Here is a 72089-nt window from a genome sequence, read left to right as displayed (position 1 = left end):
GGTTAGGTTGGTGAGAATATATTATAATGAGGATTATTATTATTTATGTAGGATCTCGAGACGAGGGAAAACTTGCCATAAAAGTCGAGTGAAGCTCCAGTTGTTGCTCCTACCAGTCAGACCAGACCAGCCTATCTCAAGGCAAGTGATTTAACTTGACCTTCGTATTTACTGCAAATTCATATATATCGATGCAATTATCCTGAGTCATTTTGACATACTTAAATCAAGCGTATCTTTTGTTTATCTTTAAGTTACATAGAGATGCCATGAACCCTCGAGTACGTATTGCAAGTAGTTCAAAAGTCTTTCATGATTGTTTAATACCATGATAAAAAGAAGAATTGATATATTACTTGATGGATTACCTTGATTAACATGTTGATGTTTCCTAAGTATTAATATCTCATCCTGATACTTGAACCCCTATAGAACCTTACTTTGAATTCTGATAGTCAGATACTTACCAGCTTGATTCCTCATTGATTGATACCCTCTTTCTTATCCTAAAGCTTGACAATTCTGATATGTCCCGAGTTAAAGATCATTCTTCACACCTTAACACCCTTAGTATTCTTGAAGCTTACCTTCTTGATGATCCAGCACTTGAACCTTGATGAGAAACCATTGCTTTGAGCCCAAATTAGCATTACCCTTCATATTATCCATTAGTCTCACTAAATCCTCTTGTCCAATCCTTGATATTTGAAAACCATTCAATTACTTGAATAAAGAATAGTTTTGTGAATCATGGCTCTGATATTCAGTACCTTGTTTCCCGTGTTTCGAGCTGATCTATAATCCCTTGATAAAAATGTTTACAGTCAAAAGAGATTTTGTCATAAACCGGCATCAGTTTTTAAATAATTAAAATGTGGGTTTTTAGTCCCAAAGGGGGATAAATGTTTTCTTGAATAGTGGATCTGGACTGAGACGCGAGTCCTTTCCACACTTATATTAGGCTTAAAAGTTGCCTAGGGATTCCCAATAATGTTTTAGAACCCAGCGAGGTTCGGGATTACTTCACGGCTGATCACCGGCTGTAATCCGTAGCGTCATAAAATGATTTTGATTAAGACATGATTTTAAAATTATTTTGATGCAAGCAAAATGATGCCATCTCACATAGTTTTTATCTCTCGTTACCTTTGGTTATGACTTTCCATTGTCATTCTTAAAAGTATACCTCAATTTATGTTCTGTGTCGTACTGTTAGCACTTGTTGAGCATTTGGCTCACTTCTTGCTTTACCCTGATATTACAGCTAGCAGCTATGGTTAGATTCAAGCAGACTGCCCGTAAGACCTGTGATGCTGATGCTTATGTTCGAGCTCAGGTAGAATAAGTAATAATAGTTGTGTGAGGACTCGGTATTTGTAATCAGATGTAATAGTTGGTAGTGTTGGGCTGTTCCAAACCCTAAACTGTAAGATCTTGGAGTTGGTTGTGTATTCTTCATTTAAAATATTGTAATAGCTATATTTATTTTGCTGTTTAAGTTGGGGGTGTGACAACTTCTCCTCTTTGGTGCCATTATTCTGGTAAGAAACAAGTAACATATATAATAATCTGTCAAGCATTGTGTCAAATATGTAGCAATCCTTTAGCATATCAAAATTCTCAAGCATTATCTCTTTTCAAAACATCATAAACTTGCTACCATATTAACACATGCGACATGATTATCACATAATCCTTCTTACTATCTTGAGAATAATAACACAAAGAAAATTAACGAAAAATTATCAAAACCTTCCAACTCTTACTCAAAATCTTATATAAACCAACAAATGGTGGATATGGTTGCAACACCCCCCCCCCCTTCCAACCTCTTTCATCACTTCTTACTATCCTCAGATCCAATAAAATAGTAAAGCAATGGCATAAAAGCCTAATGTTGAACACAAAACAGGGAACCTGAACAACTTAACTATAAACCAACCCAAAAACCTAAATTTAACCCTATAAGAGCTAAACTACACGCGCTTATCTTATGTGATCTTCCTATGACTCACTTATGATAATCCTAAGCCTATTTCATTGACCATAACCTATAGCTCTAATACCAACCTGTGACGCCCTCCAAACCCGGGGTCTAGATTTGGGGGTCACTAACCGATAAACAAAACTAAAATAGGCACAACGAAATAATATAATAGATATGACCCCTTGCATGCAACTGGATTGATCACAGGTTATAGTATGGAACAAGCACTAATACAAACCAAATGTTATTACAAACCATAAGTCTAATTAGTTTTACAAACTATTCAAATTTTATTACAAACCTCTAGACTACTCAAGCGTTCCAAACTATCTACCTGGAAAACATACCAAACTATTTACAAGCACTCGACTCCTGGTCAAATCTTGGACTCAAGCCTGCTCTGACTAAGCTAAAAGATCAGAATAATAAACAAGTACGAGCGAAGAAATGATCAACAAGTGGTATGTAGTTTATAATTGAACAACAATGGCAATATTTGAGTAAAACCAGAAGCTGATATAAACTTTAAAGTTTAAGCGACATTTTAACAAAATACAATTATGCACTATGTTGTTCCTGATGATCAGTCATGAAATAGCACCGGTATCCTGCAGCCATACCATAAATATAGGTATCGATATCCCGCAGCCATACCGTACCTATTGGTTATCCATAAAAAGGCATATACTCGCCTTGCAAGATATTACACTTTTGTATAATAGCTCACTCTGGATCGGTGCCTCGGCCTCTTATGCTAATCAATAATCAATTCACAAAACAATCTTTATCAAATGAGTCGTATCAATGACATCCTTATATATATAACTCCCCATTTTATATGATTCGGGGTTATCTCAACAACTGATGGCGAACTAACTAGAACAATTAGTTATTCGCTAATCTCAACTCAACGTTCCACTGTATAGAGTAATTTGTGGCGATATGTTAAAAACGTTTAACTATTCTGAACCTAAAATAGTATAGGAACTGGTATAATAGAGTTTAGAATCAATATCACTTGAATGATAAGTGAAGATATGTAATAACCCCAAAAATTTTGGACTTTTTGAAACCCTTATGAATAGTGATTTTGCTGATTATGTTGAATAAGAAAACTTTTCATACCACACTATGTAGGGGTTCTTTTATTGATCTTCTGGGATATTATTAGTACTCTATGTGGTATATAAGTGTATGTAAAGATCGTCAGAATCCAAATCTGAACACTTTAATTTTTCCAGAAAATCCACCAGATACCGCAAGAATTGAGTATAAGGTAACATGATTAAAAGGATTTAAATTCAAGGATTATAAGAGAGGATCATAAGAGGAATATAATGTATTGAGAAAGGTTAAGGGAACCCAAGTAATAAGATCCCGGGTATGATCCCCCAAACGATAAACGAGAACGAAAGTTAAGCGAACCGTATAACAGATCAGCGGTCATTAGGCAAGCAATTAGGAGTTAATCAAGGGGTTAGTGGATGATGATGTCATCACACCAACAAGAAGAAGACAAGTGTGGAAGATGACATAAGCATGGTGACTTAAGCATGACAAAAAGGAGGGATTGGTTTGTTGATTGTGGACCATTCATTCTTTACCATGGTAAAAAGTTAATTAAACAAACAAGGTGGATCAACCAAGCCAAAAACAAATCATAACATCAAAAAAATACAAAACACTCCATTTCTTCAAGGAAGCTCTCGGCTTTCTTCATTTTCAAGGTGAAAAAAATCAAAATCCAAGATCCAAGCATTGTTAAATCATGAGGTAATTATCCAAGGTTCCTTATACATAGATATAGCTATCCCATGAATCTAAGCTTCAATTTCCTTCACAATCTCTTCCAATAATTCAAGGAAGAAGATGGTGAATAGTAACTTTCAAAAAAATAACTTTAGTTTTCTTGAATTTTTATGAAAGTTTAAGGTTATACAAGCGAGGATCAAGGTTCTTTTAGGCATTCAAAGCTCTTGTGTTATGTTAAGAAGCTTCAAGAAGGTATAAACTCCAAACCCTAGCTTTTAGTTTTGAATATTTAGGAATGGTTATGATTGATATAGTATATGTGAAGCATGATGCTTGTTTGTTTAAAGTTTGGTTGAGTTTGTAGAGATTTTGATGGTTGAATCTTGGTTATTAGTTAATGAACCTTAGTATGGTTAGTAGCTTTTGTTGTGATTGAATAAGTTGGATAAAACATGAAGTAATGGACTGATGTGGTGAGGTTTGGAGGGATTTTGGTTGTAATGTTGATTGTGGGTTGAATTGTGGATTGATTGGAGTGGTATAAAAATTGGTAATCGCGTAAGCATAGCCGTCGTAATGTCTGATTTACTTTAGACTGTTTTTCTTCTTAACATCAGAACTCTTGAACTCACTGTTAGGTTTTGACCATTGCCATTTTTAGATAGCTCATATTACGAGCTTCGTTTTGATATGTGGTTCGTTTGAATCCGATGAACGGTTTAGGAGAAACGACCGTTTTAAGTAAAGACGTTTCGCGAACGAACCATTACCCCTCGCCTTACTTTGAAACCTTGGTTAAGGACTTTAAATGACTAATTGGGGTATGAAACAAATATTATAAGTGGATTAGGCAGTTGATAAGGTACTCGCGAAAGAATCGCCTTAAAACTCTTAATGGTTAATTTATTAAAAATGGTGGAGCTGAGGGTACTCGAGCGACTTAAGTAAATCGTTAAGCGCGAAAGCGAACGTTAGGACTCTAAATGGTTAAAGTCTAGTTCTTAAGCGACCGGGGTTTAATTCCGACTTATGTTGTTGTTCATAGGTTATTGGACCCACTCTAAGCTTAAGTCTATCCGGGAGCACTCAGGCAAGTTTTCTACCCGTTATACTGTTGTGGTGATGTAAATATATGTATATGCATTATCTTGTGATAAATGTATGTTGGTTAATTAGCAAATTCTTGCGATATATTGTAGTATGTGATATGGTATATATGCATGCTTGGTTCAAAATCTTGATACATATATCTGTTGATTCAGTTGCATAATACCTATGCTAGAGATAAGCGGTATTTGAGTTTACCCTTAGTATAGGGGATGAAAAGGTGAACATATTTCTAAACCGGGAGTCGATGTTCCCGAGTATATTATATATATATATATATATGGATGTAGTTTTCAAAACTATTGATCGAATAAGGTTTATTCGATAACTTTATTTTATTTAATGAATATTATTTGAATATTCATTCAAGGACTTATGACTCTGTTTATTCTATTTAATGATTATTAATTGGATATTCATTTGAGGAGGTATGACTCCGTTTATTTTATTTAATGAATATTATTTATAATATTCATTCGAGGTATTATGACTCCGCTTATATTTAATAATATTCTTTATTTTATTAAAGAATAATGTTTCGATAACCAAACTTATTTTCAATTATTCAAATAAAGATAGTACTTTCATATAAGTATATCTTTGGTTATTTAATATCTATTTCAAGTATGAGTTTTAAAACTTCTACTTCGAATATTTTTATAAGGATTATCTTTATGAGAATATTATTTAAATAATAATATTCAGATATTTCTAATATATCGGGACTGATTTATTTTAATAAATCAGCAGTACTCCAAACATTCTTAAAAATGTTTTCGAGTCTTCAAAATGATTTTTAAAGTTAGAGTGGACCCCAAAACTCATTTTTATATTTAAGGTCTTCCTTTCAAAGGGGATTTAAATACTCGCTCAAAACCTGGGGGATCCGGCTCTGTGGTGTATTTTACATTCGCAACGTGGTTGCTGTTTTGAGAAAACAATTTGATTACTTGCCCAACGTTCGGGAAGTAAGTCCCTCTAATTGAGTCGGCATAAGCGACAGGCCGGGGTACGGTCTATCAAAGTGTAAGTGGTTGGGTGGCAGTCCATCAACGCGTAAGAGGTCGGGTGGCGGTCCAGCACAAGGTCCTTATGTGGCCAGGGTGATGACCGGTGGGGGATTCATCCATCTACTAGTAGAAAAGGTTACTTATTGGTATCTTTGCCTGATCAACAAGATATCGGGTTTATGCCAAAATTCTTTCCTTTCCAAATTTATTGGATATTACAACTCTGTTCATACTTTACATGATAGAGGTTTTCAGGAAACGTATGGGAGATATATATGAATATATATATATATATATCGGGACTTAATGAAGTATCTCGTAACTTCATTTGATTCAATAATATTTCAAAGATTGAATCTATCCAAGTCCTACCTTGTAGTCTCATCTGTGTGATGAACTTTTGAAACTAATTATAACTTAAACGGTGGTAGTTTAAGTAGTATTCGGAAAAGATATAAGTATATTGGAGTATCTTGTAACTTCATCTTTTAAACTTATATCTAGTAAATGATTATCTTGTGCATGTCAAAGATTTTCAGAAAAACGTTGAGACAAGGATAGATATATGAGATCACCTTACAATGATATTTTTATACAGTTATAAACTGGAACTCTGTGTATATAATACATGTCAGAGGATTTCAAAGATTGTGAAAAGTATATATGTATATATATACTGAATATTTTGCGACTTGGTCGCATTAAGATATCAGCTTGGTTTATTTCTTTTGACCAAGACTTTCATGAGTACTATGAGAATGCTCATATATTGTTAATCTTTATACATATTATTTTGGTGGGCTTGTTGCTCACCCTTGCTTTCTTCTTTCATCACACAACAACAGATAGAAAAGATAAACAGGACCAAGCTTCCAATTCGCAAGCGGTTAGGAAACATTCCGCAGTTTTCTGGAAGCATTGATGTCGATGTAGCTGAGGTAGGAATTACCAATAGGCTAGGCTTTCAAATTTTGATGTACCAGCCTTATGTATCCTTATGAATTGTAATAATGGCAAAGAAATGTAAAATTATTCAGAAACCTTTTTAAGGTGTAACGATTTATAATTGTGGAATATAAGGACTTGTGATATCTTTGGGTATTCATCTCTGAGACTATAACTTGTGTGTGTGTGTGTGTATATAGTGGGGTCACAGTACTCAGTAGTGGGTTGACTGTTGAGATTAAGTATTGATAAGGGAAATGGAACTCGTGACAACCCGAATCCCCGACCCCGGATTTGGGGGTGTTACAGAAATGGTATCAGAGCCAAGCGTTATAAACCTCAGAGATGATGTGACGTTAAGATAATAAGTTCACAAAGATAATAAGAACTCTTGCCAAGTTCATAGTCGGGCTACCTAACGTAGTACTGACAGTTAAAACCCTTACGGGAACCCTTATAAATATTATGATAGTAACATAGTTCGTTCTCGTATAGGGTAGCGGGGCACCGAACCCTGAGGTTCAGGAGCATCAACATGAGGATATTTTATTATGTGTTGGAGATCAAATTATGAATCCGATAGAGTACCCTAACGAGGGACCGGATGAGATTCATATTGAGAATGTTGCGGTTGAGGATGTTATCCCAGAAGGGATTGTTGCTGAGTAGGATCTCGTGGAGGATCCTGACGAGAATGAAGAGAGGACCGCTGAGGAATTGATGACCGTAGTCAGGGCGACTACCAGAGCAAGAATGGCCGCGAGGGTGGCACTAGAGGATGAAGAGTTACCAAGGGCACAAAGGTTAATGAGGGCAGAAGGAGTGGGGCCTTCCACGGCACCAATTATACCAGTATCAGACCCTCTTCCCGAGGTTCCTGAAGACATCCATGAGCTTCCACCAATTCCTGTTCCCTCCCCTGTACAGAGCCCAGCACCTACTCAGGAAATGCCACCTTTATCTCCTGCACCATTGTCACCTGATACCGTGCTTGGTTATCCATTTGGATCCCCTAGGCCTGCACCACCTGCACCCCATGGACTGCTAGATGCTACCGCTCAGGCTTCTCTTATCGCCAATTATTATATGACTGTGGGTGGCCTGTCTGAGGCCCGTAATGTTAGGAGTGATCTGTTGGATCGACTTACTGCGCCAAGGATTGAGGGCGGGGTACTTTCAGCAGGATTAGCTCATAGCATGGAAAGGATTGAGGCTACCACCCGTGTTACAGCTAGAGGCCATCTTGAGGGTCAGATTGATCCAGCTCTACTTGCCACTATCTTAGACCTCATCACCTCTGTGATGGAGCAGGTTAGGGATGTCGTGCGTGCCCGCATTTCTTGATCCATGGTAGTGTGCAGAGCCAGAGTGATCAGAAAAGGGTTTCATGTAGCACCGATTTTGGAGGATTAGCCTAAGTTATGAATGATTAGTTTTAATGACGAGATGATTATCTATGGTAGCACTTTTGGGATATAAGCGATCAGATCAAATGATGTAATTCTCTTTAATGTGTTCAGTAGTTGTACCCTCGAACAAATGGTTATGTATATATTTGTTAATTTCAGATCAGATCAGTTGTTTGTGATAAGTTGATATTGTTAATTGCACTATTAACACTTAAGAGAGTGTCATGAAGTTTATAGAACTTGAGAATTCATAATTTGCAATCATGCAAGGACATAACGAGGGAAAGACTTAAGCAAAGTAAGTAAAATAAATATCCAGAGATTCTTAAAATTTTTCCGAGCATTATGCCCCCATGAGGAATAAGATTAGGGGCAAACCTTGAATGTGATAATTAGGGAGGTCGTAATTAAGATATAAGGAACCCAGAATATAATGAAGTGGAAAATGAAGATTTTAAATTAAGGATGACCCCAATTATGGGGAGTGGGAAGAAATATTTAGACTGAGAAAACAGAAGTCGCGCAAGATAGGAAGAACCAGGATGGTACTCCTATTGGGCAATCCATGGACCTGCCTAAAACAAAACTTATACTTTTACCCTAACCACCACCTTGAGGAAACAGTGTGGTGTGAAATTCTTTCAGGACCTTTAAGTCGCTAAGCTCTCAGGGTTCCAAGGTAATAGCTGACCCAGCCGAGGCAAGAGCCTGGCTAAAGGAAATACAGGAATCATTTGAGATTCTAAATGATTGACGAATCAGAAAATAGTGTTTTTGTCACTTACCATCCTAAGGGAGAGACTACCCGCTGGTGAAAGGCCAAGGAAGGCACGAAGCAAGAGATTATAATAAACTGATTTAAGTTCAGTCAATTGTTTTCAGGAAAGTACTTCCCAAGGTTATGGAGATAGTGTAAAATCTTTAGAGCCAGAACAAAGGCAGACGAGTATGATGAATTATGAATCTAAATTGTAAAAGTTGTCAAGATTCATTCTGAGGACACGAATCCAGAATGACGGGATGTTTGAAATCAATGCTTATGTTGTGTTGGTTCATGAAATAATGATAAGAGAAAGGAAAATAAAAAGAAACTGAAATGGAAAGGAATATAAAGGCAATAGAGTTTGAGGAATGATAAAGGAGTTGGGTATGAGGAAACCCTAAAGACTCGTAGCAATAGAAATAGAAAAGTATGTAATCGTCAGGATGAGAGTGATTCACCATAAGTTAAAGCTGATGGATGAAGGCATGAAAGATACATATATTTTATCCCCTTTAAGTTGGGAGGATTCGAGGAAACCTTAAGATAGTCCGAAGGATAAACAAGGAGACGCGGATAGACTGAGGAGGCAAGAAAGTAAGAAATTAGGAAAATTGGATGAAGGAAGTGACCTTCAAGAATGTGAAGTGTAAGACCAGTGGCTTGATACCCAGAAAGGGAGACGCCAGGTATGAAAGATATCCCAACATTGAGATGACTGTTGAGATAAACAACAAAAGTAAATAAGGAATTATTAAGAAGAAGTTCACGTTGAACACGACCAATATCTTCCAGAACATCCTTGTTATCATTACCAAATTAGGCAAGAAAAGCGGATAACCGTTGTTATCTTTTGGAGGCCATATTGATTGACCTCATTTTGAATACAGATGTTATTGTGAAATTAGGCATATACTATCGAGGTGGGAATGATTGAATAAGACACCCCTATCAGGGATATATGACTTGATTTATCCATGGAAGGATGCATGTACCCTTTTTAAGGTGGAATTAAGGATAGAACATCAGTAACTTAAAATGAATCCTAGGGGAATGCATAAAGGTTGGCATTTCACCCTTAATAGAGATAGTATGAGTTTTGACAATATGAATTGGAAAGGATTAAGGTAATAACAACCTTTAAGGATCAGTGGACAAATTTTTCAGAAGTATATAGACAATGATTATGGTATTAATAAATGGTATCTTGATATGCCCTGTGCCTAGGGTGTACCTGATGAAGGATTTAAGGATAACCTTAGAGGTTTTATAAGGAGAAAGGTAATATTCAAAGTTCTCAAGAATAGAAATTTTGATGAAGGAAATATGACGTAATTATAATGATGCCAAGTGGGGCACGTGTTAAACCACGAGAAAGTATGGATCGAACCAGTAATGGTCGAAATTGTTCAGGGCAATTAGGACTTAAGATAAAAGATGCTCTAAGTATGATTGAGAGTCAGTCGTGACAGTGATTAACCTCTAAAGACTGAGGCAATAACTTATGGAAAAATGGTGATATTTTTTTTATTACTCATCAGATTTTAAGGAAAACATCTTCACATAAGTTGTGATTGAAATGAGGTAGAAAATTTATTTGGAGGTGGTTAAAATGACATTGACTGTAAGGAAATTTTACTATCAGGAAAGGCCAAAGAGGTGGCCGACACTTTAAAGGTAAGAGGATAATTATAGGCGCTTGTGCCAAAGGAATACAGTGATGATGGTTAAAGCTATGAAGGTTGTATTATGGTTTGGAAGATTGACATTCCTTCTGATGATTGTGCAATACCCAACCGTAATAGTAGTTGGTAAAGGTTTAATTCGTGTAATCGCCATGAGCGGGCTATCTATCTCAGAAGATACTATCTTGAGATAAGCCATGACCATGTTTCAAAAAGGACTAGACGAACCCTTGAGTTAAGTATTCTATTTAAGGCATACGATTAAGAATGGTATTAACCTGCTATCGTTGCTTTGACTGAAACTCTTCTGCAATTTTATCTACTTCTTGTCATGAAAGTACGTCAGAGTTTGGAATATTCTTCATGAATTATGATTGGTGGTTATGTTAACTCCTTAGAAGTATTCTATACGACATGTATGGACTCCATATGGTTAGATATTAAGATTTCATGGAAAGTGAATGACGACAGTAGGTCAGTGGTGAACCATAGTAATGCAGCAATGATTCTGCGAGTAATGAGCTGATTACAACCGTGAGAGTTGTATTGGAATGGATGTTGAGATTGAGTACCACTAATCGGGTCGTGGTAGTGTATAAGTTATCAGTGATAGGCTAATTAAGTAGAGTATCTACCTATTGAATATTTATTCCCTCTTATGAAAAGAGAGTCGTATTACTATATGAGGAAGGTTGCGGTGCAAACATAGAATTCTAGTAACGATGATGTCTAGAATGAGATCCCAAATTCGATTTTCGATGCTGAGGGAGTTTCAAAGGTGATTGTGTATAAGCTCGAGGAAGAGCATGGGTCCATAGAATGATGGACGGGATAGCGAAAATATTTAGGCACGTGAAATGCGATGCTATAATACTTGATGTTGATATAAATACATATATGTTTTGTTCTTCTATGACAAACCTCTATAGTTCAGAGGTAGATTCCAAGCCAGATATTTTATGGCAATAAAATTTTTTATGAATATACAATTCTCTTCAGTTCGTTCTTTTCTCTTCTTTTCATTTCATGTAAGCTGAGAAGAACAACCCTTCCAGAAGGGGAGGTATTGCCGAATGACTATCTATATGTGTGATAGAAGCCTAGTAGGATACCATCTATTGTTTAATTGCTTCTCAAGTACTAAAGACTGGCCACCTTCTGTACTAACTATGCGATATAACTAGTGTTCATGATCATAGTGATCTCTCAACAAATTCCTTTACTTCTATATGATTGATCAAACTTTAAGAAATAGAAATAGCTGAAAAAGGAGTAGTAAAGTTGTAGTGGTATTCGGAATGGAAACACATTCGTGATACTAAGGTTGATGTGATTATTAAAAGGTTATAGAACGCTAACGAGCAAAAGTATAACCAGTATAATATTAGGAACGGAAGGTAGCAGCGATTACGAACTGGAAAAGAATGGGTATTGAGAAGTAAAAGCTCTAATGCTAAAAGCTATAATGAGAGTTTGTGCAATAGACTTGAAAGAAATTGGAATGATCACTTAATACGGATTGAGTTTTCTTATGATAATAGATCATATGTCATTATCGAGATGTCGCCTTATGAGATCCTTGAGGGAAGACAATGTCGATCTCCCTTATGTTAGGATGAAGTTGTAGAGCGCAAGATGCTCGGACCCGCAGTAGTCCAAAGGACCAAGGATATAATAGATCTAATCAGAGGACGGCTGGTAGTAGCCCAAGATGGACATAAGAAGTATGTTGATTTGACACGAAAGGACAAAGAATAGGAAGTAGGGGACATAGTGTTTTTAAAGGTATCCCCTTGGAAACCCTTGGAAAGGATTGATGAGACTCGGAAAGAAAGGAAAGTCAAGTCCACAATTTGTCGGACCCTTGGATATACTAAAACATATTGGGAAGTTAGCATACGAGCTAGCCCTACCCCCGAACCTGTAGCAAGTTTATAACGTGTTCCACGTATCAATGTTAAGGAAGTGTAATTCGGATGCCAGATAAATAGGGGCATATGAGCGCATAGACATGCAACCCGACGTAACCTACATGGAGCAACCAGGAAGGGTTATAAATTGAAAAGGAACAAGTGCTTAGGAGAAAGGCTATCAAACTAGTCAGAGTTTGATGGTAGAACCACAATGTGGGGAGATTGACTTGAGAGTTAGAAAGTGCAATGCTAAGAAAGTATCCATATTCATTTTTTCCTGATTCCGAGACGGAATCCTTTTAAGGAGGGGAGACTGTAATAACCCCAAAAATTTTGGACTTTTTGAAACCCTTATGAATAGTGATTTTGCTGATTATGCTGAATAAGAAAACTTTTCATACCACACTATGTAGGGGTTCTTTTATTGATCTTCTGGGATATTATTAGTACTCTATGTGGTATATAAGTGTATGTAAAGATCGTCAGAATCCAAATCTGAACACTTTAATTTTTCCAGAAAATCCACCAGATACCGCAAGAATTGAGTATAAGGTAACATGATTAAAAGGATTTAAATTCAAGGATTATAAGAGAGGATCATAAGAGGAATATAATGTATTGAGAAAGGTTAAGGGAACCCAAGTAATAAGATCCCGGGTATGATCCCTCAAACGATAAACGAGAACGAAAGTTAAGCGAACCGTATAACAGATCAGCGGTCATTAGGCAAGCAATTAGGAGTTAATCAAGGGGTTAGTGGATGATGATGTCATCACACCAACAAGAAGAAGACAAGTGTGGAAGATGACATAAGCATGGTGACTTAAGCATGACAAAAAGGAGGGATTGGTTTGTTGATTGTGGACCATTCATTCTTTACCATGGTAAAAAGTTAATTAAACAAACAAGGTGGATCAACCAAGCCAAAAACAAATCATAACATCAAAAAAACACAAAACACTCCATTTCTTCAAGGAAGCTCTCGGCTTTCTCTTCATTTTCAAGGAGAAAAAAATCAAAATCCAAGATCAAAGCATTGTTAAATCATGAGGTAATTATCCAAGGTTCATTATACATAGATATAGATATCCCATGAATCTAAGCTTCAATTTCCTTCACAATCTCTTCCAATAATTCAAGGAAGAAGATGGTGAATAGTAACTTTCAAAAAAATAACTTTAGTTTTCTTGAATTTTTATGAAAGTTTAAGGTTATACAAGCAAGGATCAAGGTTCTTTTAGGCATTTAAAGCTCTTGTGTTGTGTTAAGAAGCTTTAAGAAGGTATAAACTCCAAACCCTAGCTTTTAGTTTTGAGTATTTAGGAATGGTTATGATTGATATAGTATATGTGAAGCATGATGCTTGTTTGTTTAAAGTTTGGTTGAGTTTGTAGAGATTTTGATGGTTGAATCTTGGTTATTAGTTAATGAACCTTAGTATGGTTAGTAGCTTTTGTTGTGATTGAATAAGTTGGATAAAACATAAAGTAATGGACTGATGTGGTGAGGTTTGGAGGGATTTTGGTTGTAATGTTGATTGTGGGTTGAATTGTGGATTGATTGGAGTGGTATAAAAATTGGTAATCGCGTAAACATAGCCGTCGTAATGTCCGATTTACTTTAGACTATTTTTGTTCTTAACATCAGAACGCTTGAACTCACTGTTAGGTTTTGACCATTGCCATGTTTAGATAGCTCATGTTACGAGCTTCGTTTTGATATGTGGTTCGTTTGAATCCGATGAACGGTTAGGAGAAACGACCGTTTTAAGTAACGGCGTTTCGCGAACGAACCATTACCCCTCGCCTTACTTTGAAACCTTGGTTAAGGACTTTAAATGACTAATTGGGGTATGAAACAAATATGATAAGTGGATTAGGAAGTTGGTAAGGTACTCGCGAAAGAATCGCCTTCAAACCCTTAATGGTTAATTTATTAAAAATGGTGGAGCCGAGGGTACTCGAGCGACTTAAGTAAATCGTTAAGCGCGAAAGCGAACGTTAGGACTCTAAATGGTTAAAGTCTAGTTCTTAAGCGACCGGGGTTTAATTCTGGCTTATGTTGTTGTTCATAGGTTATTGGACCCACTCTAAGCTTAAGTCTATCCGGGAGCACTCAGGCAAGTTTTCTACCCGTTATACAGTTGTGGTGATGTAAATATATGTATATGCATTATCTTGTGATAAATGCATGTTGGTTAATTAGCAAATTCTTGCGATATATTGTAGCATGTGATATGGTATATATGCATGCTTGGTTCGAAATCTTGATACATATATCTGTTGATTCAGTTGCATAATACCTATGCTAGAGATAAGCGGTATTTGAGTTTACCCTTAGTATAGGGGATCAAAAGGTGAAAATATTTCTAAACCGGGTGTCGATGTTCCCGAGTATATTATATATATATATATATTTATATATATATGGATGTAGTTTTCAAAACTATTGATCAAATAAGGTTTATTCGATAACTTTATTTTATTTGATGAATATTATTTGAATATTCATTCGAGGACTTATGACTCTATTTATTCTATTTAATGATTATTAATTGGATATTCATTTGAGGAGGTATGACTCCGTTTATTTTATTTAATGAATATTATTTATAATATTCATTCGAGGTATTATGACTCCGCTTATATTTAATAATATTCTTTATTTTTTTAAAGAATAATGTTTCGATAACCAAACTTATTTTCGATTATTCAAATAAAGATAGTACTTTCATATAAGTATATCTTTGGTTATTTAATATCTATTTCAAGTATGAGTTTTAAAACTTCTACTTTGAATATTTTTATAAGGATTATCTTTATGAGAATATTATTTAAATAATAATATTCAGATATTTCTAATATATCGGGACTGATTTATTTTAATAAATCAGCAGTACTCCAAACATTTTTAAAAATGTTTTCGAGTCTTCAAAATGATTTTTAAAGTTAGAGTGGACCCCAAAACTCATTATTATATTTAAGGTCTTCCTTTCAAAGGGAATTTAAATACTCGTTCAAAACCTGGGGGATCCGGCTCTGTGGTGTATTTTACATTCGCAACGTGGTTGCTGTTTTCAGAAAACAATTTGATTACTTGCCCAACGTTCGGGAAGTAAGTCCCTCTAATTGAGTCGGCATAAGCGACAAGCCGGGGTACGGTCTATCAAAGTGTAAGTGGCTGGGTGGCAGTCTATCAACGCGTAAGAGGCCGGGTGGCGGTCCAGCACAAGGTCCTTATGTGGCCAGGATGATGACCGGTGAGGGATTCATCCATCTACTAGTAGAAAAGGTTACTTATTGGTATCTTTGCCTGATCAGCAAGATATCGGGTTTATGCCAAAATTCTTTCCTTTCCAAATTTATTGGATATTGCAACTCTGTTCATACTTTACATTATAGAAGTTTTCAGCAAACGTATGGGAGATATATATGAATATATATATATCGGGACTTAATGAAGTATCTCGTAACTTCATTTCATTCAATAATATTTCAAAGATTGAATCTATTCAAGTCTTACCTTGTAGTCTCATCTATGTGATGAACTTTTGAAACTAATTATAACTTGAACGGTGGTAGTTCAAGTAGTATTCGGAAAAGATATAAGTATATTGGAGTATCTTGTAACTTCATCTTTTAAACTTATATCTAGTAAATGATTATCTTGTGCATGTCAAAGATTTTCAGAAAAACGTTGAGACAAGGATAGATATATGAGATCACCTTGCAACGATATTTTTATACAGTTATAAACTGGAACTCTGTGTATATAATACATGTCAGAGGATTTCAAAGATTGTGAAAAGTATATATGTATATATATACTGAATATTTTACGACTTGGTCGCATTAAGATATCAGCTTGGTTCATTTCTTTTGACCAAGACTTTCATGAGTATTATGAGAATGCTCATATATTGTTAATCTTTATACATATTATTTGGTGGGCTTGTTGCTCACCCTTGCTTTCTTCTTTCATCACACAACAACAGATAGAAAAGATGAACAGGACCAAGCTTCCAATTCGCAAGCGGTTAGGAAACGTTCCGCAGTTTTCTGGAAGCGTTGATGTCGATGTAGCTGAGGTAGGAATTACCAATAGGCTAGGCTTTCAACTTTTGATGTACCAGCCTTATGTATCCTTATGAATTGTAATAATGGCAAAGAAATGTAAAATTATTCAGAAACCTTTTTAAGGTGTAACGGTTTATAATTGTGGAATATAAGGACTTGTGATATCTTTGGGTATTCATCTCTGAGACTATAACTTGTGGTGTGTGTATGTATATAGTGGGATCACAGTACTCAGTAGTGGGTTGACTGTTAAGATTAAGTATTGATGGAAAATGAGGCAAGAATCGATTGAAATCAATTCGTTTCGGCCTGAAATTGGTGACCAGAAACTGGGTTTATGCCGCTGGATTTTAGACCGTCCGGCGAACCCATCTATTCTTGGTGACCCGGATTTAAACCCATTTAGAACCCGGTATTGATCATGTTTTCCCATATTCCAATTGCAAAAACATGTGTCTGATTTTTTTTATAAATTCCAAAATTCAGTTTTTATTTATTTAATAAATTGATTAATTAATTTAAATTAATTAGTTGATTTATTTTATATATAAATCTGAACTATTTTTATTTTTTTTAAATATCCAAAATATTATTTATTAATTTTTTATTAATTACTTGAATTGATTAATTAGTTTGATAATTAATCAGTTTATTTAATTAATCTGTTTTAAATTTATTTTAATTCCAAAAATTATGGAAAAATTATTTTTAATTCTGATTTTTCCTGATTAATTATTAAAAAAAATATTTGAGGCTTAATTATTTTGAATAATTAATTATTTTGAATATTAATTGATTTATTCTTATTTATTCATTAATAATTGAACCGTTTATCCGATTTAATCGAAATGAAAGCCCTTAGACTCAGAAAAATGATCTGTTTTCGATAAAAATAGTTTTAAACCTTAATTTATTTCGGATCTAGTCGGCTTTCGATATTTATTTATTTATAGATCCTAATAATTAGAAATACGAGTCTAATAAATTCTAGAAATCAGGGAACGAGTCAGATATTGTTCAATAATGCGAATACTGATCCGATTTCGATTCTAAAAACATTTTCAAGCCTTGAGTGACTATCTGACTTATGTGCTATATGATTTATGTGGTCAACCGTCTTTATTGCTAGATAATTATTATACAAGTCAGTTATAAACGTACGGGTAGATGATAAGAACTGCGTGGATTCAGATTAATATAAGATTAAGATATGAGTCAACTAAATGAGTATCTTTCCTTGATATATACGAATCCAGCAAGGCAGCTCAAGCCAGTGTTAGAGAATTGTGATAGACAGGCAAGTTTTTCCCCTATTCTAAACTCAGAATAGTGAACTACTTATTTTTATTGAAATTCTTGACTCAATGAATATTGATAATTCCTATTTCCACACACTGATACATAATTACTGTTCTTTTGATTACACTTTCATATTTATTCCTGATTACTCTTGATGTAATGAATACTCTATTCATACTCCAATAGAATACTCCGTACTATATCTCGATGTGAATTTTGATGTCGGGATAGATCAAAGTATACCGATTATTCCAGATGCCGGTTCATGGACTGGATGGTTAAGATATGGGTCGGGGATGTACCAGACCCTTGATTATTAGGCCATAGTTCCTGGGTACCCGATATGTTGGTGGGTCTATACAGGTGGGTGTAGATCCGCGTAATATTATGACTGATCGGCAGATTATAGTGCATATGTTGGTTTTTGTGTCCAGTGTAGTTTACTGATAATCGCCGATGATAGCCTTCATATTCCATTATGGAGATACACAGATACATATAGAATCTGATTTACTGATTCATATCAGATTCACTTAGCTTTCTTATGACACTGTATATATATTATAGACTTGCTGAGCAATTATGGCTCACCCTTTTTGTTTTACTCATTTTGTTTTTCAGTAAAGGCGGAGAATGAAACCCATTCGTACTCGAGTGGTAAAGAAGCGAGTCAAGAGGCGGGACCCTTTGGCACCAAGGGTGCTAATCCCGATCCAAGAAGAGAGCTTTGAACTTCCTGAACAGGTGTAGTATAGATAGACATAATGTGTATTTGAATAAAATGAATGAAATTTTAAAATATGTTTAGATAGCTGGTTTGTAATAAAGAGAACTTTGTAAGAATTTTAACTTGGGTTTGTAATAAAAGTAGTGATTTGTTCTTGTCTTCTTACCTCAATATTAAAGATCTTGAGTAGTAGTAGTAGTAAGGGGTTAGATATATGTGTTGGATTTTTAAACGCAGCGGGGGCATGGTAAAACACTTTTACACATATAAAATCCAAATAAAAGCATATAAATCGTGAATAAAAATTTGAGGGATCGAATCTAACCTTTTAAAATAATTCGGAGACAACGATCAGAGATCCATAGCAGTTGCTCCTCAAGTGTGAAGCACTCCACCGGTATCCACCAAGAAAACGATGTTAAGGAGGAGGAAGGAGGTGGAGAGAATTGGGTTTTCCAAACTTTTTGGGTTTTGTGTGAGTTAGAATAAAATTAGGGTCTATAATAGTGTATTTATACGCAAAATTTTCAGCTGAAATTTTCTCATAAATATTATTATTATTATCCCATTTATTATTCTCATTAATAATTAAAACACCTTTTAATCATTAATCATTTTTCTAAACACTTTAGAAATAATTCTCTCTCTTGATTTAATTTCCAAAAATTAAATCCTTTAATTAATAATATTAAGAACTTTTCTTAATCAATTTATAATCAATTAAATCTCATTTAATCAATTATTAAATTTGCCAATTAATTATTTATTTTATAAATAAATAATTATTAGCCATTATTAATTAATTCCTCCACCATTAAATCATTCTCTTTTTATGGTGTGACCCTGTAGGTTCAATATTAAGCCGGTAGTAGAAATAAATAATAATAAAACTATTTTATCATTATTTATATAAATTCTCTAATTTATTAAATATGATTAATTAATTAATCACATTTATTCTACATCGTGAGGGATACTTCTCAGCATATCGCGACTATCCAGATAATATGAATTCACTGCTTAGAATACCAAGAACCTATTCAGTGAATAGTTACCGTACAATAAACTCCTTCTACCCTACAATGTCCCGATTAAATACAAGGCATGGATCTCGTGTCAAGCTTATCTAATTCAATCACTTGCTTACCATTTACTATGCGTAGTTCTATGCAAATTAGAAACTCCTTTCTAATTTCATTCACTCTGGCCAGAGATTCCTGAACTAGCATAAGTGGATCAGCCTTGAATATTCGCTTCCTTCACTGGAAGGGGTAGATCCTTTATTGATCATACACTATCTTCGTGTACAAATTCCTATACCCAGAAGAGCCCAAATAATTGTCCTTGGAGACTAAGAACTAAACCAAAGCATAGTTCAGTGTACACAAGATGACTATGATGACCTCAAGTCTAAGGATACTTGTACAACTATCACTATGTGAACAACTGCTGACACGTGAGTGAACTCCATCAGTTGTTCAGCTGTGCGAGTCATGTTCAGTGAACTTATTCTATAATAAGCACCTACATACTAGCTATAGTGTCACCACACAAATGTCTATGAGAACAGACATCCTTCATAATGAAGCAAACATAGTATGTACCGATCTTTGCGGATTATTAATTACCAGTTAGTAATCCTATGACCAGGAACTATTTAAGTTTAGAGTTATCATCTTTTTAGGTCTCATTATTATGATCTCATCATAATCCATAAAAAGCTTTACTCTAAACTATGGTATATCTTATTTAAACACTTAAATAGATAAAGCCCGTAATAAAAACAAAACAAGTCTTTTATTAATATCAATGAGATCAAAACAGATTACATAAAAGTTATTCCTAAATCCTAATACATGATTGGACTTAGGACATTTTCCTTTCAATCTCCCACTTGTACTAAAGCCAATCACTCTGGTATCTAATACCCATCTTGTCTTTATGACGATTAAAGTGACTTTCATAAAGTAGCTTTGTGAGTGGGTCTGCTATGTTGTTATGTGTGTCAACTCTAATTCAATACAACACAAGAAATATTACCGCGCTCCCACTAACCCTTTTATAGACGCATGGTTCATCTACGTTTTTGATAAAATCAAACTCTTTGATTGTCTCATCAAAACGAATGTTCCACCTTTCGAGAAGCTTGTTTTAAACCACATATGGTTCGCAGTAGCTTACACACTAGGTTTTCATTTCTCTTGGAAAGAAAACCATCTGGCTAATTGCCAGATCTCATAGTCGTAGTAAGCAGCATTCGCAAGCAAAATCCGAACTAATTTTAACAGGGCTAGAGGTAAAAGGTTTCATCAAAGTCAATCCATTGCCTTTGTTTGAATTCTTTCGCCACAAGCCTGGCCTTAAAGGTCTCCACCTGGCCATCTGCTCTAATCATTCTTTTGTATCCCGTATACATAGATTTATTTCTGGATTTCATGGCACTATGCCATTTCTCTGAGTCAACACTACTCATAGCCTCATTATAGGTCACAGGGTCGTCATCATCAATGATCGATAACTCATTGTCATTCTCAATGATAAGGTCATAATACCTCTCAGGTTGGCGAGACACTGCAACGCCCCCAAATCCGGGGTCAGAGGATTTGGTCGTCACTATAAAACTTCAATCCAAATTAACCTGTTAAATCAATAAATAAATGACAGCGGAAGATAATTATCATCTATGACCCCAAATTAATCCAAGATCTTTTAAGGTTACAGTTCTAGAAACAAGATATCTAAATTCCACAAATAAATTTTTCACTTTCTTTTAAAACTCTTTTCAATAATTCTCAACCTTAAAACTTAACCCGCTATTATAACTTCGAAAAGAAGTATACTAGTCCCAAATACAATACATAATTATAATATAATATAATATAAACAACTTTACATAATAAAACTTACACTAGTCCGCAAACCCTGGACCAACCACCTTCGAAAAGCTTCTTCTTTGCTTCCTCAAATTATGCAGCTAAACAGCGCAAGCTAATCCTCATTGGAGGTTAAATTTAAAAACAGGCAAGTATGAGCGAAAGAAATGCCCAGCAAATTCATTATAGTAAATATCGGGTCATTTTGATAAAAAAACTAACATCTGCATCAGTACAGATCATTTAGAAATCATAATTGCTGAATCATAAAACTTTAGTTGAGGAATCCCAGAATTGATTCCTTAATCGTATTCAAAACCATTTTGATATTTGTGAGCGAAACGCTTCAGCACTACTTTGAATCTTGACGAGAATAAAACTCGTAAAACAGTGTTTACGGAAATATCGTAAACAATTATAACATGAAACAATGATTATGGATTGAATCGTAAACTTTACTCAAAACCGAACTCTTGAAATTAATACTTATTTTGTTATCATATCAAATTAGATATCACTACGAACTTTGATGCTCACAACATTCCATACTGGAGTCAACACCAATCATCTGTACTAATACCATCTTTGATATTTAACAACAAACTAAGTATCCTCAAAATCAGAAACTGAATCAAAACCACATTTCATCTTTTATCCGAAAATAAAATACTTAATAAATCATTCCTTGTAAGATGTCAAAATCAATATAATAATTTCGATTGGAACCAAATTATGCACTATGTTGTTCCTGATGATCAGTCATGAAACAACACCGGTATCCCGCAGTATACCGTAAATATAGGTACTACCCGTATCCCGAAGACATATGGTACCTATAGGGCGCCAGAAAAGGCATAACAAGCCTTGTAAGATATTACACTTCCGTATTACACTTCTGTATAATAGCTCACGCTGGACCGGTGCCTCGGCCTCTTACGCTACCAGTAACCATCAAATCTCAAAACCTTTTATTGAAAAGGGGTCATAATACTCGACACCCGAAATAATTTTATTCCCCCATTAACTTGGGTAGGAATATTCACAACCAAATCACTTTTCTCAAAATCCAAAACATTTATAAATCCAGAAATTGGATAAGTAAAATCACTTGACTATTCTGAATATAGAATAGCATATGAGTATTTGCATAAACAAAATTATTTAATTCAGCGATATGTAAAACATTTATCTATTCCGAACAGAGAATAGGGAAAACAATACTTGCATAATATGATTCGAAATAAACGCCACTTGAATGATAAGTGAAGTCAGGGGTACTTGCCTTTGGGTTTTTAGCAGTTAGCACACTCGCAATAACGCATCAATTCTGACATTCTGTCTCAAAACATCATCGTCTTCCCTTCCAACACTTTACTGATATGTTGCTCCTGCGATTACTAGAAGTCAGCTACCCAATACCATTCCATCTCATTCTTTATCCAACGTCTTGTCCCGATCAACTCGAGAGATCCGCATCTATAATTAAAATATAGAACTTTAATCGTCTAAACAATAATCACTCGACGAACTACGCGTCAAAATCCTATCGTCTACCCATACGATAGCCCACACATAAATATATCAGCCAAACACAGGAATCTTGACCCACATATGCACATAATTCACATAGCACGTAAGCACATAATCTACATATCATATAATTCATATCACATATGACTCAGTTCGTCAAAAGTTTCGACCCGGTATGTTTAAAACTGAAATCGGGTCAAAATATGATTTATCGATCAATAATCGACTCAAAATGACTTGTAAAACAAGCGACCTTTCGAAACAAAAAGGATTTGGGTCTCGAAAGTATTTTTAATGAAAGCGGAATATTTTTCTGAGTCTGTACGCGTTCGTTTCGTATTAAACGGACGAACGATTTATTTAATATGAATTTTTGAACATTTTTCGGAATTAAAACAATCTCCAAATCATTTAATAATTAAATAATAAGGCTCGAACACTCGAAAATAATTTTATAAGAATTATCGAGCATGGAAAATAATTTAAAATAATATTTTAAACTCGAAACCATTTTCAGAATTTTTAAATCAATTTTAAATAATTAAATCTAATTATTAGATCAATTAAAATTAATTAATAACTAATTAAATTAATTAATCAATTAATATTTAAATTAATCGACTAATTAAATAATTAATTATTAACTAAAATTAATTAACTAAATAATTTGGATTTATTTTTGAGTTAAAATAAATTTTCAGAATTAAAATAATGATTTTTAGAATAAAAGAAAATAATTTTTAAAACTAAAGACTGATTTTTGATTTATTTATAAAATAAAATCTGCACAAACAGATTTTAGACTATTGAATTGGGAGAAATAGAATCAAATGTGGGTCGAAACCGGGTCAGGCAACCGGGTTATCGGGTCGCCAAGAACACGAAGAACTCGCCGGCCGTTTACCAGAATCCGGCGAGCCCCGATTTTCCGGCGAGCGGGGTTTGCAGTCCTAACGGCTTGTTTTCGTTCGATTTTCAGCTGGATTTTATTCTACATCAACCCTGCAACATAACAGTACCAACAACGACAAGAACGAAGTCGCAGAATTCAAACTCCGGCCAAAAAGCCATTAACGCCGGCGGTTTTCTCGAGTTTTCCGGCAAAAACTCGAATTCACTCAATCCTTAACCAAACACGATGATTCCAGTGTCAAAATAACGCCAAGAACGATTACAATCTACTCAGGTCATCACACACAATCAAAACCCACTAAATCATAAACCCCCAAAAATTCGAATATTACCCTAAAAATCGATTTTAAAATTTAACAACTCTTGAAATGATTTGATGATATAAAATGATAGAGAATCATCTGTGATTCATTTTGGTTATTCATACTTGTGATTTGGTGTTCAATAACGCCTTCAAAATTGACTTTGATTTTCAGAATTTTTCAAGAACACCAAGAACACATATTCAAGAAATTTTCAGAAAATTAAACCTCAATTTCTATATGATATTGAACTCTATTTTTGAAGTATAATATACCAAATCGACCAGAAAAACATGCTCTACAACATAGAAGCATCAAATCACATCAACAACATCAAGAACAAAAATTCATCATTTAATTATCAAATAATTCGAATATAAATAATTAAATAAGAAAATTACCATGATTTCTGGACAGAAACTGATGATTGATTCAGAAAGGAGATTTCGAGAGCTTCGTTTTGATATGCTGCACGCCCGAATCGGAGTTCGATAACGCCTTCGTTCGTGTGTTTGATTCTCGGGAACGTTTCGGTTTCCTCGGGTTTTTCTCTGTATTTACGGTGTTTTAACTGGTTGCAAATGAATAAACGGAATAAACGAAATAAGAAATAGGCTATTTATATTTATGGAATATTGGATCGTTCTGGATCGTTTTGGATCGTTTTGGATCATTAAATTAGTTGCTTAGCCGCTAAGTAACTGCAATAACGATCCGATTCAATACCAAAATTGGATAATTATCAAAACCGAGCTTTTTATAAAACATTATATACGAGAATAACGTAAAAATATCCCGTCTTTCGAGAATACGGGTTTTTGTTGATTACCGAAATAACTATCGTATCGAAAATCTTGCGCCGGGCCACGCACGGGTCAAACCATAATCCGGATCGAAAAAGTCAAAACACGGAAAATGTCCGGAATTACCAGATTAGGTTAGGAAGGAGTTTTCGGAAGAGTTTCGGGTTATAAAAACACAAAAACGGTTGAAGTCGGACGATTCCCGGCTTTATAAAATAATTTTGGTAATTATTCAGAAAATAATTAATAATTCATAAATCAATATAAAATCATCTAACAGTCCAAAAATTACCAGAAAAATATCACAATTATCTATATTTTATTTTGGACATATACCAATTCAAATACTCAAATAATATCACATTTAAACACCCAAACATCAATTCCACTTATCAGATAATTCACCAAAATTCACATATAATCACATAAACAATTCCAAATAATTATAAAAATAATATCTGAAAATATGGGATATTACAGACACTCTCCCTGATCTATGAATGGGCTGTTCCACAAAAGGTTGTTCAGTCAGAACAGGTGTTTCCACTTGATCCGTAGTAGTTTGTGCTTCTTGAACTTCATCAAGTTCAATTTTGCTCCCACTGTTTCCTTCAAGGATAAACTCCTTTTCCAAGAAGATAGCATGTCTGGATACAAACACCCGATGATCGGTGTAAAAGTAATACCCTAAAGTCTCTTTAGGATATCCCACAAAACTACATTTTACGGATCGATATTCCAGCTTATTTGGGTCAACTTACTTGACATAAGCTGGACATCCCCAAATCTTAACATGTTTAAGACTCGGTTTCCTTTCTTTCCATAACTCATACGGAGTTTGAGGAACAGATTTGGAAAGCACCTTATTCAGTAAATATGCTGAGGTTTCCAATGCATAACCCCATAGGAATACTGGAAGATTTGCATTGCTCATCATGGACCGAACTATGTCTAACAAAGTTCGATTTCTCCTTTCAGATACCAATCTGGAGGCGTCCACTGGGAGACTATACCATTTACTTTGAGATAATCTAGAAATACTCCATTAAAGTATTCACCACCTCGATCTGATCGAAGAGTTATAATACTATGTTTGGTTGTTTCTCCACTTCATACTTATACTCTTTGAACTTTTCAAAGGCTTCAGACTTGTGTTTCATCAAACACATATCCGAATCTAGATCTATCATCTATGAAAGTAATGAAGTATGAAAATCCACCCATGGCTTGCGTAGACATTGGTCCACATACATCTGTGTGTACTATTCCTAGCAAATTTGCAGTCCTCTCTCCATGTCTACTAAATGGAGACTGCATTGCCACTATAAAGTGAGATTTTCATCATCTCTTTTCTTTTATTAGTTTGTTCAATCTGAAATAAATTATGTCACATACATACAGACCATTATTTAAAGCACCACGTCCATAAAGAATATTATCTCTAAGAATAGAACATTCATTATTCTCAATAATAAATGAAAATCCAACCAAGTCTAACATGGGAATAATATTCCTCACAATCGAGGGAACAAAATAACAATTATTTCAAAGAATAGTCTTGCCCGTAGGCATATGTAAATGAAATGATTCTACATCTTCAGCAGCAACTCTTGCTCCATTTCCCATCAGTAGAATCACCTCCTCTTCCTCAAGAGTCCTACTTCTCCTTGGTCCCTGCAACAAATTGTAGATTTGAGAACCACAGGCGGTATCTAATATCCAAGTAGAAATTTGATTTAATGACATATTCACTTCTATCATGAACATACCTGAATCAAAAGCGGTAGTCTCACTACCCTTCTTCTTCTTCAATTCTGCAAGGTAAACCTTGCAGTTACTCTTTCAGTGCCCCACCTTGTTACAGTGAAAGCAAAAAACTTTGCTCTTGGGGTCTTCAGCTTTTGGTGGAACCGGCGTTTTCTCACCTACTTTCTTCTTCTTGGAAGGGTTCCTCTTCCTTTTCTTAGGATTGGAACCTTCACCAATTATAAGAACAGAACTATTCTTAGGGGGAAAATTCGATTTCGCAGTCTTCAACATGTTGTGGAGTTCAGGCAGGCTGACATCCAACTTATTCATGTGAAAGTTCACAACAAACTGCGAGAACGAACTCGGAAGCGATTGCAAGACTAAGTCTTGGCTCAGCTCCCCATCCATGGCAAAACCAAGTTATCCAAGACGTTCAATCAAATTGATCATCTTAAGTACATGGTCATTCACAGATGATCCCTCAAACATCCTACACCCGAACAGCTCCTTCGATATCTCATATCGAGATGTCCTCCCCGCCACATCATACAACTCTTGTAGATGCATGAGGATAGTGTGAGCATCCATATGCTCATGTTGCTTCTGTAGCTCAATGTTCATGGAAGCTAGCATGATGCATTGAGCAACATTTGCATCATCTATCCACTTACGATACACAACATGTTCATCATTATGTGCATCACTAGCAGGTTCAGTAGGCTTAGGTGAGTCAATCACGTATTCCAGCTTCTCAATCCTGAGAACAATTCTCAAGTTTCGAAGCCAGTCAGCATAATTAGGACCAGTCAATTTGTGAGCATCTAGTATGCTCCTGAGTGATAGTGCAGAAGACATAACGTACAAAGTAAATCTGTAAATGATAAACACATAACAATACTTAGCAAATATTCGATTTCATTTCAAAACACTATATGAATCGGGTCTTTATTCATAAGTGGCTCCCACTAGTTTTCCTAATTTATTCAACCCCCTACATGAAAAATTAAGCATTCATAATGCTAGTGGGAATAGAGATCCTACATTCCATTACACAACCCCGGCTGTGGCACAAAACGCCATATAATGTTCAATAGGCAGACAACTCTTGTCAATTACATCTAATATTATTCCCTAATCAAACTTTAGCCTCTTGAATAATTGAGTCACAGCTGTGGCACGACAAACTCAATATTCTAAGTCAAGTCTAACCCAACATTCCGTACAGTTGAATCAGTCCCCAAAGGCCCACGGCTGTAGCACATACCGACCTTTAGATTCTTATTCAATGTACACATCTCTACGTAATAGACAAGTATTTCTTATTTTGAAATCAAAGCCCTCGGCTGTAGCACGAACCGACAATGATTCAAAAATAAGAACTACTTTTCTATCATGTTGGAAGGCTATAACCGACACAAGCCCGTTGTATCATTGGCCAATTACTACTTGATATTATTTAATTTTAGAGGGATTATATTACGGTACAATCATAATCATATTATAAAGAAATTCTTCCTTTTAAATTAAATATTTCAAATCAATAATCAATAATCAGATGATTCCCAGATCGGGTGGAGCATTGTCAAGAGGCGTCACTTAATAACCCTTTCTTACAGATAGAAATCTATTGTTGACAGAATCATCATTTCTCTCATATCGAAAATTCATATTCAATTACGTGTTTCATAAACACAAGAATCTCATGATTGTATTCATAATATTATTATTAAGGTTATGAAACAATTTCACTATACTAGGTTGTCTAACAAACGCCTTATATTTATTTAAGTTCACCTAAATCTATCATCGCATGATAAACTAAGCATATATCACATATATCAACATGAATAAACATCAAGGTAGGCATGTTACATCATCTAGCATATTAGTCTAAGCATTATACATCTCTATGTATCACATGAAGCATTTAAAATCAATTAAAACAATCAAAAACAGCTTTAAAACACTTCATGGAAATATAAACAGTTCAAAACTTTTATATAAACTAAAATTGATCACTCCATTAGATCCGTCTCGGAAAAACGAATCCAACGGTATATTGCACGCCCAAAACGGAGTTACGAAACTCCCTGAAAATCAATTTTAAAATCAACAGACGGGCTGTAACGCATTACAGGAACGCGTTACAAGCCCTGTAACGCCTTCCGGTGATGCGTTACAAGGGTGTAACGCATTCCGTGAATGCGCCACAGGTGCGTTACACCCCTATTTTTTTTTTTTTATATTTGCAGTCGCCGACAGCTTACCTCCTCGAACGCCGTGCCTGACCTGACAGCCGTACATTCCAGACAGACAAGACAGCAGCAGACAACAATACAGATCTATATATATACATACTAACAAATAATATATATATATATGTTTATTTAATTACGAATTTAATTGCAACAACTTCAAAAATTCATATTAAAAAATCTATACATCATAAAATTATAAAAAAAATACTCAGACGATCTACAACACTTGTAGAACCCAGATCAACATTCAAAATTATTCTGAGAAACGATTTCTCATCAGAAAAAATTAATCCATGATATAACTTGTAAAAATCATAATTAATTCATACAAGCACATAAAATTTTGAAATTTTTACCACAGATCTATATGCATACAACCTATGCTCTGATACCATTGTTGGATTTTTAAACGCAGCGAGGGCATGGTAAAACACTTTTACACATATAAAATCCAAATAAAAGCATATAAATCGTGAATAAAAATTCGAGGGATCGAATCTAACCTTTTAAAATAATTCGGAGACAACGATCAGAGATCCATAGCAGTTGCTCCTCAAGTGTGAAGCACTCCACCGATATCCACCAAGAAAACGATGTTAAGGAGGAGGAAGGAGGTGGAGAGAATTGGGTTTTCCAAACTTTTTGGGTTTTGTGTGAGTTAGAATAAAATTAGGGTCTATAATAGTGTATTTATACGCAAAATTTTCAGCTGAAATTTTCCCATAAATATTATTATTATTATCCCATTTATTATTCTCATTAATAATTAAAACACCTTTTAATCATTAATCATTTTTCTAAACACTTTAGAAATAATTCTCTCTCTTGATTTAATTTCCAAAAATTAAATCCTTTAATTAATAATATTAAGAACTTTTCTTAATCAATTTATAATCAATTAAATCTCATTTAATCAATTATTAAATTTTCCAATTAATTATTTATTTTATAAATAAATAATTATTAGCCATTATTAATTAATTCCTCCACCATTAAATCATTCTCTTTTTATGGTGTGACCCTGTAGGTTCAATATTAAGTCGGTAGTAGAAATAAATAATAATAAAACTATTTTATCATTATTTATATAAATTCTCTAATTTATTAAATATGAGTAATTAATTAATCACATTTATTCTATATCGTGAGGGATACTTCTCAGCATATCGCGACTATCCGGATAATATGAATTCACTGCTTAGAATACCAAGAACCTATTCAGTGAATAGTTACCGTACAATAAACTTCTTCTACCCTACAATGTCCCGATTAAATACAAGGCATGGATCTCGTGTCAAGCCTATATCACTTGCTTACCATTTACTATGCGTAGTTCTATGCAAATTAGAAACTCCTTTCTAATTTCATTCACTCTGGCCAGAGATTCCTGAACTAGCATAAGTGGATCAGCCTTGAACATTCGCTTCCTTCACTGGAAGGGGTAGATCCTTTATTAATCATACACTATCTTCGTGTACAAATTCCTATACCCAGAAGAGCCCTAATAATTGTCCATGGAGACTAAAAACTAAACCAAAGCATAGTTCAGTGTACACAAGATGACTATGATGACCTCAAGTCTAAGGATACTTGTACAACTATCACTATGTGAACAACTGCTGACACGTGAGTGAACTCCATCAGTTGTTCAGTTGTGCGAGTCATGTTCAGTGAACTTATTCTATAATAAGCACCTACATACTAGCTATAGTGTCACCACACAAATGTCTATGAGAACAGACATCCTTCATAATGAAGCAAGCATAGTATGTACCGATCTTTGCGGATTATTAATTACCAGTTAGTAATCCTATGACCAGGAACTATTTAAGTTTAGAGTTATCATCTTTTTAGGTCTCATTATTATGATCTCATCATAATCCATAAAAAGCTTTACTCTAAACTATGGTATATCTTATTTAAACACTTAAATAGATAAAGCCCGTAATAAAAACATAACAAGTCTTTTATTAATATCAATGAGATCAAAACAGATTACATAAAAGTTATTCCAAAATCCTAATACATGATTGGACTTAGGACATATTCCTTTCAATATGTCTATATAATTACTGTACAGGTTTAATTATGTTGATAGTTGGCAAGTAACCCCCAGATCTAGACCCCGGAATTGGAGGGTGTTACAATAAGCCTTCTAGAGGGGCTTCCTCATAGGCTTTCCCGGTGGGTTTCCTCATAGGCCTTTCAGAGGTTTCCTCACAGGCCTTTCCGAGAGGTTCCTCTAAAACCGTAGAAACACCATAAATGCAGTGTTTTACTAGGATAAAACTCCTGACCAACAAGGAATTGAGAGTTGGACTCCCAAAGGGTTGCTACCACTTGGAAAAGGATATACACACCTGTCATATATCTATACAAGATATATGTGGAATATATTTTGGATTATTATGGTAATTACATGATTAAATAAGGCTTTGAATGGTATATTTGGAGATGCACTCTTGATGGCTAGCTTAAATCTAGCTGGATAAGGATTAAAAATTATTTTGGGCTTATCAAAAATGTGGGCAGCCCATTATGAGAGAGTCCTAGGGCATTAGAATTACATATAAACTTGATTCCTGTAAATATAGGATAGGTAGGCCATTTGCAAAGGTTAGACACAATAACTTTCTCTACCAAAAACTAAGATTATAAAAATCAAAAATCGGTTCAACTTGATTTTGTTGTAAAAAAATGAGTACTCGGAACTTGAAGAGTACTCGGAACGATTACTCGGATGACGAATCAGATGTCATTTTCTTAATTTATTTAATAACAATAGTTTAATAACATGTTAGCAATAATAGTAATACTGTTGTTTTCAATTTTTCAATAGGGGGAATTCAAGTACAAATTGTTTGTTTGATAATTTTTGACACAATAATTAAAAATAAATTTTAATAATTAATCACGTCATATAAAATTTTGCATTTATTTTTTCGCCAAGGTAGTTTTAGAAAGAATTGATAAAAATTTAGAAAGTCAAACCCGAATTTGACTCCGAGTTTCCAAGTACTCAGAGTTAAACTCAGATTTTGACCAATTTTTGACAAAATTGTTCATTCACCCAGTTACTCGGAACTCAGACCGGACGAGGGGTTAAAAATGAGTACTCGGACCGAGTACTCCGGTCAAGTTATTGATTTTTGAAAAACTGCCAAAAATAAATGGTAGAGCTCTCGTAAGACTATATTGAGCAACCTCCACGACTGAGTAGGAAGTACTTCGCCACCACCGCTCGAAACCCTTGCAAATTTAGTTCAAACGTAGCAATAAACACTACCCGGTTGCGGCAACTCAGGCCTTCTCAACATTTACTTCTTGGCATTTACGTCTGGGCCGATTTTCCCTTGAGCTTGCTAAACAGGCCTAACTCCACATTAGTGTGATATTGTCCGCTTTGGGCCCGAGCCCGCACGAGTTTGTTTTTGGGTAACTCCCGAAAAGTCTCATACTAATTTGAGTTATCTGGCTGCTTATATTCTAGCAATCAGCCCCTCTCACAAACGATGTAGGCCATTCCTAACAATTTTCCCCTTCACACATCAAGCTCGACACCTGCCAAATCTGCCACCTGATTGTGTGATCTGGCTCCCCCTTGATCCATACTGGAATCCTTCTGGCTTTTTGACTCCCCCTAGGCCTATACTGGAAGGCCCACCTGCCTTTTCATTCAACCCATACTGGGTAGCCCATCTGTCTCCTCCCAAGTCCATTCTGGGAGCCCGTCTGAGATTGTTTTAGATCGTTATAACCCGAATCTTTAATACCACTTGTTGAGTTTGCTAATCAGGTCTAACTCCACATTAATATTATTAATGATATTATCCGTTTTGGGCCTGAGCCCGCACGAGTTTGTTTTTGGGTAACTCCCAAAAGGCCTCATACTAATTGGAGTTATCAGGTTACTTATATTATAGCAATCTGCCCCTCACACAAACAATGTGGCCTATATCTCCCCGATTCATCTGTTATTTACGCAACAACCTTCACAGGTGTGTTATACCAAATTTCTCTCACAACGGTATTACAGACAAGGAAGATAAAAATAAAAAATGAAAAATCCAATTTCAATGGCGTTGAAGTAAAGTTAGATTTGTTGATCATAATCTAACTGTAATAAGAAGAATTTTAAAATATTCACGCTCAAGAGTTACATGTAGATTTGCATGTTCAGCTGCTCTATCGTTAATACATACACACATATATATAATATAACATTCTCATCTCATTTTGTGTGAGCATGTTTTGGACATGAACATTGCTTGAACGCAACCTTTTATGCTTATATTTTACTGTATGTATATATACGAGGCCATTTATAGCAAATGATGACACAAAAGACCAACTGTTTGTATACAAGATGGAGCAAGATTATTTTCCTGTTACGTTATTATCAAGATAACAATACAATATATATGTACATATACGTTTAGAGTGTCTATAAATTCAAGTTAATTCACATTCTTATAGTATCTTTTGGTTTTAGTGTGGAAACAAACCTACCTCTATGTTTGTTTCTCTGTGAGACTTGAGAGAAACACAAACAAAGAAAGGAGAGTCAAGGGAGTTGAAAATATATAGAATGGGATGGTCAGTGTATTGGGTGGGCTTGGTGATAATGGCGGTGGCGACAATGGTGGCAGCTAATGGCGGATCAGGCAGTGTTACATACGACGGCAGATCATTGATAATCAACGGGAAGAGAAGTATTCTGTTTTCCGGGTCTATTCACTACCCTCGAAGTACTCCTGATGTAAGTGTATTAGTAAATGATAATGTGATATTAAATGCAATAGTAGCATATTGATAACTAATTTCTACTGACTTGAAATCGTCCATAATTTCAATCTATTAATCTATGCACGTACTATCTGTCTTTAATTTGCCGTCTTCATTATGTGATTTTATTCATATCTCCGTTTAGAATTAGAAGTTGGCATGCATGCGTAAAGTCATTGCAGTTTGCTTATCCCGGAAATAAGACGTACTAAATAATGCAGAAACAAATGTTAGCTTAGCTTATTATATAAAATTGGGTGAGACATGTAATTCTCGTTTGTAGGGGTAGGTAGAATGTTATTTTTAGGGTGTGTTTGCTATATATTCATGTATAAATATCTAATAACATATAAATACACATCCATACTGTAACTGTACATGTACACCCATTAATTAAGCCTATAAAGATTATGTACTAGCTAATTCACGTAGCTTGAAGATGATAAAATCGTCCTTGACCCCATAACTCTTCGTAATTTACAATGACCTTTCAGGATTGTAAACACCGCACCCCGTGCTGTCCCCTATATGTTGTTGTTTTTTTCAGTTAGTGCTGACTGCTGTATACGTAACGAAGAGCTTTTATTTCAACAATAATTTGTTAGAACCCGAGTGAACATACACTACAACGGTTATTATGACCCAGTATATATAAGAAAGTACTAGACAAATATAATGAATCAAAAAGATCAATGTTGAAAGAAAAGATTAACAACATTTATGAATATCCGTATGTCCAGATTAATACATTCATTTAAAATTATGTCCTAAGTGATCATGAGATTATATTAGTTAATTACTAATCTATACTTACTATCCTATAGTTATAATTTGATATGCCTTTTTTTGGTTGGTTTGGTTATCCTCATTCATGACTGTCATTTATAGCTGTCAGATCTTTTAAATTAAGTGATCAGGACCGTTAGATTCAAATACTAAAAGAGTATACACTACAAGCTCCCAGATTCGAATCCCGCCAACAACAAATATTTATATTATTATTTATACACTACTAAATCTCTCAGGTTCAAATCTTACCAACATCAAATATTTATATTATTATTTATACACTACCCAAGATTCAGGTTCGAATTCTGCCAACAACAAATATTTATATTATTATTTATAAATATACTAATAATGTAATGATCGAAAAGGAAATTTATTATAAATTTAAATAATATAAACATATAACGAAGACCCGTGCATCGCACGGGTTGTAAAGCTAGTTTACTATAATAAGAGGGACTATTCATATATAATTTTCCCTCCGGAAAATGAAATATCAAAATATTGATATTCTGGTGTAAAAGTTTTATCTTATGGTCTTCATTTCGGAATGTTATCAGAGTTATGGCCTATGTGACATTATTATCGTATCTTTTTTGTCCTTAACTAATATCAATTCCTTGTCTTTTAAGTATTTAGTTATTAATTTTTACGATATTTAAGTTGAAATTTTAGTTTTCTAATCATTATATCTCATTTCTCTATTATACAAATACAAATTATATATACAAAACTTCTAAATAGGTGTGTAATTCGAGTCGAGTCGAGTTTGTATTTATTAAATTCGAGTTCGAACTTTTTTTTCAAGTCGAGTTAAAAAAAAATCGAGTCTGAAAATTGTGGCCGGACTCGACCCATATATTAAACGAGTCGAGTTCGAACTTTTCGCGAGTTTTCGAGTTATTCGCAAGTTTTTTTTTATCGAATTTTCGACTTTTTGATTTTTTGAGCTTATCCCAGTTTAACGAGTTCGAGTTTATCGAGTTTTTTAACGAGTTGTCGAGTTTACCGAGTTTTTGAGTCGAGCTTACCGAATTTTCTAGTTTTCGAGCTTATTAGGGTTATTTTTGCGATTTTTCGAGTTTTGACTTCGATTTACGAAAATATTTGATTCTACGATATTAATTTCAAATTCAACCTAAAAATATCATTTTTTTGAAAATGAAACAAAGAAATTTTAGAATAACATACTTAATGTTGTCAATACTCTAACTTTTTCCGATCAATTAAACAATATTTTAATATTTATAAATATTTACGGGTGAATTTTATCTTCATTACGTACTATACATCTTAAATAATACATGATAAAAATAACAATGAAAAAATGCTCATTTTTTATCGGGAACATATTTGATTTTTGCTTCTTCAAAATGGGCACAATAGACAAAAAGTATAAAAACTAAAAACCAAATTTAACCAATGATTGATGTTGGAAGGATTCTTCTTTGGATGATACGTATTATAACTGGTATTCTTGTGATCGGTTTAATAGGTATTTTCTTGGTCGAAAGATTAACTGAAATAATAATTGAGATATCATACACATACATTTCACTAATGATAATAACAGTATGTTAGTTGAATATTAGAATTTAAGTATGTAGAATGCTGTATTTCGTATTATTAATCACTCTATATAAATATAATTATGTAAGTATCATATCCTACACATAATTAGCGGGTTCCATAATTTGTAAGTTACATGGCTATTTGGTCACTGGTGAGTCATTAAATTCAAAAAATTTGTAGTCGCCTCACTAAACTAACTAAAACTTTCACTCGGGTATACTAGGTTAGAAACGTTAAATTACTTAACGGAAATGTGACGTGTCATGCTTATCTGTTCAGTTTGACCACAACCATATTGTATGTGACCCATGATCCGGGACCCACCCAACTTCACATCACACCCAAAATCTCAAATCAAACTCATTATCGCTGATGCAAAACTTAAACTAATATATATCTCAGAGGAATTGAGAGAAGGAATAAGGAGAGTTTTAGGGTGATATCGTGTGTGGTTATGTGAGTGTACGAATTGTAGTTGTCTGTGCATTTTGGTGTTCGTAGAAGGCCGGAAAAATAAAGGCACCAACGATGGTAGTGGCGGCGATGTCGACAGTGACGGGATGGGGAGGGGGAGACGAGAGAGAGTGTGTGTGAGAGAGAGACGGTGCTCCCCGAAAAATGAACTCCAGTGGATATTTGAAAAAATAACCTTGGTAAAGTATTAGATCGGTGGGATTTGAGTATAACTCAGGAAGAAGAATGATTAAAAGCTTCGCCGGAATTCGGTCGGCCGATCACTACGCGGTGGCTGCCGCCGGTGGCTGGCATAGCTGCCGGTGAGATGTGGGGTGTGGGTGATGAAAAAGAGGAATGAAAGTTCTGGGCCAGGTCAGCTCAAGAGAGACAAGTTAGCTGTGGGCTAAAACTTATTTGGCTGGTGAGTTGTATAAAGTTGGGGATATTTAACGGAAAACGTTAAAGTCCACTGAATTTAGTGGCACTGAAAATCTCAATTAAATTTAATGGTCAAATTAAAAGTTTATTTATGATAAGTTATCAAAACTTTTTTTAGTTTAATGACCTATTTGCAAGTTTCGCTCTGATTCAATGACTAAATAGCCATTTAACCCCATAATTAGCCTAAAGAAGTAAATGTAATTTGATTGTAAAAAACAAAACAACCATTTGAGAACTTGTATTATTCTGTGAAAAAACTAAAATTCAACAATTGGAGTTAATATGATTTATTTTGATAACAACAAATAATTTATTATTTTCTTAATTTATTTTAAATGTAGATAGCATATAATGTGTACTATAACTCATTAATGTTGATTTTTTCCATAAAATATTTAACTAAGGGAGTTAATATGATTTATAATTCTAATATAATAATACTCGTAAATATACGAAAATCAAGCAAATTAGTTTGTAAAATTAATATTAATAAATAATTGGATGAAAAATATATTACCAAACACATGAATATTTTTGAAAATAAAAAAATATATATCGAGTTCGAGTTCGAATTTTTTGAGTCGAGCTCGAGTCAAGTTCAAAAAAACTCGACTCGACTCGACTCGAGCTTTAATGAAGTCCGAAAATATGTTCGAGCTCGAGTTCGAAAACGAGTTCGAGTCGAGTCGAGCTCATTTTCGAGTTCGAGTCGAATTCAAACCGATCCGGTTCAAATTATACCCCTAATTTTAGCCTTTTTTCTCTTTAAGGTCAGCATTAAATTAGATGCATGTACTATAGTCTTATATAGTTTTACTAAAATAAATTCAAAACTTTTTTGAGGATGTGTTCCCCTAAATTTCATATACATGCCTCGGATAGAAAAAATATCCCAATAACTGCTTTTAGTTTTTATTTCCTTCCTGGCGCCCGGTTACCTGCGATTACCGTTTGGGAGGGGCCATTTTCATAACATATAATTTTAATATCGTAGAATTGAAGTTCCGACGATTCAAATTTCAAACTTTTTTCATTCATTTTACGGTATAATACCTCCAATATGATATAATTACATTTTTACCGTTCCTCACATACTGTTGCGCAGTATAGGCCTTTTTTTGGGTTTAGTAATGGTGCATGTCACGGCAGCACGTGTATGTATGACGTCAATTAGCGAGATATACCTTTTCATATTTTGGCATGTTTTTTTTTGATAATTTAATTTAATATCAGAAATATTCAGAAATACAAAAATAATTCTAAAATATTTACATACATTTGAATATCTAAAATGTTATAAATATAAATAAATATTATGATAAATATCAACTAACTTTAATTTTATATTCAAGTTCATTGTATATTAATATAACAATTATGTTTTAAATTTCATTATATTTAAGTAATTGATGTGGCTGAAGTTGTTTACAGGATTATACCTGAGATTATAAAATTATCTCATATAATAATAGGGATATTTTTGTAAATATAGAGGATTGTCTTAAAATTACAAAATTATTCATTTAAAATGGTACTCAGAATCCATATAAATTCAGGTTAGATCTGGGAGGACAAACAAAGATTCAGTTTTCTTTATATTTAATTAACAAATATTATTTTATTTGGGCATGTGATGTGGCAAAAGACAATACCTATACATGGCTTCGGGAAGTCAGGTACTGTAGTTTAGTAAAGTGCATAAAACCCTCCTCGATCCTTGTTTCCTAAACACTCTCCCCGCACAATCCAACACACCTGAATACAAACTATTCCTCATCTGTAACCTCGTTTAACAATATTCATTTGCCGCATCACAAGCCACAGTAGCAAAAACACCACCACCCATTGCATGTACTAAAGAATCATTATACCTAGAGCCTAAAAACCTATCTATACATTTCTCGTGAACGGAGAAATCCACTAACACCATAAAATTTGTGAATTAAATTTAAAGCATGGTGAATTGAAATTGATTTAATTTGCATCTGAGTCTTGATTGTGTCAATTGGGAACATAGACATGTGTTCAACCAGATCATAAACTGGGAGAAGTGAAGTCCGTGGAACAAGCCTAATTATAATGGGATTTTTTATGGGCGCATTAGTCACTAACTCCCATATAAATAAGTTTTTTTTATTGGTAATTAAATAATAAATATTAATGACACACCAATAAAAAGAGTTCATTTTTATTGAAGTTAGTGACTAATGTGTGCCAAATTCTCTTTGGACACACATTAGAAAGACCGAATTATAATTTACTATCAAAGTCATGTCAGGTGCTTGATTTGGAACAAAAAGAAGGTCCGTAATAAAACCGCAGTAAGTATGTAAAGGAGGGTAAAAATGTAATTACAACCTGTCGAATTTTCAATCCAAGGAGAATAAAATCATTTGTTATGAAAATGGTTCCTGGCCAACGGTTCCCTTTCTCTGAACCATAACATCCATAGCAACACAATTTCATATGATAATAAGTTGTATTGTCTACTTGCAGATGTGGCCATCTTTAATATCAAAAGCAAAAGGAGGAGGATTACAAGTTATACAAACCTATGTTTTCTGGAACCTCCATGAACCTCAACCTGGACAGGTGATCCATCTTTACAAAACTACTCCTACTTTTTCTATCTATTACATACCTGCGACCGCAAGGATGCATCACTGATATCAACTTCAACAATGGGTGTCAAAAGCGGTGTCAATGGCATGTCATATGCAGTGGCTTGTCATCTTTTTTAGCACTCTATTGAAATTGTTGGAATTTAATAGCAGTGCTGCTCAGAAACATTAGCATCGGGCGCCAAAAATTTGGCATCTCATAAAATAGCGTGTCAAATTCATTTGTGACCTAATAATAAATGAGATATTTTTTCTCAAATATATTTACATTATATTTTTTTCTATAAATTAGTGAAATTGACATTTTTGAGTGCCGGCAATTGGACCAGAGGGTGTTAAACTTATATTTATAAAACAATATTTTTGGTTATGTTTACATGTCAAAGTTGGCAATATTTTTAATTATATATTAAATTTTTTGCCAATTAGAGGCGTAAATGAGTCAAATTTTTCGTGAATTACTCGAACTCGGCTAGTAAAATATATGATGCACAAGTATATGTTTTTTTTGTGAGACAAAGAAGCATAACATAAAAAAAAGAAGAAAAATAAATCAATTTATTGAATTCGAGTTAGGTTGAAATAGGTCTCTATTATCTGCCTGCATCTCGTACACCTTACAATGTAAAAGAATTTGAAAGTTATAAGAATCCAGGTCAGTATTCTGTTGTTTACATGCAGCAATTAAAGAAGTTATGTTTGCAATTTTGGATGTTGGCCCTGATTTAATAAGAGAGTGTGTGTTAGTGAATGCATTTATCCTCATTTCGGTGAATTTGCAGTATGATTTCAGCGGAAGGAATGATATAATAGGTTTTATAAAAGAAATTCAAGCACAGGGATTATATGTAAGCCTGCGAATTGGGCCTTTTATTGAGGGTGAATGGACATACGGGTAAAAGCTATTGTTCTGAAATTTATTTTTTCTAAATTAACAAACCTTATAATCTTAGAGTTCCACTTTAAAATATATGAACCGGATATTTTTTTTGCAGAGGTCTACCAATTTGGTTACGTGATGTCCCCGGAATAATTTACAGAACCGACAATGAACCCTTTAAGGTAAAAACTTCGTTTTTATATGTAGCCTGCAAAGAATATCTACACTGACGTGGAATTAGTTTTTAACTATGTTACTCGGACACTTCAATTTAACTTCGAGTACTCGTGTCGGGGACTCGGACTTAGATACTTATTTAAGGCAAAAACATGTATATTTTTCAAAAAGTTGCCGAGTCCGATCGGACACATGTCCATGTTGGACACTTCTAGCCGAGTCCGAGTAACATAGGTTTTTAAGAAAACTATCACTCTAGAAACTGGATGCAGAGTAAATCAGGAATAGAAATGTTGTAAATCCAGATTACTTCCATCTGCTTCTTGTATCTTATTATATTCACTGCAGCATCTGATGCAGAACTTCACAACAAAAATAGTGAACATGATGAAGTCAGAGGGATTATATGTGTCGCAAGGAGGACCAATCATACTATCACAGGTACAAACTGCATGTTAAGACTTGAATCTCTTATATATTTTTAATTTTTTTTGTATAACTAATGAAGCAAAATCATGTATAGATTGAAAATGAGTACAAAAATGTAGAAGCTGCTTTTCACGAGAAAGGACAAACTTATGTTCAATGGGCAGCACGAATGGCTGTGGGACTCCAGACTGGTGTGCCATGGATGATGTGTAAGCAAGACGATGCTCCCGATCCAGTGGTTAGTTTCAAGTCATATATTACGCATTAGGCACATTCGAATTAATATGCTAGTTCTTGTAAATCTGAATATTAATTGTGTTAGAAGCATATGATAAACAAAATTTCATATGCTTTCATAACACTTGAATTCAATGTTCATGTTCCCCAAAATAAGTTCAGCTCATGATGTTTTTGACCTGCAAAATCTACAAATTCGGATTAGACTTGAATTCAGTTGTGTAGTAACAAGATAAGAAATTACTGCAAGAAATTCAACAAAGTGAAATAAAAATATTATTTGCATACAGTTGAGATATGCCACCATAGCTTTGAGACGCCTCTGCTCCAGAGCCAGCTAATTGATGCAGATATTTAAGATTTTTTCTTTTTCTGACCTGCAGATAAATGCATGCAACGGCATGAAATGCGGAGAAACATTTGCAGGACCTAACTCGCCGAATAAGCCTTCACTCTGGACGGAGAACTGGACATCTTTGTAAGCTCTAATTTAATATATGTATATTAACTTAAACTATAAATTGTGAGAAAAGATAATTACAGATAAAACTTTCTTCCAACTCTTTTGAAGCTTACAAACATATGGTGAAGAGGCCCCTTTAAGATCAGCCGAGGACATTGCATTTCACGCTGCACTATTCATACTTACAAAGAATGGGAGCTTCATAAATTATTATATGGTAAGCGTCATGCAAACTATCTCAAATACCAAATGGAAATTAACATGTTTCAGTGCTTGCTAAAATGTTATACAGAGTATAACTTCTTATCACAAATTCTCTAAGTGCAAATAATCGAGATCAATCTGCTCATGTCCATAATTTAGTCATATATCTCATTCTTACGAAAAAAATCCTATGAGGCGTCTTGAATTCCCATTTTTATAGTTCAAGTGAACTAATCTTCAATTTCCATTTTAATAGTCTGATGGGTAAAGTTATGTTTTTTTCTGCTAATTGGGTAAAGTTATGTTAATAAGGCTTATTATATGAGTTTCTAAGCGATTGTACTACATAATGATGAAAGTGACATGCTAATGAAATCCATGCACTCTAACTTAATCTCCTTGAGCATGATACATGTATACTTTCACTGCAGTATCATGGAGGAACTAATTTCGGAAGAACAGGAGCAGCCTATATCATAACAAGTTATTACGATCAAGCTCCTCTCGATGAGTATGGTACGCTTTGCAAAAATTTGAATAGCATAACAGTGGTATATTCAGAACAGAAAGACTAATTAAATCAATTTCTATATTAAGGTTTGATCAGGCAACCTAAATGGGGCCATCTAAAGGAACTACATGCAGCAGTAAACTCGTGTTCAGATACAATACTTTCAGGAACACAAACCAACTTATCTCTGGGTCAAAGCCAAGAAGTAAGACAGTTATACTTATGAGTCACAGACAGATACACACTTTCTATTTCTTATTTGTTAAACTTTGATTGATCGAACTAGGCTTACGTATACCAAGGAAGATCAGGCGAGTGTGCAGCCTTTCTTGTGAATACTGATAAAAGGAAGACAATTGCGGTGGAATTTCAAAATTCTTCATATCAACTGCCACCAAAATCAATAAGCATTTTACCTGATTGCAAGACAGTAGCATTCAGCACAGCACAGGCATGTTTGCTTTCAGAATAATACAAAAGCAGCTTTTATAAGAATGTAGTTTAATTGTAATTATGTATTCACTTGTCGAACAGGTAAACACACAATTCAATACACGTTCAATGATACCAAGCTTGAGGTTTGTCTCAGCTGAAAGTTGGGAAACGTTTAATGAACCTATTCCCCAATACGATGAGACTTTAATTAAAGCTGACATATTGCTGGAGCAAACCAATGCTACAAAAGATGTATCTGATTATCTTTGGTACACTTTCAGGTAACTAATAGTTGGGTTTACGCCTTTAATAGTTTGATGAATAAAGTAATCTTAAATAAACTTTTGACCTAGTTTCTGGTCCTTTTAGTCACTATGTGTCACTTGACGGAGTAATCTTATAGTCTTATAATTTATATCGGTTTCAAATAGTAACATCAGAGGAAACCGTTACTCCCCTACAGAAAACAGAGGCATAGAATCTAGCGTCTAGACTATTGAACAACAGACTATCCACATTTGACATTACTAACAACAGACTGTCCACGTTACTAACATCAGACTGTCCATGTTACTAACAACATTCTTGTAACAAATTTTTTTTAACTGCTAATATCCTTTTAATGACAGGTTCCAGAGAAACTCCTCCAATTTTGAATCTACACTCAATGTGAGCTCTCTAGGACATGCTTTACATGCATACGTGAATGGAGTATTTGTAGGTAAGTATTACTTCCAGACCTACCTGATACTTGATAGCGGTAATACTCAAACATCTGATTATATTTTCATATCCAAAGTATTTCACCTCTTGCGAAGAAATCTCATAAGATCTGCTTCTGTTAAGATTCATTAGTTCATGTTTAGCATGACAACTCAATAAAGGGAATATAGTTCATTCTTCGCACACACTTCACTTTCTTTACACACAGCTCTCACCTCTCGGATCCTAAATTACATTTAAATTAAAAGCACTATATTATTCTTTGCTTGTCGGACACATTTCTTGCTTCTTTATTCTAATTCCTATAAAACTAGATTCCAAATGCTCCATATTCTTTTAAACATACATACTAAGCTTACTACACCTCATAAATTATCCTGGTGTTGGTTAAATATTACATACTTTTTCGTCCTATTAAAGTAAGCAAAACATTATTTGAATACCTAGTTGCAAATCACTAGACTATTTGTGGTTACCATTTTATCTTTAAGTGTAAAGAAATATTCACGCAAATGGTTATTGCCCTTTTAAGTTTTAACATCTCATAGAAGTTGAACTTTCTAAAGATTGTAAAAAATATATTAAGACATGTAATTCAGATTATGGTTGTTTGTTTATGAAGAGATATAACTTATTTTGAGTAATTGAGTGGAAAAGAGTCAAATGAAGATATACTGCCCAAACTGAACCAATTAGGGTTATATCCTGCTAAGTACTACAGGTTACTCTTACCATGATTTGGCAAGTCAAACTTTGCTTTTCTTAAATCTAAATAGGATCAGCTTCTGACATCTACTCTTTTTTATCTTTAGGTTCTGCACATGGCTCTCGCACAAATACTTCAAGTCTGCAGAGCCAAATTCAAATAAATAATGGCGTAACCAAGATATCATTGCTTAGTGTGATGGTTGGATTGAAGGTAAGTCGGTCTTATTTCTTATACCCCTGAATAAATTATTAATTAAATTAAAAACAAATCAGCAAGAAAATAAATTATATTATTTAGTAAAACAATGTTCGTTCAATCTGTGGCATAAAGGATTCAGGGCCCTTCTTAGAGCACGTGAACGCTGGAATCCGAAGTGTGAGTATACAAGAGAAGCAACAAACTCTGAATTACACGAACTATCCTTGGGGCTATCAGGTTAGTAGGTTTTTAAGAAATTACAAGTGCACTCTTTGTACATTCTCATAGATGCGACAGTCGTAATCTCTTGTAGGCTTAGTTACCCAAACTCTTCATTTTGCTTTGAGTACCCGTATCGGACACTCGACACTCGGACATGGGTATAGACACTTGGACACTTATTTTAGGCCAAAAACATGTAAATTTTTCAGAATATTGCCGAGTCCGACACTTGGATACGAACCCGTGTCCGACACCCATACCCGAGTCCGGGTAACATAGCTTGTAGGGGTTTGAGAATTAACAAGTATGTTTAGTACTACATCTTTGGTACTGATAATCCTTGTGTGAGCAAGGTTGATGAAAACGGAACTCATACAGAGCCAATCAAGCATGGTGTAAATTGAGCTAAACTCCTTAACTTTCTTTAGGATTTTCAGTTATGACTTATTTGGAAATATTATATGGAATGTTACCAAATAAATTTGGTCAAGAGTTCAAGTTGATTAGACTTCTTACGAAATAGAGTCACGAGAAATTATTTTGGTTGATTTCAACAAATTTAACACAACCTTCAAGAGTCCATGAACATGTTAACAACTTGAACTATAGCTACTATAGTTACCAGATGCTGCAACGTCAATTAGTTTGGTGTATATTGAGTTGAATAGCTCAGTAATTTGTTTTAGGATTTTCAGTTATGACTCTAATTGGGAAATATGATTTGGTAAGTTACCAAATTCGAATGCTCAAGAGTTCAAGTAGATAAGACATGTTAGCAAATAGTATTACTGGAATTATTTTCTCTTCAGTCGCAACAACATTCAAGGGCTATGAACTTGCTAACTACTTGAACTATAGTTACGAAAAGAAAAAATATCTTTCCCTGCATAAAAGGAATCCAAAGCTTTTAAACTCTTTTTTTTAAAAGAAAAGCTTTTAAACTCTTAGTACTAGGTGATGCAACACTCTAGTACCTATGATTTTATTTTCAACCCTATGAACTGCACACGGCACGAAATCATCTTTAAACCTATATTTTACTGCAATCAAAAACTTTGACCCTGATTAATTACATCTATGTCTTAAGAGAATTTCCTGGTAACTTCTACATATTTGTGTATTTCTCCCCTTAATTCAAGAAAAAGTGCTATCTTAGTGAAAGCCTTCCTTTACAGAAGGAGAAAATGACTAGACCTCTGTACTAAAGTAATGAATGACATGTTAAAGGTCGGATTGCTGGGAGAGAAACTGCAAGTGTACACAAGCCAAGGATCAATTAAGGTGCAGTGGAACAAGTATAGTTCTTCAAAGCTGCTCACATGGTACAAGGTAAGAAAATGAGTTATTTTTCGCTCTTCGTGATCATTAAGAAAATAGCATCTCATCAGAAGTTAATATATAACTATGATTTACCAAGAAAAGTTTATAAGCAGTAACAACACAATTAACATCTTATCTTTTGGTTTATATTATCAATGTGCTGGTACAAGATTTTAAACGATCAAAGAAAGAATGCCTCTAACAAGGCCTCGGCCTCATCTAATACACCTTATATTTTCCTTGGTCCTAAATTGACAGACAACATTTGATGCACCTGGAGGGAGTGAACCAGTCGCATTAAACCTTGCTTCCATGGGAAAAGGAGAAGCTTGGATCAATGGCCAAAGTATTGGTCGATATTGGGTGTCATTTCATACCCCTGCAGGAAGGCCATCTCAGTCATCGTATGTGATTTCCATAAAGAGTTACATACGTAGACCTTCTTCTTAAAACTCAGTTTTTCCCTAGCTCTTTATTTATGGTTTACAAGTTTACATGCCAGTTGAAGATAGATATTTAACATTGCATAAAGTGTGAGAAGCCAAATTTAAATTCTTGTAACTTTTTCTTATTTATTTACAAGGTACCACGTGCCTAGGTCCTTCCTAAAACCAACAGGAAACTTATTAGTGTTACTAGATGAAGAACATGGAAACCCTCTTGGTATTTCAATAGACACCGTCTCAGTCACAAAAGTGTGCAGTCACATCTCGGATTCAAGCCACCCAATAGCTTCACTAAAGGCGAAGAAGAAAGTTGCAGAGAAGCATGAAGAGGCCAAAGCTCATCTTCGTTGTCCCTCAAAAAAAATAATTTCCAGAATTTTATTTGCAAGCTTTGGTACCCCTTTGGGCAATTGTGAAAAACATTCAGTTGGAAGGTGCCATTTATCTAATTCTAAAGCAATTGTGGAAAGGGTGAGCTCTATTCATATTTTTTTCATAAATTAGTAGTCATAGTCTGAGTTTATATAGCTCAAGTTCTTGAAATTTTTCAAAGGAAATTCCTAGTCCAAGAAAAGGAAGTCAGAGATTCCCTTTCTAACAAGTAACATATTTCTGAGGTCCTAGCATACCTCTTTAGCATTATAAGCGATATTCTAGTTAGCTTAGAGATACATTCAACGATAAAACACCAACATATACTAGCAAAATCACACACATTCGCACGTAGAGCTTTAATCTTCGTACTGATGCATAATGCATTGAACAACTACTTACTTGATTTACACGTCCAGGCTTGTGTAGGGAAAAGAGAGTGCACTGTTGCCTTATCGTACAAAATGTTTCAGGGTGACCCATGCCCAGGCACTCCAAAACATCTTCTAGTTGAAGCTCAATGCCTTTCTCCCGAGGAGCTCTCTTTAAACTTCAGAGAAAGGGAACAAAGTAACCTTCTTTGATAGCCATAGTGATTTTTGTACGAGGGAAAAAAGATGATTTATATTAATATAACAATACATTTTGTATACTTTAGTTTAGTGTCTATTTCGGTAATTTTTTGCAGGTTAAATATTGATTCTATTTGATTTTAATTGATGATTTAACTAAGCTAACAATGATGCATAAACGTAAGAAAGTAAAATGAACACAAGAATTTGGTTACTAAAAAGGGATTGTGTACCCAACCTCTTTTGCTTACAAGAGTCTAATACATTGGAAATAAAAATAAATATTTTGGCTAAGTGTCATGTATGTTCTATGATCTTGCCCGTACATATTATACCTGCCTTGTATTCATCCGTTACTGTTTTGAATTTGCTCCCCATTGTTCTCCCACTTTCTCCTATTTTTTCCCATCACTGTCACATCCACCAGAATATGTCTTTCAGCCCCACCAATAGTCCTGCTTCTTACTCCTCTGTTTCATTTTAAGTTTTGACCGCACAGTTAAAATAATAATTTTTAAAATTTTCTTTTTTTTAATAAAAATATATAACATAAATTTTTATTTATAAATTTTTTTTTTTAAAAATAATATTTTTTACTATGCGAAGCATCAAATATGTGCAAAAAAGTTAAGAAACAGTTAAAATGAAACAGAGGATGAGTATGATAGAGGAGGAGTATGATTGTTATTGACCTGTTCTCCATTCTTGACGCAATCAATTCACTCCACATTTCATCATGTCATGTGAATGTAGTTTATGTTTTTATTATCCTCGTCATATGCATAAATGATAAAAATTTTGGTTATAACATTAGGCCCATAATTTAATTGAATTTGTAAAAAAACAAATTAATTAAATCATATTAATCCAATCAGAATTTGCCTCAATCATGTTTATGCGTAGTAATCCGTGCCACCAAACGGTTAAGTTTTTTATTTGATAATGCATCCTCAATCCTCATCCAACTTAGTCGTTCAGTCCAACACAACTACAAGTCTTCCTGCTACTTTTTCTCCTTTTTTTTCTTTATCTCTTATCTCGTAATTTTGCTTGTATTCTTTCAAACACTTAAATCCTCTGTAAGCACCATGGCCAAAAAACAACATGCATATAAACTCACTTCTTCTCACAAAATCGAAAATCCAAAGACCGAAGTCTAAAGGTTGCCACCAATCTGCTTGAAGATGATAAGATATGTAAGAGGAAAATAAAGATATTGGAAGAAGCTAAGATGTTAATGGGTAATGATGTCGTCGCCGTTGTCCCCAAATCTGATAAAAGGGTCGGCTGGATGGGTATGCCTCTATTACTATCCCTTCGATGTTGGATTCAGGGTCCATTATCCCAAATAATTTGGCGATGGATGTTTTCGATGCCTTTCATATAGCTCCTACCCAATTGATGCCTTATGCACGGAGGGTTTTGCCTTGTCTTGTTGCTACTGAAAATAAACATTAATTGAAAATTGATGTTGATGTCATTAATGTCGGCTATCAAGTGAAAAAAATTGATGTTGATATACTTTCACTTATGCCTGTTCAGGAACCGAGCTGTTCGCGAACAAGTACGAGCTCGGATCGGTAATAGCTCGATTCGGCTCGGTTCGTTAAGAATTCGAGCTCGAACACGAAAATCTGTTCGGTAAGAAAACGAGCTCGAGCCGAGCTTTTTGTATGATCGACTCGAGCTTGGCTCGAACTCGGCTCGATAAAACTCGAAAAAAATACAAAAAATTCAGAATATTTTTACAATATACAACCATTTATCTATGATAGATACATAGATATACGGCCAGAGAGACAAACCATATTAGAATTTTCGAATAATCACTTGAACTTTGGTTACTTTGCATCATAATCCAGAAAACCCATATCTACACTTGCAACTCAAAATGACAAGTACGATTATGCAAACCCCAAACATAATCAACAAACTATAATACTTTTAATCGATTTTAAACCACAAAACTTCGAATATACAATCAGAGTCCGAAAGAGATGCATACCATATAATTCCATCGACTTCAATTAAATTGTCGGAATTAAAAACACACCCCATCAAGTCAATAGAGAACAACAACTGTGTTTGATGTCAAGTTATGTTTGTGTGTATTCAAAACACAGTGTCTTCTTGTCTTTGTCCATGTATTTTTGATTGGAAATCTAGTATTTCGATAGGAGGAAGTAGAAAAACTGATGATGAGTGAGGCTGTGATACAGAAATAAGGATCGAGGGAGATAACATAGTTTAGGTTTAGTTTTTTTTAATAATTTGGGTTGGGCTTAAATCTGGGCCGGGTTTCAATAGTTGGTGTGGGTCAAAAAATGGAATTATTTTTATTTGTTAACGGGCTGCTCGTTTATGGGTCGAGTTGGGCTCGGCTCGTATTTATTCGCGAACAAACTCGTGTTCGGCTCGTTAGTTAACGAACTCGAGCTCGAACACGTTTTTTTGTTCGATAAGAAAGCTCGGCTCGGCTCGATTCGTCAGAAAAAAAATAAAAACTCGGCTCGTTTACATTAAAACTCGGCTCGGTTCGGTTCGTGAACAGCCCTACTTTCACCGACATTGACAAACCCTTCTTGAATCTAGATCGTGCTAATGATAGGGGATGGAAGCACAACTTCCTATTTGCTGAGAAAAAGTCTCTTCATGAGGGTACTGGAGACCATAGTTCCTTATACTGTGTTTATTACCACAGAGCTCCAATTTGAACTTGACGCTGAAAATACCAAGGCCAAAGAGATTGTGAGCAAGATTTTGGCTCTCCCAGCTGAGGATAGAATGTGGCCAAACTGCTTGGATATGCCTGTTAAAATTGATGATATTGCTGATGATTACATTTTAGTAGAGAAAGGAGAAGAAATTGTGAAGAGTGAGGCTAACACCGTGGATAAGCCTAGTATGCCTTTGACTAAAAGTGCTGCTCACAGAACTAGGAGCAAGAAGCCCACTCTTGTCATCGTCAAACCTACATCTCCTCCTCATAGTCTATCTTATGACATCATGGACAGTCCCTAAGAAGAAAAAGGAGAAAATGATGATAATGAACTATAAATGAGTTCCAGTAGGATTTATACCAAAGCTACATGTCATTTTCTCTCTTTTTTGACATACCTTTGCTTGTCCATGTGTTTATATGCATGTTGATGTTAATGTCAATTGAACCTTACTTCCTTAATGTAGAATTCAAGCCTCCTGTTATTAGGCATGTGTTAGTGCACATCAAAGATTTGTTTGCTAAGCGTGGTAGAAATGAAAAATCCACTGAAACTGATTCATTCAAGACTGTCACGATTATGAGCCCCTGGAATAGCCCGATGAACAAAAAACCGAAGATTAACTTGGCAACTGTGGCCACCAAATCTGACATCTTCATGCCTTTGATCATAAAAGGCTACTGTGTTATGGACATGTCCAGTCCTTCACTCACCTCCTTGATGATTATTTGCTCCCCCAATAGATTGAAGGTCACTCTTCAAAGAATGCTAAGCAGATACTTGATTATTCAGATGGACACACCTTTCATGCAAGTGTCTAAATTCTTTTTCATAAACTAAACCTATCATGTCACAATTTCTTAACACCTTTCTCTTGTAGGCTCTTCAAAGCATATTGGCTACTCGTAGATTGTATTAAAATAAAGACAGGGAGCTTAAGGTTCTAGAAATGGAGCATCAAGGATGTGATGAGAAGCTGAGAGTATCTCAAGAGTTGGCTAGTACTTACTTGAAGAATGCCAATGACTTTCAGCAGGAGCTTGATGTGTTCTCTCTTAAAGTGTAAGGGATGGAATAGAAGGTGTCAGAGAAAGCTAGTAAGGCTATAACCCAAGCTACCATGAAGACACGGGTGAAGATGACGTTGGAGTACTACGGAGGTGAATGGAGCACCTGGAATGTTGCATACACTGTTCATATTTGGAATGAAGCTTATCCTGATGACGCCTTCTATGTTGACAACACGGATGATAACGACGATGGTCATGAGTCTCCAAATGATGATGCCCCTAGAAATGAATGATTATTTACTGATTATGAGTTAGTGTCTTGAACAATGATTTGATTTCTCATAGTGTCTTTGAACTACGTAGTTCCCTTTGGCATTTCTTTTGATTATCACGTTTGGTATTGTTACCAAGATACTTCAGTTCTTGTTCCACTCATAGAGTATGGGACTTTTAATTTATGTGATGGGTGATGTGTCTCCCATATCTGCGTGTGATTATCATTATTGCAGTAGAATCACATGACATAGCATAATTATCACGATAAACATGACATTATATCAGATAAAGTATCATTGCTCGTCATTGCATAGTCATAATAATGTATATGTTTAATACTCCCTCCGTCCCTAAAAACGTTTCCTATTTGTGTTGGACACGTTTGCCAATGCACACTTTTGATTGTTAATATCTTTAAATTCATATTAGTATTAAATATAAAAATTTCACTTTATTAAAATACTGATAAATACGAATCCAACGAGATCACTCATGACTATGTTTGATATTATAGACGTAAATTAGTATTAAATATAAAAATTTCACTTTATTAAAATACTGATAAATACGAATCCAACGAGATCACTCATGACTATGTTTGATATTATAGATTAGACGTAAATTAGTAGTCAATCGCTTACTGTGAACAATACCGAAAGTCAAATTAGGCAACGTATATCGGGACGGAGGGAGTAACAAATAGTGCACGTAACCACTCTACGTAACCACTCTATTGTTTATTTTCCTGTTAAAAGGACATGTTATATGTTTCATGACATCAATGTATCAAATAATATGTCATCAATAAATCTGAACTAGTGTAATAACATGTGCGAGACACGGGTCATTTTCTAGAATTTTTTATGCATTATGCAATTATAATGTTCTTAATTGTTTTTTTATTTTTAAATGTTGTACAATGTCTAACGTATATCAAATACAAGTTGATTGTTTATCAATGTGTATTATTTTCATAAAAGACAATACCAAATTACACAACGTTTCAAATATAACTCATTAAGCAATATATATATATATTCTTGTTTGTGTTGTATAATTTGTATTTAATGAATGAATATAAATAGGGTAATCAGTGTACGTTTAAAATGAAATGATTATACTTAATCTGTAAAATGGTTAGTATGTTTACAAATAAAAAGTTAAAAAATAACATTTATGTTGAATACAGAATTAACCAAAATTTTTGAATATTATTTAAATAAACTATATGTACTGGTCTATATTATTACTGAGTTCACTATTAACTTACAATTAACTTACGCAATTTAAAAAGATAAAAAATACATAATTGAAGTCAGGATGACTTGCAATCATAATATACAATAATTTAAAATTTACACTTTTGTTAATATAAAAGTTGATTTAATGAAAAATATTAGTTTTTGAAATTCAACGTATGTATGCATGAAAAAATGTTAGTTTTTTATTTACACTACGGTTACCAAAGTAACATTAAGTTATATGTGTATGTGTTAGCATGTAAATTGTCGTATATTACATTTCTTAGTAAATTACGATGGTTTCAATTATTTATATGCTAAATATTTATGTACATTTTTAATCACTATTAACATTTAGTGAGACAAATAATTACTTAAATAACATGTATTTATGATTATTCAAAAATTAAAATTATGTAATAAATAAATTACAATAATTTATAGATGCTATTCATATTATCAGTGACAAACAATCTATATCTAGTTTTTACGCAACTGAGTATCGGTCATGGTTGTAATATAAAAGTATATTATATATTATAAAGACTTATGATTGATATTCATAATTTTTTTCAAGGATTCGAATGAAAAATTATAATTATATCGTTATTTAAACCGTTTTTAAGTTCTGTTAGGTCCCAATTTGTTTGTAGAAGGGGGGTTGAATGCAAACAATACCGTTTAATAGAATAAAATGCGGAATAAAATTATGAAACAAAATTCAAGTTAAATAAAACTTTTATTAAACTTGAAAGGTGTTACAACTACGGTATCGGTTACAAGGGATTAATCTCAAATCAATTATTACAAATCTAGAATAAATTCGACATGAACTTTTTCTATTTTTGTAATTAAAAGATCAAATGCTAAATGCGATTTGAGATTAAGTTCTAGGGATTTTAATCCGCTAGATTGATACACAAGAACAAGATAAATATTTCTAGTTGATTGGATTTAACTTTACAATCTAGAAATTTAATCTTGAAGAAAAGCAGATGAAAAATAAAATGTTATGCTTTTGTTTTCTGCTCCTTTTTCTCTTGTGTGTTCTATTTTCTGTTTGATTGGATTCTGTAAGTTTTTTATCAATAAAAGTCTTCTGCTGCTTTTATCAAACACCGAACTGAAAAATGTACTGGCATGACAATCTCTTTGGCCAGCAAGACTTTCGGTATGACAATATTTACAACTAGCAAGACAATCAAAATGAACTAGCAAGACTTTCGGTATGACTATTGATTGTCATACCGATTGTCATATTAGTTCAAATAAACTGTCTTGCTGAATTAATAACAGATTTTAATCTAAACAGAAATTCTAATAAGACAATTAAATGTATTGGCATGACTTTCGGTATGACTATCAATTGTCATACCGATTGTCATACTAGTTCAAATGAATTGTCTTGTTTTGAATTTAAGCAGATTTTAAACCAATTAAAATCTTTTAAATCCTCAATATTAATTCTAAATTAATTAATCAATTTAATTCAATTAATCAATAAATTAATCTTTGCAGATATAATTTATTTTCTTAATTAAATTATATGACTTAATTAATTAATAGAGAATTAATACTAACCCTGAGCAACATCCATTCTTCTGACAATCTTCTGAAAATCACTGAGACTTATGAATCAATTCCGCCACTTCAATGCTGACACTCGATGTACTGTCTGGTTCATGAGTGACTAACTTCCGTGACGTTTCTTCATGTCTTGACTTTGATACTCTGATTAAATCCTTGTAATAAATGATACCCTGACGAGATCTCTGTCACTTGATTAAATCCACGATCTTGATTTATATCACTGAGGCATGATCAAATTCTTGAACTTCTTCCAGTGAATCTTCAAGTCTGCAGATGAACAATGTTTCTTTATCCTTTGACAGATGTTACTTTGTGAGATCTCTCTGATGATAGATCCACTATTTACTTATTACATTCTTATTTGAGTTGAGTTAAATCCTCGAATAAACGAATAGGCTATGACATATGCCTTTCAATCTCCCCCTATTTGCTTGTTAGACAATAACAACAAATACCTAGAGGATAACTCAACTAACAAATAAGAAAAAGATATAAACAGTAATGCAAAGTAAATAGCAGAAAAGTTCTGGATTATATTTAACATTTTCCAGATTCCAAATGAAATTTACAAGTGAATACAAGATAGATGTTCCTCTAGCCTGAACATATAACTACATTAGACTATCTTGATTCATAAAGCTCTAATCATATTACATTGAGTTTTGAGCTAATTGACTTCAGTTGTCTTCTCTTCTGACTTCACCTTCTTCTAAATCTTGAAGCAATTCCTTGTCAAAGACACGATCCTTTTCTGAAGTGAAGCTTGCTGGTCTGACTGGTTGAACTCCAACTGACTTCAGCTTATTCTTGATCTGATTGTACCTTTTAATATTCTTTTCACAATAAGCTTGAATCAAATCAGCAGCTTGAGTCTTCAACATGGATGAATATCCAGCAGTTTTTAAATGATGTTCCATCCAGACCAGATGCTTAGCTGAGTAGTCTTTAAGAGATTGTACATCTAGCTGACAGATTTGAAGACAATCAGACTTAAAGAATCTCACCTGATGAGGATTGTTGACCACTTGAGGACTAGCCCTGCTGGCAAACTCTTTAAGCCTTTCTCGAAGAACTTCATTCAATTCTGAGCTTCTTTTAACCTTGTTGAGAAGAACCCAATTCTCTGACAAAGAACGATTCTCGAACAGATGAAGTGACACCTTGAAAGATCCTTCACTCTGACAATATACAAAAATGCTCATCTCATTTAGGGATCTATCAAAAGCAGCTGTGATCCTTGAGACTTCAGTCTTGATAGCATTCATGTACATGTCATTGTTAGGATTTGAGATTTCCAGCTTGTCAAGAAGATGTAGGAACTGCCTATCATTGTTAGTGCTCAGCTGAGGCATATCAAGTACTCTCCTAGCTTCATCCCATTTTTCACCAATCTTCAGTCTGACATCTCTTCTCCTTTCTTGAGCCTTAATGTCATGAAGACGTTGCTTTTGAAGAGTTTCTGTTCTTTGAATGTCTTTCCTCATGTCAATGATCTGAGAGACCTTCTTGAGTTCAGCTTCTTTTCTTTTCATCTCTGATTGCTCCTTCTGAAATTCTTTCTCAAACAGAGGATCCACTTGAGCTTCTTCTTCCCATTCTCCAAAATCACTTTCCTCTTCAGCTTCAAATAAACCATCTTTATCTTCCTGAACTGGTTCAGTGGGAATGTCAAAAATATCAAAGTCATCTTGTTCTCCACTGTAGTAGACATCATCAGCCTTTCCTTTGTCTCCAGCAGAGGTATCTTTTTCCTTCCCTTTGGCACTACTCCCTTTCTTCTCCCCCTTAGTTGAGGGATCCTCTTCTGACCTTCCTTTGGAACCTCCATCACCTCCAGAGCCTGATCCTCCACCAGACGGTCGTTCAAAATAAGCTCTTTGTTCTTCATTAGGGCAATGAGAATTCTTGATCATGAAATATAGGTGCTTCATCCCTTCATTGAGATGTTCCATGCCCGTCTCTATCTTTAGAAATCTTGAGGAGTCCAGTGAATGATTCATCTCAACGAGGTCTTCAAGAGAAGTCATTCTTGTGTGTAGAGAGCAGAAGTTGGATATGTCATCAGCTGATAAAGTTGGAGTGTCCTGAATGGAATTGAGCTTTGGTATTACAGTGGTCTTGAGATCTGAGATGTCATTCCTGATGATTGCCAGCTGATTGTTGACAGAGGTGGAAGAAGAAGACCGTTCAACCACTTGTGCTTTGAATGCTTGAGCTTCAGCTTGGCTTTTAGCAAGTTCTTCTTTTAGAGCAGCAATTTGAGCTAACAGGTTTTGAGTATCTGTGTCTGTGTGTGCTCTCACCTGAATTTTACTCGTGTTTGGTTCACTCACCTCACGTGCTTGTGTTTCTCTCAATATAATTGCTCGTGAGGAGTCTTCCTGTTGCTGTTCTTCTGTACCTGCAGTTAAAATCACCCTAGCCTCTTCAAGAGAGGTCAGTGGTGGTGCAATGGGAATTCGCGAGTCCCGATCCTCAGTCAATACCATCAAATCTTTTCAAATAGATGTCTGAATTTCTTCAGGGATAGAATGACTGAGTTGCCCTCCACTTTCTCCAGATAAATCTGCGAGTGGAGAATCCCATAAGGGAGCCAGAGGTGTTGGATCTGGGAGGGGAGAAAATGACTCTATTAAAGATGGCGGAGAGTCAGATTTTCCCTCTGAAGCATGTGACTGCTCTTCTGCCGTAACTATGGCAGGCACTGTAACCGACTCTACGTGCACTCCTCGTTCTGTGTCCTGAGTATGATCTGGGGAAGTGTATGGTTCCATTGTGAGTAATGGAATTGTGCTTGACTCAGTACAAGATGCCATGGCCCTATGGCGAATTTCAATAGATGCATCCTGTTGAGAGAATGCCTCTAGTAACTGTTCATTGGCCATTTCAAAGTCCATGTCCTGTTGGGAGGACAAGGATGGGCTTTCAGATGCCTCAGTATATGTTCTTCTTTTCTTAGGAGGAGGCAGAGCTGAGGGTTCACTCATATTTAACAATGCACTACTTCCTAGTAATCTTCTGGGTAACATTTTAGACAGTGGGGGAGAGGTTGAGATAGAATGTGACTCTGTGTTTGGCTCTATGACCTGGGATTGAAGCTGTGGTTCTACAACTTCATGGTCAGCCCTATCAACCACTGGGGGTCTTTCAACAGAAGTAGGAAGGGAGTGAGAGTGAGGAATTACTACCTGTAATGGAAGAGCATCTGATGTTGGAGGAGCCTGGGTGGCTTGAACCACTGGAGGTTGAGGTTGCTGTTCATGACCGGGAAGATTGAAAATAGGTAAAGGAATATAAGTGGCCATGAAAGCAGATACAAGTACTGGAACTTGCATAAATTTGAAGGTTGTGTCTTGGCGAGTGTAAATCTTTTTGCTAACTGGAGGGGGTTCGGTTACTGCAGAGTTAGCAAAAAGGGCTTTGTGTTCAGGTGTGAGAAGATGATCTGCTATAAGCATGAGAAAACGAGCATAGTAACATGATAACCTACGATTTGTAGAATGATCACGTAAAGCAGAAGTTAGACGTCTCAAGAGAATGGGAAAAAGTAGTTTGCCAAAATTGATCCTTTGATTGAAAACAACCGCAAGACCAATATACTGCAGAGTGGAAGTGATGTTATGAAAATTGGATTTTGTGCAGTTGGCAAACACTTTGGAAAGTGTATCGAAGAAAATATCCCATTTAGACACCAAATTGGATTTAGAAAGTTTGGTTAAATTGATCACCCCCTGATAGTGAATAGCATGGAAAAAGTTTGTGATTTCATTTTCAGAGGGTAAATTACAGAAATTGTCCAATGGAAAATTTAACGCCAGATTAATGACTGATTCATCAACTACATACTGTGTGTTTGCCACGGTGAATGAAAAAGATTTTGAATCACCGGCCACAGTAGATGTTGTGCAAATCAGTCTAAGAAGATCGACATTTAAAATCACATTTGATTTTATAGCAGAGCTAACAATCGAATGGTCATTTAAAAATCTAATCCAAGGCTTAAATTTTTCAACATCACATTTTTCCGGATTAAAATAACCAACCTGATTATGCGCGACAATTTGGAAATTGAGAGCCATTTAAAATAATAATAAGACACACACTTTCAGAATTTTAAGAATAATATTAAGAAAATTTGAATTAATTAAATTAATTCAATAATTCGAATTAAATTAATTATAATCGAAAAATTTAGACAGGAATGTATCTCGTTAAAATCCTTAACTCACAAACCCAGATTAAACAAGCCACAAGACACAAATCAGAAATTAAAATAAAAATAAAAATGTTCAAAATCAACAAACACAAATTGAATTTGAAGGGGCAAACTGATTAAAAAAAAGATTTTGAAAATTTTGACAGCACTCCTGTATGTATATATATGTAAGTATATATCACAGGAGTGAAGATTCAGTTTGCTGAGTAAAAACTCGAGCAAGGAAAGAAGCAGTTCGTTTGTTTTAGTTCGAAGAGAGAGAAGAGAGAAAATGAAGAAAACTGTTCGACTTATGAAAAGAAATGAACTGTTGAAATGGTTTTTTCAAAAAAAAAAAAACAAACACACGCCTTTATATTACAGCTGGTATGAAAATCCGGGATTGTCATACCGATTGTCATACCAGGCAAAAGAAAGAAAATAACCGAAAACAATAAGAATAAAACAAGTGATAATATATAACTGGTATGACAATCTGATAGTCATACCGATTGTCATACCGGTATAAAATAAAATAATATATATATAATGTTTATAACTGGCAAGACAATTGATAGTCATACCGATTGTCTTGCCAGTATAAACTATACTGAAAAACACTAATATGACAAATATATACTGAAATGACTTTCAGCAAGATAATTTCAATTGTCTTGCCGATTGTCATTTCAGTAGAAATACAGTCAAAATGTACAGACTTCTATATAAGTACTGAAATTATATTACAAAATAGTAAAACTGAAATACAGACCTATAATATTTACAGAATTAAAATAATTAAAATATTTCAGAGATAATAATATTTTCAGTCCAAAAATAGATTTCTTTTGAATTTTAACAAATTAAATTCATAGAAAAATATTTTTAGAGAAAATAAAATATTCTGAGACATTAAAATTAACAAGTTGAGTAAATAAATAAGATAAGATAATAGAAATTACATAGAAATAAGCAAGAAATATGATAAAATGATAAAATAAATTTGCAAATGAATTTTTCATTTATGAAAAATTCATTTGTAAATTCATTCAAGAACAGATCCCAGATATTAACTAAATTAATCACTAAAACTATTCAACATGCCCAATTTACCAACTAATCTGGTAAATGTGGATTCGTCAAGTGGTTTAGTGAAAATATCTGCTATTTGTTCTTCTGTTGGAACAAAAAATAGTTCAGCAGTACCATTCATGACGTGCTCTCTAATAAAATGATACCTGATGTCAATGTGCTTTGTCCTCGAGTGCTGCACAGGGTTGTTGGTGATGGCTATTGCACTTGTATTGTCACATAAAATAGGAATTTTGTTCAATACAGAGCCATAGTCTCGTAGTTGGTTCCTAATCCACAAGATCTGAGCACAGCAGCTTCCAGCAGCAATATATTCAGCCTCGGCCGTTGAGTTGGAAACTGTTTGTTATTTCTTGCTGTACCATGAGACTAGTCTGCTACCTAGGAATTGACAACTCCCTGAGGTGCTTTTCCTATCAACAACACTTCCTGCATAATCTGAATCTGTATATCCGACAAGGTTAAAACCAGATTCTTTAGGGTACCAAATACCTAGATTTGGTGTTCCCTTAAGATATCTTAAGATTCGTTTAACAGCAACGAGATGAATATCTCTAGGATCCGCTTGGAACCTTGCACATAAACATGTAGCATACATAATATCTGGTCTACTTGCAGTAAGATAGAGTAACGAGCCAATCATACCTCTGTAGCTTGTGACATCTACCTTAATGGAGTTTTCACATGGTCCAAGCTTGACAGCTGTAGTTGATGGAGTCCTTGCTGATGCAGAATCCTCTAGATTGTACTTTTTGAGGAGTTCCTTGAGATACTTGGATTGACAAATAAATGTTCCATCTAACCTTTGATTTACTTGTAATCCAAGAAAGAACTTTAGCTCTCCCATCATGCTCATTTCAAACTTGCTGTGCATTAACTTAGCAAATCTCTTACAGAGATTATCATTAGTAGACCCAAATATTATATCATCCACATAGACTTGGACTAATATAGTATCATTCTTATGTTTTTTAGAAAAGAGAGTTTTGTCTATGACACCTCTAATAAAGCTATTTTCAATAAGAAATTCAGAGAGTGTGTCATACCATTTTCTTGGAGACTGTTTTAGCCCATAAATAGCCTTGAAAAGAAAGAAGACAAAATCCAAATGATCTGGATCTTCAAAACCAGGAGGTTGCTCTACATATACCTCTTCATCCAGCTTTCCATTCAGAAAGGCGCTCTTGACATCCATTTGATAAACTTTAAAGTTTGAGAATGCTGCGAATGCCAGAAATATCCTGATGGCCTCAAGTCTAGCCACTGGAGCATAGGTTTCATCATAATCAATGCCTTCAGCTTGAGAATACCCTTTTGCTACCAGTCTTGCCTTGTTTCTCGTAACCACACCATCTTCATCTAGTTTATTCCTGAATACCCACCTAGTACCAACGGCTTTCTTGTGTGTAGGTCTAGGTACTAGTTTCCAGACTTGTTGACTTTCAAACTGATTGAGCTCATCTTGCATAGCAATCACCCAATCTGGATCAGTTAGTGCTTCTTCAATCTTCTTAGGTTCCATCTCAGAAAGAAATCCTGAGAACAGACACTCATTTTGAGTAGCACGTCTAGTTCTGACTCCAACATTTGGATCACCAATAATCAACTCAAAAGGGTGAGCTTTATTCCAGACAGTCTGTCTTGGAAGATTTGATCTTGATGATTCGCCTTGAAATTCATTGTGATGTTGTGTCCTACTAGATGATCCTTCAGTATCTCCCCCTGAGTTGTTGCCATGTTGACTTGAAGATTCTCCGTCAGTAGCAGTGGTATCTTCATTGTTGCCAAAGTTTCCATCACTATTACCTTGAGTATCATCATGATTAACAGGTTCTTCACCAGCAACAACCTCAGGTTCTTGACCCTGTTCTGATTCTGAATCTGACGTATCATCAAACTTCAGTTTCTCAGAAGGATCTTCAGTTTGGATACTAGGGAGTTTAGTGTCATCAAATGTAACATTGACACTTTCAGTTACTTTGTGTTGATCAATGATATACACTCTATATGATCTTCTTCCATATCCAACAAAAATACCCTCATATGCCTTTGCCTCGAACTTACCACGACGATCATCTCCATCCTTGAGCACGAAGCATCTGGCACCAAATACATGAAAGTATTTGATAGAAGGTTTCTGTTCATTCAAAATCTCATAAGGAGTTTTCATGAAGTCTTTGTTGATTAGAGTTCGATTCTGAGTACAACATGCAGTATTGACAGCTTCAGCCCAAAAGTACATTGGAAGACCTGATTCACTTAACATCGTTCTTGTAGCTTCAATCAATGTACGATTCTTCCTTTCTACCACTCCATTTTGCTGAGGGGTTCTAGGAGCTGAAAATTGTCTGGTAATCCCTTTGTCTGTATAGAATCCATTGAGAAGTGCATTCTTGAATTCTGTCCCATTATCTGACCTTATTGCTCTAACAGGGACGTTAGAATCTAACTCAATCATCTTGATATGATCAATCACAACTTGTGGTGTTTCATCCTTAGAGTGAAGAAATAAAACCCACGTATACTTGGAATAGTCATCAACTATCACAAGACAGTAACACTTCTTTGACATTGAAAGGATATTAACTGGACCAAATAAATCCATGTGCAATAATTGCAGAACACCAGTTATGGAAGATGTGTCAGTGCCTTTGTGACTTGCTTTCTTTGACTTTCCTTTCTGGCAAGCCTCACATAGTCCTTCTGGAGAGAATTCCAGCTGAGGCAGACCTCTTACCAATTCTCTTTTGATAAGAGAATTCATTGTTTTGAAATTGAGATGAGAAAGTCTCTTGTGCCATAGCCAACTCTCATCTGACGATGCCTTTGCATAGAAACAATTGACTTCAAGATTGCTTCCAGAGTTCATGTCAGCTACGAACAGATTTCCTTTCCGGATTCCCATTAAGGAGGGTTTTTCACTTTTCTTGTGCAGAATCTGACACTTCAGCTTGTCGAATAAAACATTGTAGCCGTTGTCACAGAACTGACTAATGCTAAGCAGATTGTGTTCAAGTCCTTGCACAAGATATACATTTTCAATGATAACATTTCCAGCTAGCAAACAGCCATATCCCTCCGTTAAACCTTTGCTGTTATCTCCAAAGGTAACCACTGGGCCAGCTTTCTCAACCACATTTGATAGCAGGGCTCTATCTCCGGTCATATGTCTTGACGATCCGCTGTCAAGAATCCACACTACCGGTTGTACCTGTTTAATGCCCTCTTTTCTTGACGATGAGGTGCTTGCATCACTAGCCATGAGAGCAAGATTCCCAACTTCTTCATCTTCACTGTCAGTATCATCCCAGCTTCTTCCCTTTGCCAGGTAAGCCCTTTCAGATTTACTCTTCTGATTAGAATCGTAAGAGTTCTTCCTAGCTTGTTTTGGCTTCCTGCATTCTGTGGCAAAGTGTCCCAACTCATTACAGTTGAAGCATCGAATGGTGCTTCGATCAACCATCCCTGTTTTATACCCACCACTGCTGGTGTTAGAGGATGAAGATCCACCTTTCTGGAATCTGTTGTAGTTGGACTTGTACTTGAACTTGGGATTCCTTTTGAATCTGACATTTGAGAATCTCTTGACAATCAGGGCCATTGACTCATCCTCCAATTGCTCCAGTTCTTCCAAGGAATAATAATCATCTCCTGATTGATTTGTAGTAGGAGAATCAAATTCTGCTACTATCACATTATCTTCAACCTTGGAAGACTGTACCATTCTTTCTGACTGTTTAGATTGTTGTTGATATTGTGGTTGTTGTTGTTGTTCATCAGCTACTAGAGCAGTAGACGTGCTGACCACTCTTCCTTTCCCGTAAACTTCCTTCTGCTGAATCTGCTCCAACTCGTAAGTCTTTAACACACCATAGAGCCTTTCCAAAGAAATCTCACTCAGATCTCTTGCTTCTCTTATGGCAGTGATTCTATATTCGAGATGAGTTGGCAGTGTTAAAAGGAACTTTTTGTTGACCTCCCTGATGGAATAGTATTTACCATTAATGTTCAGGTTGTTGATCAATGCATTGTACCTCTCAAACACTTCAGTGATTCCTTCCCCTGGATTGGATTTAAAGTATTCATACTCAGAGGTTAGGATTTCTAGTTTGTTCTCCCTAACTTCCTTTGTGCCTTCATTAATAATCTCAATAGTTTCCCAGATATGTTTGGAATCTTTACAATTCATCACATGTCTATTCATCAGGGGATTAAGGGAATCTACTAAGATTAATTGAAGGCTAGCATCCAGGGAGGCTTCTTCTATTTCAGCAGGAGAGAAGTCCTCAGGATCCTTCACATAAGTTCTCGCTTTGGTGATCACCAAATCATTTTCTATTACCTCTGGTTCAATAACCATAGGAATTTTTGGACCCTTCTTCAACACTTGCAAATATTTGGGATTAGCAACCTGTAAAAACAGTAGCATCTTCTTCTTCCACATAACATAATTTTCTTTATCGAAAAGTGGAATTTTAACGGTTCCAACTTTTTGTGTAGTCATTATGAATTTTTTGAGTGAATAAAAAATTCAAGAAGTGAAAGAAACACAAAAGTCTAGGATCTAGATTTGTACGTTAATCAGAAGGCTCTGATACCAATTGTTAGGTCCCAATTTGTTTGTAGAAGGGGGGTTGAATGCAAACAATACCGTTTAATCGAATAAAATGCGGAATAAAATTGTGAAACAAAATTCAAGTTAAATAAAACTTTTATTAAACTTGAAAGGTGTTACAACTACGGTATCAGTTACAAGGGATTAATCTCAAATCAGTTATTACAAATCTAGAATAAATTCGACATGAACTTTTTCTATTTTTGTAATTAAAAGATCAAATGCTAAATGCGATTTGAGATTAAGTTCTAGGGATTTTAATCCGCTAGATTGATACACAAGAACAAGATAAATATTTCTAGTTGATTGGATTTAACTTTACAATCTAGAAATTTAATCTTGAAGAAAAGCAGATGAAAAATAAAATGTTATGCTTTTGTTTTCTGCTCCTTTTTCTCTTGTGTGTTCTATTTTCTGTTTGATTGGATTCTGTAAGTTTTTTATCAATAAAAGTCTTCTGCTGCTTTTATCAAACACCGAACTGAAAAATGTACTGGCATGACAATCTCTTTGGCCAGCAAGACTTTCGGTATGACAATATTTACAACTAGCAAGACAATCAAAATGAACTAGCAAGACTTTCGGTATGACTATTGATTGTCATACCGATTGTCATATTAGTTCAAATAAATTGTCTTGCTGAATTAATAACAGATTTTAATGTAAACAAAAATTCTAATAAGACAATTAAATGTATTGGCATGACTTTCGGTATGACTATCAATTGTCATACCGATTGTCATACTAGTTCAAATGAATTGTCTTGTTTTGAATTTAAGCAGATTTTAAACCAATTAAAATCTTGTAAATCCTCAATATTAATTCTAAATTAATTAATCAATTTAATTCAATTAATCTTTGCAGATATAATTTATTTTCTTAATTAAATTATATGACTTAATTAATTAATAGAGAATTAATACTAACCCTGAGCAGCATCCATTCTTCTGACAATCTTCTGAAAATCACTGAGACTTATGAATCAATTCCGCCACTTCAATGCTGACACTCGATGTACTGTCTGGTTCATGAGTGACTAACTTCTGTGACGTTTCTTCATGTCTTGACTTTGATACTCTGATTAAATCCTTATAATAAATGATACCCTGACGAGATCTCTGTCACTTGATTAAATCCACGATCTTGATTTATATCACTGAGGCATGATCAAATTCTTGAACTTCTTCCAGTGAATCTTCAAGTCTGCAGATGAACAATGTTTCTTTATCCTTTGACAGATGTTACTTTGTGAGATCTCTCTGATGATAGATCCACTATTTACTTATTACATTCTTATTTGAGTTGAGTTAAATCCTCGAATAAACGAATAGGCTATGACATATGCCTTTCAAGTTCCTTTCATTACTACTCTAATATTTCTTCATATAATAATTTGATAACATTGCATGCTATTCTCCTAAAATTAAATATTTTTCAATTTGATAAAGTTTTATAAATATCAGTTGAACTGGTTAATCATTCAGATTATTGAACAATATATATTTTTTTCTTTAAATAGTATAAAATACATTGAATCAAATGTTACAATATGGTATGGATATAAGATTTATTCGAATAATTCAAAATATAAAAATAATTCAAAATATTTGTAAATATTATCTTGATCAATTAAAATTATTTATGTAGAAGAATTCTTTTAAAAAGCTAGTTAGATTAAAGTGAAAAATAAAAAATAAAACGATTTAATATATCATCGTAGTTTTAAAAAATCTAGTGAGATCTCATATCAAATTTTGAATATTTTTAAAATCGGGACAAGTCCCAAAAATAATAATGCGCTACCAGTGAAGTTAGTAATTTTAATATAAATAATCAATTTACTTGATCTTATAAACATCTCAAACACATTAATATATATTAACATAAGATATTAGAAAAATTCACATTATTGGTAAGATATTCTCGCTGAACTTGTAATTTAAATTTACTAAACGTAGAATGTGACAATATTTTTCGGTCAGGTCATGTATTCAAATTTCGAGTATTTTTTGAAGATTGGGCCAAGTTCTAATTCCAAATTGGAATAAAAAAAATGCTTTGACTCATTATAATTCGAGCTCATCTAAATATGTAATACCATTATAGATTATTTATATACAAGCGATTCTATTTTCAATATTTTTTTTAAAAAAATATATGTATATTTTAATTACTTTTTATAATAATAAAATATGGTAAAAATATATGAGATATATTTTCAAACTGAAAAAGATAATAATTCATTTATGTACTATGTCTACTTTTGGATTAATTCTTTAAAATTAACTGTACAAATATTAGAGTAACTATCTTTTTTTTTGCGTAATTCAAGTAACTATCTTTAAAATTAAATAAAATATTCATTTAGCACACTTATATATTATGTGTATGATAAAAAGCACATGTGCCATTATGGTGTAGTGGTATGAGGTTGTATAGGTGAATGAAATATCTCGAGTTCCATTCCCACAAAGCACATCTTTTATATAAAAATTAAAAATAGGGGTAGTTTAGTCTTTTTAATGAGACTTTTTAATCTCACTAATTATCCCCTTGTTCTCCTATTATATATAGAAGAGATATAACAGAGTAGTGTGCTACTTCATGTCATGTTCAGCGTAATTTTTATTTAAAATATTTTGTACATCACAATGTACAGTGCATGCACAATGTTAAGTAGTTAAGAGGCCTTTCCCTCTTGAAACATACTTTTTACATATTCATCATCCTAATTTAGATCTTGGAAATTAAGCCCATTATCTATAGCATGCATAAGGATAGATTTTGATAGGAATTAATCCTTTGTTTAATTTTTATTCATAGCAGGATGATGAGTCTTCTTTAGTAATGGAAGTAGATTACAATACCATTTTTCCATTATAAATCCGTTATTTATTTGCATATATGACGTTGATGTCCTATACTAGATGCATTTAAATGTAATATGACTAATTATTTAGCATAAGTAGAGTAAATATGATAAACAAGGAAACATAGCATAACATTGAAAGTAAAAAGTATACAGGCAAAAGAGTTGTAACTATTAAAAAAATTCATCTAAAGATATGATTCAAAAATCAAACAAACTTGACATCAAAGCATATACTTCTACCGGTATATCCTAAGGACTTATTTGCATGAAAGCAAACTAAAAAAATTAGAACGGGAAAAACATATTACATATGACATTTCTTCAAATGAATAATATTCTAACTCCTCAGCACTTGTATCACATATGTGGTTGATAAATGGTAAACTCCGCATTCAATGATGGCATCAATGAAATATGGGCCTTCCCAATAATTATTGAACTTCCCAACCATGGGACCCATCATATTTTGAAAGGCCTTTTGTGGCGCCCCAAAACCCGGGGTCAGGAGTCTCGGAAGCCATGCCATCTAAACTCACACAACTCACACTACAATATGTAAATACTCACGCTTCACGACCCCACACTTATCACACACACACTTATAGGTTTTTGTCTTGGAAACGAACCATCATCACTAGAGTAATTTTATTACAACCCAAATATAATTAGTCTTATCGGGGAGTGACCTTTAGGTAAGGTTAGTCCGCCGGCCAAATATACGTTTCTTGTTTCTTATCTTACATAAACCATACTTATAAATAAGCCGAACTATAAACAACTGAAAACTAATCCAGCTTATTCTGACTACCTGAGGTACAACACCAAACAATCTACGGAACAGCTGGCCATTTCCTACCCGTTTCCTGGCTGTGGTTCTCATGGAAGGCATCTTGATTCACTGTTGTGTTGTGTCAATTTAAGAAAACAAGTGTGAGCTATAATGCTCAGCATAATAATATACAATATGGAAATGACTGTATGAAATCATCATATATTATATATATATTTTATTCGAAAATAGTTTTCCTTGATGTTACACACCTTCTTACGAAAACAATTCTTTAAGGGGGTGTAATAACCCCAATTTTTGGAATTTTTGAAACACGGATGAATAGTAACTTTTGCTGATGATGCTGATTAAGGAAAATTATCAGACCACACTATATAGGAGTACTGTTATGGAAATTCTAAGATCGTATTAGTATTCCATAAAGTAAATAAGTGTATGTAAAGATCGTCAGAATCCAAATTCAAACACTTTGATTTTTCCCGAAAATCCACCAGATACCGAAAGAATTGAGTATAAGGTAACATGATTAAAATGATTTAATTCAAGGATTATAAGAGAGGATCATAAAAGGAATATAAAATATTGAGAAAGGTTTAGGGGAACCCAAGTAATAAGATCCCGGGTATGATCCCTCAAATGATAAACGAGAACGAAAGTTAAGCGAACCGTATAACAGATCAGCGGTCATTAGCCATGTAATAAGGGGTTAATCAAAGAGGTTAATGGATGATGATGTCATCACACCAACAAGAGGAATACAAGTGTAACAAGATGACATAAGCAGATGACATGAACATGACAAAGTGGGAAGGATTGGTTGGTTGATTGTGAGCCACACAATTTTTACCATGGTAACAATTTAATTAACAAACAAAAGGTAGCAACCAAGCCAAGTCAAAACAAATCACAAAACACAAATTAGAAGTTGACTTTTGCTTTCCACGAACAAAAGCTCTCGGCCAAAACCAGAGCAGCAACTTCAAACTACCATATCTCCTTCTATACTCACTCAAATAGTATGTTCTATAGCTCTTTGGAAAGGTATTGAGATGGCCTACAACTCTTGTTCACAAGTCTCGTCCAAATAAGCATAGTAAGACCCTCTTTTTGACAGTTCTTTCAATCTGACTTTTAGAAACTTCAAAACCTAACTTTGTGTTCTTTATTTCATTGGAAAGATCAAGCTTGTAGGAAGCTCCCTAAGACTTCCTAACTACTCTAATCACTCCAAGGAAGGTATAACACCTTCAAACCCTAACTTTACTTTGAGTATTACGATGGTTTTGATGGTTATAGTAAATGAGAAGCATGATTCATGTATATTTAGAGTTGGGTTGGATTTATAATGAGTTTGGAGTTGTAAATCTTGATTATTGGGTAATGAACTTAAGTATAGCTTTAGTTCATGTTTAGGGGTAGTATAAATTGGAAAATCTTGAGATGTTGGGACTGTTACAATGAAGTATGGATGGAGTTTGGTTGTGATGTTGATTGGGGGTTGATTTGTGGATTGATTAGAGTAGTTTAAACTTTGGTAATCGCGTAAACATAGCCGTCCTAATGCCCGATTTACCTTAGACTGCTTTTGTTGTTAACATCAGGACCCGTGAACTCACTAATAGGTTTTGACCATTGTGATGCTTAGATAGTTCATGTTGCGAGCTTCGTTTTGATATATGGTTCGCTTGAATCCGATGTACGGTTTAGGAGAAACGACCATTTTAAGTAACGGCATTTCGCGACCGAACCATTACCCCTCGCCTTACTTTGAAACCTTGGTTAAGGTCCTTAAATGACTAATTGGAGTATAAAAACAATTATGTAAAGTGGATTAGGTAGTAGGTAGGGTACTCACAAAAGAATCGCCTTAAAATTCTTAATGGTTAATTTATTAAAAATGGTGGAGCCAAGGGTACTCGAACGACTTATGTGATTCGTTAAGCGTAGAAGTGACCATAAGCGAACGTTAAGGTTCAATTGGTTAAAGTCTAGTTTCTTAAGCGACCGGGGTTTAATTCTGACTTATGTTGTTGTTCATAGGTTATCGGACCCACTCTAAGCTTAAGTCTATCCGGGAACACTCAGGCAAGTTTTCTACCCGTTATACTGTTGTTGTGATGTATATATGTATATGCATTATCTTGTGATAAGTGCATGATTGTTATTAGCAAATCTTGCGATATATTAGAGCATGCTGATATGGTATATATGCATGTCTATTTCATAATCTTGATATCTAATTGTTGATTCAATTGCTTATAAGTTGCATAATACCTATGCTAGAGATAAGCAGTAGTTGCGTATACCCTTAGTATAGGGGACCCAAAGGTGAACATATTTTCTAAATCGGGAGACGATGTTCCCGAGTATATTATATATATATATATTTATATATATAAATAGTTTTCAAAACTATTATTCGAATAAGGTTTATTCGATAACTTTATTTCACTTAATGAATATTATTTTGAATATTCATTCGAGAACTTATGACTCCGCTAATTTTATTTAATGAATATTGTTTTGAATATTCATTCGAGGACTTATGACTCCACTTATTTTATTAAATAATATTCTTTATTTTATTAAAGAATAATGTTTCGATAATCAAACTTATTTTTGATTATTCAAATAAAGATCGTACTTTCATATAAGTATATCTTTGGTTATTTATTATTCATTTCAAGTATGAGTTTTAAAAATTCTACTTCAATTATTTTTATAAAGATTATTCTTTATGGGAATATTATTTAAATAATAATATTCAGATATTTTCTAATATATTGGGACTGATTTATTTTATTAAATCAGCATTACTCCAAACATTCTTAAAAATGTTTTCGAGTCTTCAAAATGATTTTTAAAGGTTAGGGCGGATCCCAAAACTCATTTTTTTTATATTTAAGATCTTCCTTTCGAAGGGGATTTAAATACTCGCTCAAAACCTGAGGGATCCGGCTCTGTGGTGTATTTTATATTCGCAACAAGGTTGCTATTTTCATAAAAAAGTTTTTGATTACTTACCCAACGCTCGGGAAGTAAAATTCTTGGAACAAGTTAATCCATTAACAGGCACCGCCTGGGAAATATCGGTGAGTTTTCCTTTCAAACTAGATACAACTTGGTGGAGCCGTATCAACAAGTTTCTACTTGGGGAAAGGGGGGACGAGCTTTACGTTTCAGAGTCATGGATTTCATCTGAACTAGGAGTGGCGTAAGTGGTCGAGTGGCGCCGGCCCAGCCTTATTATATTGGCCCAAATGGCCTGGAAGTTCCGCTAAGACGGTCCATTCCTTAGGAGTCCAGGGTTCGGTTGACAAGTAAATCCGACTGTTCTCCTCTACATGTAGAAAATGGTGGGGTTGCACTACTGCGATTGATCATCGTGAGTGGTCTTCCTGTCGCGGCAAACTCCCGTAATGAGTTCATCATCCAATTGGATATTTCTGCAACACTACCCAGAGCACTTCGATAGAAAGGCTACGGTTGGGCGATTGGTGGGTGTTGACAGGGTCGAGTTTTCAAAATGATGTTTGCATCAAATGAAGTATCTCGTAACTTCATTTCATTTTGAGGATATTTCAAAGATTGAATCTATTCAAGTCTTTTCTTGTAGTCTCATCTATGTGATGAACTTTTGAAACTGATGATACCTTGAACGGTGGTAGTTCAAGTAGTATCCGGAAAAGATATAAGTATATTGGAGTATCTTGTAACTTCATCTTTTCAACTTATATCTGGTTAATGATTATCTAATGCATGAAAAAGATTTTCACAAAAACGTTGAGACAAGGTTAGATATATGAGATCACCTTGCAATGATATTTTTATACAGTTATCAACTGGAACTCTGTGTATATTATGCATGAAAGAGGACTTCCAAGATTTTGAAAAGTATATATACATATATACTGAATATTTTGCGACTTGGTCGCGATAAGATATCAAACTTGGTTCATTTTTTTACTTGACCAAGACTTTCATGAGTACTATGAGAATGCTCATATATTGTTAATCATTATACATATT

At 34.4% G+C, this 72089-nt stretch overlaps 1 protein-coding gene and 1 long non-coding RNA gene across 3 annotated transcripts; one reads left to right on the top strand and one right to left on the bottom strand.

Annotated features, from left to right (window-relative positions):
• The first annotated feature begins 33447 nt into the window (after window positions 1–33447).
• Window positions 33448–47744, top strand: LOC141720392 (beta-galactosidase 16-like). Of its 2 annotated transcripts, none has more exons than XM_074522781.1 (19): window positions 33448–33856; window positions 39637–39732; window positions 40544–40656; window positions 40757–40823; window positions 41179–41259; window positions 41342–41485; window positions 41868–41962; window positions 42056–42164; window positions 42583–42667; window positions 42749–42867; window positions 42949–43113; window positions 43197–43378; window positions 43727–43818; window positions 44633–44739; window positions 44860–44964; window positions 46177–46278; window positions 46528–46673; window positions 46853–47186; window positions 47507–47744. In XM_074522781.1, the coding sequence occupies exons 1-19, from the start codon at window positions 33686–33688 to the stop codon at window positions 47669–47671; spliced, it is 2478 nt and encodes an 825-aa protein (XP_074378882.1). In that variant the 5' UTR covers window positions 33448–33685; the 3' UTR covers window positions 47672–47744. The 2 variants fall into 2 exon arrangements, with proteins under 2 accessions (XP_074378882.1, XP_074378881.1); XM_074522780.1 differs by having other exon boundaries at window positions 41167–41259.
• Window positions 41322–42576, bottom strand: LOC141720393 (uncharacterized). Its single transcript, XR_012574301.1, has 2 exons — window positions 41773–42576; window positions 41322–41672 (listed from the first exon to the last, which is right to left on the bottom strand). It is a non-coding gene; the product is annotated as an uncharacterized LOC141720393 (long non-coding RNA).
• Window positions 47745–72089: the final 24345 nt, after the last annotated feature.

The sequence above is a fragment of the Apium graveolens genome, chromosome 4, assembly GCF_009905375.1.
Source record: "Apium graveolens cultivar Ventura chromosome 4, ASM990537v1, whole genome shotgun sequence".
NCBI lineage: Eukaryota > Viridiplantae > Streptophyta > Magnoliopsida > Apiales > Apiaceae > Apium > Apium graveolens.
The sequence above is the reverse complement of the archived record's forward strand: the minus strand, read 5'-3'. Positions and strand labels throughout refer to the sequence as shown.

Excerpts from the sequence above, each read along its gene's own strand:
- LOC141720392 (XM_074522780.1), top strand. The coding sequence starts at position 33,686 with ATGGGATGGTCAGTGTATTGGGTGGGCTTGGTGATAATGGCGGTGGCG. Across the intron at positions 43,114-43,196 it reads TAGCATTCAGCACAGCACAG|GTAAACACACAATTCAATAC; the intron begins GCATGTTTGCTT and ends CTTGTCGAACAG. Across the intron at positions 43,379-43,726 it reads TATCTTTGGTACACTTTCAG|GTTCCAGAGAAACTCCTCCA; the intron begins GTAACTAATAGT and ends TTTTAATGACAG.